Here is a 72,089-nt window from a genome sequence, read left to right on the forward strand (position 1 = left end):
TGGCAGCATATTTTATTTGATTAATTTGATTAGTAGATTTGTTTATATAAAAACTTTTTTTTTTTTTAAACATCACCACAGTTGACTTGTTTCAATCTAAAAAAAAAAATTCTTAGTTTTGCTTCAAAAACTGCACAGTTTGCCGCAAAATCGTTACTCCTGACTTAAAAAAAAAAAAAAAAATTAGCCTCGAGTCTTTAACATTTACTATAAAATAATCTCACACTATGGTGAACATAGGTACCTACCCTACTACCTAAGAAGGTATTTAAAAAAAAAAAAAAACAAGCCAAAAATATCACAACCTTTATTTATATTTTATAGAAAATCTTTAATTTATTAATTGATGTACAGATAAACAGTCCAAACTATGAATTTCTTATAACATGTCTCCATCTGGTGGCTGAAGGAGCTCCCTGCAGCAGGTGCATCATGAAAACCATGTGAGAAAGCATAGCACTTGGCACCAAGAGCTTAAAGAGGACAGAGTGGCATCGCCTCTGGAGAGAAAATAAAGCAGTTTCACTGATGTCAGAAGTCAGTTTGAATGTTTCATATCCAAGCTCAGGTGGAACTGATCCGTCCCTCAGCGCTTCTTCCAGGTGAATTTCCGTCGTGCTCCCTCCTGTCCAGGCTTCTTCCTCTCCCTCACTCTTGGGTCGGGGGTCAGCAGACCAGCTGGGGAAAAACAATGAAAAGAACGAAATATAACTGAACACAGGCGCAGATGAGTAAATATTTATGTATCTATTAGTTCATTAGTACATGCATGTCATAACACAAGTAGTCCTTATGAGACTGGAGAGTGACATAAATATTTATGGTAGGGAAGATCACGGTAACGTTTAATGCTGGGCAGACACTGCGATTTTTTCAGTCGCGCGATTCAGCTTCTGCTCAAACTGTACGGTTGACTCGCAGGGGTTAGAAGTTCATAGGTCACGATGCAGGGTCTCACACTATACGGCCCGATGCTCTGATGCGACCTGAGTGCTCACACTGTGCGTACATAAAATGAAGGTTATAACAGAAATTCTGTCGCTCGCTCTACCTCTCTGTCTTTCACTCACACAGACACACACACCATCAACTTTGCTAAATTGCTAATGAAAAACATTGATCAGGCAGCTGTGATTGAGCAGCAGTGTAGATCCAACTATTTTCACGGTTGTTGTGGTCGTGATAATTTTGTGAGGCCACATCGAAAAGGCTCGGATGAGCTTTCCAAAGTTCTACAAGTTGTGCCTCCATCGCTTGTGTCCAGATCACACGCTGCACTGCCGTGCTGCGCCGTCTTTTTCGCTGACATTTGTGTTTGCGCGTGCGCAGTGTGACAAACTGCGGTGACACCCTCACGACGGTCGCTGGGATTTCAAACAGGTTTGAAATCCTCACGACCAAGCGATTGATGATCGGGAGCTGGTCGTGAGGTGTTAATCGCGTCTCGTTACCCCACGTATACTACACGATGCACGACGCACGATGAAGGCCAAAATCGGGCCGATCGCCAAAACGGTCGCACGACTCAAAAATCGACTCAAAATGGGCCAAAAATCGCACAGTGTAAGCCCAGCATAAGTAACAAAAAACACAGCAGCAAACAACCAGCTGTCACGAAGCTTTGTGGTATCAGGAAAACCAGAGGTGATAAAAACTACACAATAAATTCAAGACTAAATAACTTTACTTTATTATAGTTGGCTAATAAAAAAGGTTAGCTGAGAAAAAAAAGAAAAGAAAAAAGAAAGCAAACTCTGGAGAAAATACTGTGCTTTGTTCTGTTCTCTGTCAACATGATCCTACAGTGCTTCAATGATGAGGTCCGACTCATGACTGATAGTGTTCCACTGTATGTTTTTCTATACAACTCTGATTTTACTGCACTAACAGTGTGTTTGGGATCATTGTCATGCAGAAAAATGAAGCTGTTATCAATCAGATGCTTCCTTGCATGATAGATTCAAAATCTGATGGCACTTTTCTGCGTTATTGTCACAATTACTTAATGTCAGCAGATTAGACATGTGACCCTCCCGTTCCTGGTGACAACGAGCCGGCTAAACAACAACAGCTGATTATAAGCTAACATTATGCTAGTTAATGTTAGGCTCGTGCCTCCTGAAAATCCCAAGTTCCTTGTGACAAACTCTCATACAGTATGAAAATTTATTAACTAAGTGTCTGAATGCAGCAATTCAGTGAAACTTTATTCTCAGTGAAACTAACAGCAGCTAACAGAGGCTAACAATGGCAAAATACAGCTGTGCTTAGTAACAGGAAATTTTCTAGAGTTGCTTTGCTGTCTGAGAACTCTCGCTACAGATGAACGGTGACTTGAGTGACTCGGGGATAACCATCTCTGTTTTTTATTGGTAAGTGTTGATATTATTCAAATATGTTCATTTACAGTTTACAAAATGTGTTTGTTTGTTTTCCCTTTTTACACAAACAGCAGTAGAAACATGCCGACCGGGTGTGGCCTTTATGGGGTACAGTCTAAATTTAATATTGTTGATCTCTCCTTGCTGACTAAAACATGGCAGCTGCCATAGCTAGGGCGGTGCACTTAATTGGGAGGGGTAAAGCCTAGGTTATCCTCAGTTATGCAAACAGACTGCTGCAGACCCGACGGCCAAGCAGTCATTCCTGTTATGCTTCTTTAAAGTCAGTGTGTAATGTAAATTCTCTATGGAGAAGTCTACACGGTAACAAAAACCAAACAGGACCTTTGCACTAACCATCCGACGACAAACTTTACGTGACTGGGACCCAAGTAGACCCCCAGACTTCCCGAATCCATGCTTAGGAAAACAGAACCCAGTAAAGGCAATATGTAATCTACTGACATCCAGTCATGAGATTTTAGACCCTCTACCTTAAAGAACATGCTTTTCAGATACTGTTTTTTTAGGCTTTACATGTCTTGTCCAGTTCTTCAAATATTTTAAGGACACACTGCAAACCATGCTTAGATATGTCCATCCAACCAAAGATTTTTAAAACCAGCTGCACAAGCTGGTGAATGAGCACTCTTTTAATCCCAAGTTGTAAAAGTATATCAGTGGTAGTAGCTTTCAGACAGGATGCTGCTGTAGGAGATACAAACAAAACAAAACAAAGCAAAACTACCCACCTTGTCTCATCGCCTCCCCATCTCCCTCAGACAGGAAGCTGAGCAGCGCACGGGAAATGGCGAGTCTCAGCGCCCCCGCCTGGCTCGACCTGCCCCCACCGCTCACCTTACACTCCAAGTTGAAGCGGCCCAGCACGCCCATGAACTGCAACGGGAACATCAGCTGCTCTCTGAGAGGTATTTAAAAAAAAAAAAAAAAAAAAGAGGAGGAGAAAATGACCAAGAGATAATAAGGTGAAAGAATGAAACGTGGCTGAATGGGCAGACCAGGAGTGTGCACTATTTAACAGATAGCGGTATCAACGGCGGAGGCTTAGCTAATTTAATGTCTGGTTGGGTGACTTTTCAGACAAGCGTAGAGGATCTCGGCGCTGTGAAATGCCTTCTTTTACAATCTCACCACCACATATAACAGAGTAACTTCTGACTCAGCAGGAAGAGGATAAGAGTGTGTGTGTGTGTGTGTGTGTGTGTGTGAAAAAGAAAGTGTCTGTGTTCTGGATGGCGTCTTAGGCTGAATGGCCCATAGCTGCTGACAAAGTCAATTGTCACCTCTCTGCTCCAATTACAGCCCCGTCCTCACACTGCGTGACAACACCAGCTCTGGACATTCACTCACACTCACACACTCTCTTACACACACACTCTCTTACACACACACACACACACAATCACACAATCACTCAACTGTGTAATTAACTTACTACAAGGAGATAAATAAAAAACGAGGCGATGCTGTGAAGAGTGAAAAAGCTGCTTTTTAATTTTTTTTTTTTTTTTTTGGAGAGGTAGGGGTGGAGGGTGGAGAGTAAAACTCATCGCGTCTTGCATTTTAAAGAAAACGGTATCTGTGAATGAAGCAGTGGAGAGGCTGTGAGGTGGAAAGGCTTATTTGCTCAGAGTGGAAACCTTCGCGCTGCTCTCCTCACCTGTCCTGCAGCACGGGGAAGTATTGGAGGTAGTCCTGGCCGTTGACAGTAATGTGTCCTGAGCCGCAGTCCCGCAGGATCACTGATGAGTCTGATGTCTTCCTCCGACCTGAGAATGAAAATGAAACAGTCTGATTTTTTATTTCAGACACGAGTGTCATGTTTGCAAGTTTACTACAAAGGTTATCTTTTTTAACCTTCCAAATCATCCCAGAAATGACTGGGAATGGAGGAAGTTACCTGGTCTCGCATGTAGCAAGAAAACAAAACACTTTGTTTAGGCGAGGGAGGCATGAAGCATGATAATTCAGCAGAAAATACCCTCATTGATGGGCTCAATCAGACATTAGAAGGAATTGATACCCAGGAGGTGTCTGATGATTATTTGATGTAGACACTTACAGTGGTCTCTCTCCTGACCTGCTCCGTACATACTGATGATGTTTTGAACCAAAAAATTCCATCAGACCCATTTTCACTGATTTTTAGTCCAATTCTTGTGTAATATGGGATGCCTCAGCCCTTTCTCCCTGTTTCCCTTCCTTAAGAATGGCAGTAGATGATGAGCTGAAGGTCCAGATGCATCTCTCAAGTTCCTGATTCTTAATACTCACCAGCTCGACATGATACATTTCATCTACTAATAGTTTTTTAGACCTGAAACTTCTTTTGTCCTCCAATTGTTCAGTTTCCTCAATTTTTTTAAGAACACCCTGCACACCATGCTGAGATATGCCAAGTTTTTAGCTAACAGCTGTTTGAGAATCACCTTTTTGGTGCAATGATACTATTTAATGTTAAACTTTGTTATCTTTGGAACTTTTCAGAGATTAAACAAAAGGGTACAAATTGTGTGTTCTTGTGACAGGCTGCTAATAAAAAAGTGCCTAAAGATACAATTTAACAACACTGGTTCATCCCTTTAGCTAGGAGCTTTTTTTAATGTTTGAATGAGTCATAGTTCAGTGTTAAGTTGCCTAACAAAGAAAAACTTTCAGAGAAAAAATTCCTCTGAAAATGGTCTGGAACAACAACTGGAATGAAAACAACTGAAAAAGGAGCTGATGTCCAAAGAAGTGCTTTGATAGATCTTCAGAGAGCCTGGAGAACTAATGCTTAAAGAGCACTTAAAAAACACTAGTCTGGCTCTTTGGAAGCAAAATATAAAGAACTGAGGAGGGGCTCAAGACCTTTGCTCAGTAAAATAAAATCATGCTGTTTTTTTTTTTTTTTAAATTTCCCCCAAATACTCTGAATTCCACAATAACTGTGCAATGAAATTATTTGCATTTGTTTTTAAGCCTGGCTAAATCTGCTCAGACTGTCACATTATCAGAGTTTTAGCCAAGACAGAAATACCAAAACCTGAATCTCCACAGACTGCCGTGTTAAAATGTCTGACGTTACAGATTAACGTGTTTACATCTTACTACAAAAACAGTTTTGGTCTTGCTAATTTATCCATTTGTGATGGCTGTGCCTGGTCAACTGGCTCCACTGTGACAAGAAAACAACAGGTGGTGAAGGTGGCCATTATTTCTATACAGAATATGCATGCTGACCTCTAGTACACATGTACAGATCTCAAAAAGCCACATTAAAAGGGACATACCAGGGTGAAATCAACCAAACGTGCCTTAAACTGAGAGGTTCCTTTTCTGTGTTAAACTGTTTTTTTGGTCGATTTTCAAAACTTAGTGAGACTTCTGAGAAACACATCGCTGTTGTGAACCTACCCTCCGCGGTGCTGAAGGCCACGCCATTTTCATCCTTCTCCAGCGGTGGCACCAATTGCTTCAAGGACTGAGCCTCCAGCAGCCGACGGTATCGCTGAACGAACTCCTCCTCCGTGCTGCTGTACGGCATGGTGAGCATGTGCTCCATCAGCTTGATAAAACGGTCGTACTGAAGACAAATGCACAAAAATGCAAATCAAACTCTTGGACACAGAAGAGGTGCAAAATAGGACGACAAAAAGCATAAAACCTACATCATGAGTAGAGATGGTCTCCACTAGTAACAGTTCCAGCTCCTCCTTTGTCAGCCACCGGCTTGGGCCGGGGGAGCTAATGGAAACAGGAAGAGATGTGAACTAAAAAAGACAAACTGCCAAAACAGCTTTAAAGACTTTTGATTGTGGACTCTTCCTCCTCTTACATCAGCTGGGCATCCTGGGAGAAAAGTCCTTTGGCCCTCAGACGGTCTTGGTGCTTCTCGATTTTCAGGATTTTGCCATAAAGATCCTAAAACAACAAAAGCTTTCCTCAGTCTTATAGAAAAATCTTACTGAACACAGTCAGATTTAAGCCCTACATCAACACTGACATGGGGCCTAAAAATCCAACAGAAGCTCTCAAGAACGAGGAAACGTTCAGCCATATTCTAACCAGAAGAGGAGAAACAGTTTTCATTCCATTTCTGTTTTACCCATTTCATAGACTGAACAACTAATGAGTGATGGAAATGGAGTGATCTGCCCAAAAGCCTTTTCTTCTGTTTAGGAAGTAACTTTCATTCCCAGGAAGTCTTTTCCCCTCCTTCAGGCAGCTGTTTTTCTTCCTTCCGTTAAAGTCTAAAGCACCAAAAGGATTATGAAAATAACCACAGTACTTGTCTGACTCTCTTCTCTGTGGCCACAGAGGAACGGTTAAACCTTGCTGATTGGCTGCATCCGCACAGCACCTTCTGGCAGGGCAGCGCAGGGGTGTACGAGGGTTGATTTGTGCTTTAGAAAGAAATCATTGTGACATGATCATAAAGCACTGATTCACTGCTCTTTATTTTGCTAACAGCTTTTACACCTACATCGCCCGCTGCTGACCTTTGGCACAATCTTGCTCATTTAACTCATTGAAAGCATGAAAGTCAAAGTCTGAATGTTCTGTGTACAGTTACTGATCATTTCTGCACAATAAAAGACGGATGAGGTATAGATTTCTTTGTCAACATCTTGTTTAATTAAACCTAAACGTCACAAGTGACGCCCTGAAGCTTCATCCTTCTTTTTGACTCTAGGCTTATGAAATAAACCTCATGCTGTACTAAATAAGTCTTCAAACAAGAGACTGAGACCATAGATTTATCAGCAAAGAGTTTACTGAGGCCATAATTGGAGGCTCATTTTCACATGGATTTCTACACAGTCAGACTACTTCCTGTGACCAGAGTTGCAAGCTTAAGACACCTCAGCGTCAAACTGAATCATTGTTAAGTGACTTTAGACATGTGCCAGATGGGCTGGTCTGAGTATTTCAGAAACTGCTGATCTGTTAGGATTGTCCCACACAACCTTATCCAGGGTTTGCAAAAAAAAATAGTTTGAAAAAGAGAAAATGTCCCGGTGACATCAGAGGTCAGATGAAAATGATGGTTTCCATGTGATAGGAAGGCAACAGTAACTCAAGAAACTACTCGTTACAACCAATGTGTGCAGAAGAGCATCTCAACAGCAGCAGAAGACCACACAGGACCACGCCTGTCAGCTAACAACAGGAAACTGAGGCTATAATTCACACAGGCTCACCAAAACTGGACAATAGAAGTTTTGCAGATCTGAATCAGGATTTCTTCTGCAAGTTTCAGTTGGTAGGGTCAGAATTTGGTACAAACAACATGAAAGCATGGATCCATCCTGCCTTATAACAATAGTTCAGGTTGCTGCTGGTGTAATGGTTTGGAGGATATTTTCTTTATACACCTCTCTGCATTTAATCATTAGTCATTATTAATCTCTTCCACAGTGTGTCTCTTGTCCTGTCTTACTCTCGTCACCCCTACTGGTCGCAGCAGATGGCCGCGTCTCCCCAAGCCTGGTTCTGCTGGAAGTTTCTCTTCTGTTAGGAGTTTTTCCTTCCCACAGTCGCCAGGTTCTTGCTCATATTGGGGCCATTTAATTGTTGGGTTTTTCCTCTCCAAAGAAGCTGTAACTAATGAATTGACCAGTGAGCGTAGAGTTAAAGACCCAGACGGTTCAAGACTTTAGTGTAAAAGATGCTAATTTCTTTGCAGCCTTGTTGAGAAACTGAAAATAAAGAACTTCATATCAGCCTTTAGTGGAAAAAAACCTAAAAATAATGAGAATAAAAGTAGATTACAACTAAACACTTTTAAAGGATAAAAACTCTTTTCTATTTGCTTTGTGCTGCACACAACTGAAGCAGAGCTGGAAGGAGCAAAAAAAAAATCTGGAGTTAAATACCCAACACTAGAGTTTCGCTCAGCGGCGGATCAATGCCGCGCTGGGGGTAACCTGGGGAGAATGTGTCATGGCGACGGACACAGACAGAAAGGCAGACAGACGGTAGGGTAAGATCAGGGGGAAGAGAAGGAGGAGAGGGTGGGCATGCTGGTCACGTCCCCGAGGCAGTCCCCACCCCCACCCCACCTTAGCCACCCAGCGCCTGGGTGAGAACTCATTTCCCCGTCAATTATTCACCAGATGTTTGTTTAATTCCTTCTTGATAGAGTGTGCCTAATCCGCTGCCACTCTGACCAGCGACAGAGGGGTACGGGAGGAGGAGAGAAAAAGAAAATCAAGCAAACATCAAGGAAAAACCAATTTTCTTTACAAAAAAAAAAAAATACAGTAATAGAAAAATCAGAAAAAAAGAAGGCGAGAGGAGAGGGCAGCTTGAGTTACACGTATGCAAACACTGGCTCCTACAATGGCGAGGAATAATTCGCATGGATTGGCGGGATGAAAGGAGGAGGCGGCAGAGTAGTGGGGCAGTATCTGGATACATTTAAGTCGAGGCTGTTACAGAGACAGACAGTCAATAAAGGCTCTTCAAATGCACGTTCAGAGCTCCGGCTACGTGAGAACGAGGCATTAACTACCAGCATTTATTCGGTCTTCGTGTGGAAAAGGAAGGCGAGTTCTCGGGCCTCCCTGGAGTTGTGGCCATAAAGGGTTCAGCGGAGCAGCGAGCAGGTTAATGTGCCACGCCGGCTGAGAGGAGAGCAGCCGAGCACGAAGGCTGCTTCTTTACACGCCACTGCCCCCTCCTGGCAACGCTCCCGGGGCTTGTGAGACAGCGAGACGATGGGTAAAGGGCAAAGGATGGGAAGGACGGGAAAGACAGACATGTCTGACATACCTATTTAAACCCACAGCAGGGGGTGCAGATTACAGCTGCAGGGCAAAACGATGTGTGTGTGTGTGTGTGTGGGGACAAATATTCACATATCATCCCCCTCTTCTCTCTCTCCTCTGTGTTGCAGATACAATCAGACAGAAGAACAAGCGTGAACGGTGTGCCTGCTCATCTGCCCCACTCATCCTCCTCTTCATCGCCCAGCCCCGCTTCCCTCCAAATCCCCGAGGAGGAGGTCTTCCCCGTAGCGGGACAAAGCCTGACAACCAGACACCTTTGATGGGACTCAAATCCTGGACATAAAAAAATAAAACTACACCGTTTATTCCAATCAAAAGAGTTTTAAAATTCTGTTGTGTTTGTATCTTTGTCTCAAACGGCTGTTTTGCTATTACACAGGCCAAACACATCATTTGATCTTTTTTTAATACAAATGATCTCGGCACTGCAGGATGGACAAAAATGCCCTGAAATTATTTTTCTTAGTGGATTCTGGATATACTGCTGATGTGCGTTTACTTTCTGTTGTAGTAGTTTTTAAATTTTCCCTCTTTTGTGGTCTCAACATCAGTGTACGGTTTATCTTCACTTTAAGAGGCTTGATATGTTTGTATATTTCATTTCTGGAGTCACCGTGTTCACATGATTTTCAGAAAACTTGACCTCTGACCTTGACCTCAAATTTAAATATTGGTCTGACTATTGGTGACCACTGATATTCGAACTCTCTGAGATTTGTAGTAGATGAACCTAAGACAGGAAGACAGGTCCTGTTTGGTATGTTTAGTAAGCACCCAGAGAGCAGGTCTGGACGCTTAGGCTAAGCCGATCCCAAAGCCACCCTCAAACATCACATGTACACAGACATAGACAGAAGAGGATGAGGGGAATGAGAATCAGTATGTATGTAAGTGCTAATTGGTGCCCCCTGAAAGCCTGAACTGAGCAGTTTCTGTCATATTTCAGGCCTGCTCAAAGAACAAAATGCCCGGGTGCATCAGAAGTTAGTGAGGGTGGTGTCTGCTTACGGAGTACGGAGCTACCCTTGGAAAAACTCAACCTATTCTAATGGTGTCAAAACCAAATCTTTATTGAGATATAATGAGGTGTCAAAACTCCTCATTAAGGGTGCAGGGGAGGTCACTAAATGTTGTATTTACGGGGGAAAGAGTTACGATTAAGGATCTGAAAGCCAGCACTGGGGTGCCAAGATTGGAGCCTCGACTGCCTTCTGTTTACACGGACAGACTGACTGAACAACACAATGTTAAAGGTCAGTGAGCCAGCCTGTGACTGTGTATGTGCTTATTTAAAGAAAAGTTGCTAAAATGATATAAAAAGTTGCAAAACCCAGTGACAAATTTGTTAAGTTTGCAACAACGAGGCAAACTAACGCACAATGTCAAGTTGAAGAGGTGAGATGATAAACATCTCCACATGAAGAAAATAGAGTCTGTAATTAGCTTAAACAATAAACCTCTGCAGGTGGGCTTGTGTCTGATTATATAACTGCGACATCAGGTAAGGAAATCACCCCAGACTTGAATTAAAGATAATGGCTGTCTGTGCTGTGATTTCAGCTGTATTTAAATGTAAAATAATCACCGAGGGGGAAAGTTAGATGCAACAAAAGCTCTAGTACTTTTATTCTGTCACACGATGCACAGCCTCGGTATGAGCGCTATGAGAGCAACAGAAGCAGGAATGTCCATGTTCTTAGCAAGTCCCATTCCTGATAACTAAGAATGGAGGAAAATGACATGTGATGCTCACTGCTTAGATTAAAAGCTGGAGATGTACAAAACTATTGTCGAAATGCCAATATTGACCAATAAATACCTACACAACAGACGGACATTCAGGTACAACACTCCCCCCCCCCCCCCCTCCCCCCCCAAAAAAAACAAAACAAAAAACAACCAAACCCAAAACTGTCACAGTGTTGTGAATTCCTTTGTGCTAAAAGTCTTCACAAGTCTTCAAGAGCCCTAACAAAAATAAAATCCTCCATTAGTTTTGTTTGTTGAGATTTGGGGGCTGGGTGATTAGGTATTCCACAGGGATCCATTCTTGGACCTCTTATTTATTCTTTACACAATATTATCTCTGTCATATGCAATTTTTTATGCAGAAGACACCATTTCATATGCCACCGTCTCTTCCCTTGATCTGACCATTGCAAATCTGCAGTTGGCTTCTGATAAATTTTAGAAATCTGCTATTGCACATAAACTTGTTTTAAACAGTGACAAAACTAAATGCGTGATATTAACAAGATTTACAAGGTCACCTAAAAGTATCCGGGCACTACCCTCCATATTCAAATGCTTCATAGTGATAAAATCCAAATGGTTGACTGATATAAATCCTCGGGCTGGATGATTTTAAAAAATCATTTTAAAAAAATCATCCAGAAAATTTTTTTCTGTGTTCATTTTGAAAACATATCTCAGTCTACGTCAAAAAGCAAAACATTAAGGACGGTCAAGAGTGTACAAAACCAACAGGTAATGGTGCAACCCTCACCGTGAAGAAATGTTTGCCAATCAAAAGCCCACAAACAATAACAGAGCGCACAATTTTTTGAAAATCTGCACCCTGGCCAGAGTTTTTCCAAAGCTCAATTTTCAGTGATCCAAAATGCCATTTATGTGTGGACGTAGACTGGGAAGCTACATCCAGATTTTCAGTTTTAACGCGCTGGTTTCAGTTCCACACAAAAGAAAAACAAACCAATCAAGTCATAAATAACAGTACGCGAATAACGTGACGTGGCATCTGGTGTAGTGTAACAGCTTTACTTCCTTGGTGGAAGAAGTTGTCTGATGGCAGCTGAAGCAGGGAAATAAATATAATATATATACTATAAATACTTAAGTTCATAGCGTTTTCCAACAACTACATCAGCTGACAAGAACTGCATTTAAATGTGAGCTATGAAACTACATCTCTTAGTGACATGCAGCCTATATTACAAAAACAACCTTTTGCTGCAGTTTGAAAACAAGCTAAAAAAAATTACATTCATGCAGGGCTATAAAAAATATCTTCAGCTACAAGAAGAACAGGAAGTCGTGCAGCAGATTGTGGGTTAGTCCTGACCTCAGACTGTAAGTACAGAAACAGACTCAAGGCTATGCCATAAAAACATAAATAAAAACTACTGTTGGTACTATGTTTTGTAAATTCATGGTACACAGATAAACCTTCGGTATGACAGATGAAAGATGACCTCAAAAGGTTCAACATGAATCCAAACAGGTGAAAATAAGCCTCCATCTCTGCAGCAGGTTCCCCCCTGAGATTCGCATGTTAAGCTGGACTACCTCTGACCTCCTGCTCGCCTCACCTCCCTCTATTCTCCCACCTCTTCCCTCACACCGCTGCGTGGAAAAGAGGATCTGACTTCGCTGCTCCTCCAGGGAACGGCACCATCTTCTTTCAACTCACTCTGTCTGAATAGGATATGACCCGAGGGTGCGGGAAGCAGGGAGGGAGCAGGTGAGGAAGAGCTGGGGATTTGAGGGGGATGAAGGTTTAACTGACAGCGCTGCTCGCTGCTCCAGCTGTACTGCCGTACTCACATGCATGAGGGAGTAGTAGGACTGCTTGCCAGTGTAAAACAGGAAGTGAAAGGGCCGCCCGTCTGCTCCCCACTGGACAGCTTTATGGAGAGGAAAGTGAATCAGCTCTGGAAACCCTCAGTTAAAAAAAATGAATAAAAAATGCATTCAGGAGCAGATTTACATACCTCTTTGCTTGGGAAAGATTTCATCAGGATGCTGGAAATAAAAACAGATTTGTTTCAGTAAAAAAAACCCCAAATAAATAAAATCAAACAACTGGTGATGTGTAGAGCTTTAAAAGCCACCACTCCTGAGCTCTACTCAGGAACCATCTTTTGCTTCTGTTTACCCCTCAAACTCACTGATGTACCAGACAAGTACCTGTGCTTGTGATGTTTATATTTACACTGGTGACCACAGTGAACGAGACAATTTACCAACCTACCTGAGGTCAAACTGAAAAGATAGAGGACATTTCATCATAAAAGCACCAGAACTGATGCGTTCCATCAAACTGCTGCTTGTGTTTCCACTGTAGACCCACCAACATTAGAGAAATTACTCAGCACTAAGCTTCTTTTGTTTGTTTTTTACATCCCTTTCAATCTTAAAAAAAAACAGGTAAATTGAACAGAACATCTCTAAACTAAATTTGTTTCGTTTGTTCTTTTCTATTTTAATATTTCAACTACCTATTTCCTTTAAGAAAAGGGCAAAAAAAAAAAAAAATGGGACAATATGAAACAACAGTGCTGGTGTCTACAAAAACTGGTTTTGAAGAAAGTGGAGCCCTGTCCCAGTTCAGATTTTATTTTTGTTTTTCTTTTTATTGTGCCCACCATGGAACGTGTCCTCCTGAGAAGTTCTTGTCCAAGATCATAGATGGTAAAGAAAATCAGACGTCTCTGTGTCCACTGGTTGATCATCTACATCGTCGTCCTCCACAGAAACTGGCTCATCCATATTAATGTTTTGTGTCCAGATATGATGAACCACAGCTTGGCTTATTGTAAATCTGCTTATTTTTGCATGCTACAAGAGAGAGATGTGTACTGTGAAAGCTAGCAACTAAACCGAGTTGGTCTGCACATGCCTTACATGTCTGTACCTTTTCATGTGGACCTTTAGATTGAAGCAGTGGGGATTAAAGGGGGCTGTTTGTTCAGGGAAGGAGACAAACAGGTAAAGAGGGAAACCCCTAACTTCTCTCTGACAGTGTTAGTGACCTCACAGTGTGTTTATGATTTCAGTTTTGGCACTAATTATTGTTTTATAGTCTCATATTATAACTGGGTTGAAACCGACCCCAACAACACAAAGATGAGAATTTTCACCAGAGCATTTTATCATTTTGTAAAATTCAATTTTTGTCTTTTGTTTTGTTTAAACAGAGATTCCTGACAATGTGAAAAAGCCTTGAAGCAATAGCCTAATTTAAAAGATGTTGCCATGACAGGTTAATGGAAGTAAATAGGGGGAAAAAAGGGAAACGCTTAACCAACAAGTAAATTAAACCGTGCAGTCTTACCTTCATGAGCGGCCGAGCTGTCTTCTCAAACAGGCCGGAGGGAAAAAGGTACGTGATGCTTCTCTGTGGGCGAAAGACAGAGAAACAAACAAACAAACAAATACATAAATAAATAAATAAAAGGAGATGGCAGTTTGAGAGATGATAGCACATTATGACAACGCTGACATGTCCACACAACAGAGGTCACACCAACAAAGTGACAGAGTAAGAGGAGCAAGCTGCTTGCGGGTTCAAGGAAAGGCGAGCAAGGTGTGTGTGTGTGTGTGTGTGTGTGTGTGTGTGTGTGTGTGTGTGTGTGTGTGTGTGTGTGTAGTTAGAGGAGAAAACAAGCATGAAAAGGCACAAGTTTAGGCTTTGTTGACAGCGAACAGAGGACACTGTGGATGTCTAACAGTTCACTCCGAGTTCATCCTCTGCTGTGTGTGTTATTAGCAGGGCTACAGATGGCATTGGAAATGTGTGTGTGAGGGAAGAAAGGCCCGCTGTCCTCATCAAGACAGCCTGCTCATCTCTCTCCCTCTTCATCCCACCATCTCTGCACTCTTCCTCCTGTCCTGCTCTCTCTGTCGGTTCAATTAGCGAGGCAGCAGGTGCTGCGGGGAGAGAGCAGGTTGCTGCCTTTAAGGTTGTCAAAACGACGGAAAAGTAGGAAGAAAAAAGGGGGCCGGTCGAGGGAAATGTCTGCGCTAAAGCTGTGAGAGGCAGGAAGAGGAAGACAAGTGAGGAGAAGTTAAAGGGTAGGAAAAAAAAATAAAAGGAGGAGGAAAAGGGAAAGACGAGGAACAGATGAAGACGCACCTGTGCGTCCCCAGAGAGTTGACAGAGATGTGGAAGAGCTCCCCGAGGGGGGGAAGACGGAGTGACAGAGGGGAAAAGACGACTTAGCAGAGCCACAGGGCACAAAGATTTTTTTTTTTTTTTTTTACTTCACGGTGAAATAGGAAGCTGCAACAGGACAGACAGTAGTGGAGGAAAAGATCAAAGACGAAGATGAACAGTTATTTTAAACCTACAAAACCACGAGTGAAGATTCAAAACTTCACAATTTCACTGCACGATTCAATATCTGTGAGATTTTTTAACATTTTGTAATATGTCGAGTATTGCAATAATATATACCGTATTTTTCGGACCATAAGGCGCACTGTCAATGAATGGGTCTGTTTTCATACACAAGGCGCATTAAGTGAAACAAAACAGTAAGATAAGTCAAACTTTAGTCAACCTTTTCTTCTTGCTTCCTCCACCTCTGTACCGTTGATTCACTAATGCTGAATTCGCTCACAGCTGCTCTGTTCCCATGTTGTTGCAGTATATTAATGACTAACCTCATATTGTGGATGGATTACCTCAGTTGTTCTCCTGACTGAAGTTTGGTCTGTTTACAGCATCATGCCATGCGATTGCGTTTGTCCCTGCATTTGTCCCGGGAGGTCTCACAACTTTTATTGAGTGGAAAAAGGTTAGCATTCGTCCTCCAGCTTCACTGTGTTTATGTTATGCTAACATAGCTGTGTCACTAGCGATCACGTAGCATATCATTATATACCAGGTAGTCCAACTTCAGCAACCCTAAAAAAGTCACTGCTGTTCAGTTTTCTGTCTTCATTTATGTTGGAAGTGATAGCAGAGCTGTAAGTTTGAATTCTTTCAGATATCTCTCAGTCAGAACATGCTATATCATGTTTAGGTAGAAGCTAGCGAGCTAACTTCCTGCTAACTTCTAACTCTGTTGAATTTCATAAATTCTGTTTTCATGGATGTTAAACTTAATTGTTACACCTGGTAAAGCAGCAATGGGACCTGAAGAGGACGGGTTTTTGACCCAGATTACTCCGCCAGGCTCCTGACTACAATAGCCGTAATGCTCCAACAATCCATCAAGCAGTGCGGCTTCGTAGCTTACCAAAGTCGTACTAAAACGTGGGCGACTGTGGCGCAGGAGTTTGGGAAGCGCATCTGTAACCGGAAGGTCGCCGGTTCGATCCCTGGACTCTCTGTCCTGGTTGTTGTGTCCCTGGGCAAGACACTTTACCCTACCGCCTACTGGTGTTGGCCAGAGGGGCCGATGGCGCGATATGGCAGCCTCGCCTCTGTCAGTCTGCCCCAGGGCAGCTGTGGCTACAACTGTAGTTTGCCTTCACCAGTGTATGAATGTGAGAGTGAATGAATAGGCGCTTTGGGTGCCTTGAAAAGCGCTATATAAATCCAATCCATTATTATTATTATTAAAACATTTTTGACTGATTTTTGAGTGCTGTGTACCACATAAAATCAGTTCGAGGTCAGTAAGCACAACCAGAATTCATACATAAGGCGCACCGGATTATAAAGCGCACTGTTGATTTTGAGAAAATTAAAGGATTTTAAGTGCGCCTTATAGTGCGGAAAATACGGTACTGCAAATAATGTTCTCAAAGTTAGACTTTGCCAGTATCTGTTTATCCAATAAGATAAAGTTGTCTCACTTCAGTTATTGAGATTGTCAAACAATTCAACACTCACTGAAACCTGCTGTAAAAGTTGCCATAACAGCCGACTCGACAACTGAATGGAGTCAAGTTGTCCGTTGCATGAAACCAGTTTCTAATAATACAGCAATTAATTGTGATAAAAAATACAAAGACAGAAATTCATATTTAACTATTATATTTGCACTCAGCAGCCTTCCAGTTCTCGGAGGGTCCTGTGCTGGATCCCCCCCCCCCCACCCATGCAGCCAGTTTAATATAAGTTTACTAACACTATCGCAGCTGCATGAGATGCCACAAATGTACTCAAATGTATATTTTTTTCAGAAATCAGTTTAGCTAAATAAGACAAATTCTTTCAAGTTGCAGCTTCTACAGACTAAAGACCAGAGACTGTATATAAAAGATGGAATCCTACTGCCTATGGTAGAACCAATTTCCCTTTATTTTTTCAAATACACTTTGTACAGTAGCAGATAATCTCTAACTGGTACATACTTTTATTTTTGTTTTTCAGTTCTTACCGGTAACAGCTTGTAGGTACACTACTGCCGCCTTTTGGTTGTAGCAGTGTGTTACATCTTAGCAGGAACCAGTTAAAAACAAGCAAACTATGAGCTTCAAGATCATAAATAGCTGCATGGACAATTTATATATAATTTAATGACTGAATATTCAAAAATTGTGATCATCGCTAACAAGAACACGACCAAAACTAAAGCACAAACTTCATGAATGGTTTTTTGAATGGCAGTTAAGCTTTATCTGTATTCATATGTATGAGTTATACAGTTGCTATGAAGGGAGAAGCTAGCCTAGTTGGAAATTTTAACATGATGTGGGGACTGACTCACTATCGGAAGCAGCCTCAAGTGGCCATTAGAGGAACTGCAGTTAGTGACACTTTTTTCAGCCTCCTTATTACCTCTAAAATCAGAAATCATCTTTTATTCGTCTTTGTTTAACCTGATAATGTTCTAAGCACTTTATAAACAGTTCCCTGAAAAATATTTCATTTATTTATGATTAATCTATTAAATACTGTCTAACTGTTTCAGTGCTCGTTTACTTGCAGGTAAATTTGGCTCAAAAAGTCACCCGAGTCCCAGAACAAAGAAAAAAAACAAATAAATAAAAAAATCAGAGTTTAGTTTTCAGCAGTCAGAAGAGATTTTTTTGGCCTTTCTGGGTCTGCGCTCTGTATTAATTCCTCCTCCTGGCTGCAAACATCCTTTTGATTTTCCCCGGGTCTTTATCACCGTCACACCTGAAGAGTCTGGACTCCAAACTGGAGCGCAGGGATTTCTCAGGTGCCCCACTATGCACCTCTGCAGTCCTCCCAAATTTTCCTCTTTCCCTCCACGCATCCAAGTCCGGGCTGCTGGCCGTCGCTTCGGCTTTCACAGCCTGGCGCAAACAGCTCACTTCATTATTTGTGAGGGGCACTGGGGACCAGACGAGGGACGGGTGGGAAATCGAGCTAAATGGTTGGAGCAGTGAGGGCTAATGTATTGCCAAAAAAAAAAAAGAAAAAAAGAAAAATCACAAACAAGCTTTGGGTGCATTTAAGGGCGTTGCTAATAGCAATGATGCAGTGGATTAGACAGACGCGGCCCCACCTGCCTGCTGCACGTGGAGCCAAACGACGCTAATGATGCTGACAAAGAGGGGAGGCTTTAAACGCATCAAACTTCTGTCTGCAATGCCAGATAGGATGGTGTGAGGGGGAACGACATACCAAAGATGGCCTACGGTGGATTCAAAGCCACCGTGCTACAGTAGGAATCTACACTGCCGCACAAACTCAGCATTTCAGAGATTTACAGCTCACTGTTCACTGCTAAAGACTCCAAAATTTATTGTTTTTAATTTACAGAAATGTTCCTAAAAAGGAAATTCAAACAAACAGGAGTCAACCACAGTTTGTTTGGGTCTTTTTTTAGTGGCGTATTAATCCACATTTAGTGGCTTTCTGAGCATTTGACTGAGATGTGATATAAACATGTCATCTGCTCAGTAGATCTGGAGGTTTTAATGCCTAGAGAGGTGAGAAAAAATAAACGGACTCCACATTTTAATTTAATATAGTGAACGTCAGCAAATGCCACATATATATAAATAATTTCCCCCAGGGATTAATAAAGTATTCTGATTCTGATTCTGATATCCAAATGGGATTAGACACTTTTTAGTGAAAGCAAATGTCAGATGGACAGTAAGCAAAGATCTGGGTCTGAGACTGCAGTTTTGCCCAAAACGAGACGCTCATTTAAAACTGGGTGTAAAAAGGTTAAAAGACTGGCTGTTGAAGATGGCAGCAGGAAACACAGAGAGCACGGGGAGGCATCAGCAGGTGTGTAGTTCAGTAGTAAGTGTGGCTGCAGGGTGGTTTGTTGTAATCTTAGATGTGAGGATTAGCCTTTTGTCTAGGGTAGGGCTGCCACGATTAGTCGACTAGTCACGATTACGTCGACTATCAAAATCAGAGACAACTAATTTAATAGTCGACGCGTCGTTTGAAGCTTTGTAAGATCCCAAAAGACGCAGGAATAAGTAGTAGGATTTAAGAGTGTAATAACGGACTGAAACAGAAGATGGCAGCACTGCATGTACAAGGATGCCAGCTGCCGTTAAACCCCAAAGAAGAAGAAGCAACTCCGGTATCATAGCTGTGTCCAAATTCAGGGCCACATCCTCCTGAGGCTGCATTTGTAGGCCGATTACGTTACAGCGCCACGACAAAGGCTGTCCAAATTCGAAGACTCCGACATATGCGGCCGATAAATGGCCCTACTTTTCCTCAGATTTGAAGGATGGGTCGCTTCGTGGCCCAGCCTACCCCAGAATTCATAGCGCGGCCCTGCTCAGTTTCCAAAAATGAGGGCAGCTAGTTAGTTTTAATATTACTCTTATTATTCTTTCTGGGTCACAAAATAAACGTTTAACATATTTTCAGGCGAGAATGTAGCTGTGTAAACCTCAAATATCTGCTCAGTTTATCAAGACACCACATATTTTCAAAAGCGCTCCGACATTTTCGGAGATGTCTGTTATCCACCAGCTCGATAGCTAGCCGGGGGCAAGGCTCACTAGAGCTGCGAAAAACACCGGACTCCCGGCAAATTGTTTTCAGATCCCTGCAGTCTTTCGCTACTCAGGTTAAACATGATATATAAGTCACTTAGATAACTTAAAAATGTTATTGTTTGGCTTTTTTCAGTTTTTTGTTTTGTTCCTGAGTAAATCGGTTTGGCTGAGATTAAAGTTATAGTTTTTACACAGCTGAATAAATGTCAAGCAGACAGCTGATTATCAGAAGTGTGAGATGCTCGAGAATATACTCCGGTGTCCCGTTATATTTTAGATAGCAAGGAGCAGACGGCTGAGTTTATTAAACTCCACCGAGACAATCTGCAAATTTCATTAAAAGTTTAATAAACTATCATCTTGTCTTTATTTTTAGTTAGCACATACCTTAAACACTTCAAGCTGTAAGATAATGATAGTTATATAAGAGCAGACACATGCTGATGCAATAAGCTGTACGTTTTACGTCCAATGGATGCATGATCTGATTGGTCGACTAATCGCAAAAATAATCCGTGACTAGTCGACTATCAAAATAATTGTTTGTGGCAGCCCTAGTCTAGGGTCACCTGGTCACTCACTCATGCCAGCTTTCTGTTAATTTGCAGTTATATTTCTATATTTTCTTTTCGAAAGTGCCAAAATTAAGAGACCGCTGCCCAGGCCAGCTCCTGAACTACATCAATTGCACATACCTTTGCAAACACCACTGTCAAGTACTCAAGACTCACTAAAGAAGTGCTGAAAATCCCCAACTATGTCATGTACAGTTCAAAGCTTAAAATGGTGCAAAAAAAAAAAAAAAAAAAAAAAAAAATCACATGAAAACCTCGCCGTTCTCGTCTTTTTATCCTTTATTTCCCACATAAAGCATCCTGCCTATGTGTGATGCTTTAGAAGCTGCTGCCAGATTCTTTCTAATTAAAGCGAACTTACATCGATGTCCTGCTGGGTGAAGTTCTCGGGATCTTCTCCCATCATGTTGGCCAGGTGGCGTTTCCCGATTTCGTACTCCTCCACCTGCTTTTGGATGTACTCCAGGGTGAACTTCTCCGGTCCAGCGGCCGCCAGGTTCTTCCTGCACAGGGCAGAGCTCACACATACCTGCCTGCTCAGCAGCACCTGGGGACGGGGGGAAAAGAGCCATTATTGTCAGACAAATATCCAGGGCAGCTCGATAACACAGCCGAATTACAGTTAAGAGCTCAGTAAACTGACATAAAGCACCTCAACGACTGTGGCACATTCATGAAACTACAGACGTGGTGACAGGTTCTTAATTTAAATATCCGTCAGCGGAGTTTTGGCTAACAAACCCTGCTAGAAGCCGCTAACTCAAGGACGAGGCTGTTTTGTCCTTTATTTAAACATATTCGCGTGCGTTAAAGGCGAAATAACGCGTTAAAATGTCACACGCTACGTTAATTCTACCTGTTGGCTTACCTGCGTGGCGACTGTGTTTATACTCGAGCTGCATGTCATACATTTCCCCAGAAACGAGCCCACGGTCCGCACACAGGACGCCGCCATCTTTGCTGACAGCGGTGACGTCCGAGGCGGAAGTTGTCTACGTCAGAAACACGTGCGGTAATCCGTAAAAATAAAATAAAATAAACTCTGTCCGCTTAATAAAACAACAACAACAACAACAACGTTATTAGAAGTGTAAATTCTAAAATCAGGAGTTTGTTTTAGTTTCTTTGCAGCCCTTTTCTGTTTAAAACAATGTCCTGATTTATGTATGTAGATGAATGTTGCTACAGTTTGCAATTTTAGAAGAATTACCCCTGAAAATATGGCATAATATACATCCCACCAAGAATTAGATGCTGATGGTATGAGTGAGGCATAAGTAATTTTAGCAAAGCGAATAAAGTGTAGACCTCAAAACTGTGCCAAACAAATAAGAAATTTAGGTCAGTAGTTTGTATTTCAGGCTGTAAAATTGACATTATTTGAAGATGATTATCAGCTGTTTGTGTATATATGTATAAAAAGGGTGGTCTTTATTCTTCAAGCTCGGGTCCTCTACCAGAGGCCTGGGAGCTTGAGGGTTCTGTGCTTTATCTTTGCCGTTCCTAAGACTGCGCTCTTCTGGACAGAGATCTCGGATGTTGTTCCTGGGATCTGCTGGAGCCACTCACCCAGTTTTGAGGTCACTGCACTGAGTGCTTCGATTACCCCTGGGACCACTGTAACTTCACCCTCAACATCTTCTCGAGCTCTTCTCTGAGCCCTTGTTATTTCTCCAGCTTCTCGTGTTCCTTCTTCCTGATGTTGCTGTCACTCGGTATAGCTACTATCTATCACTGTGGCCGTCTTCCTCTGCTGCTCCACCACTACTATGTCTGGTTAGTTAGCCATCATCAGTTTGTCTGTCTGTATCTGGAAGACCAGTAGGATCTTAGCATGGTAATTCTTCACCACCCTGGGGGGGCATATCACATTTTTAACTCTGGATTTTCATGCCATACTCAGGACAGACATTCCTCTCTGCTATCAGTCCAGCTCGATGTACTCTGATGTACTCAAGGATGTTTGTTGTCTCATCCTAGACAGTGGTTCCGACACTCACTAGCCCCTGGGCTCCTTCCTTCTGCTTAGCGTACAGTCTCATGTTACTGGAGCTTTTCCCCCCATCTATCTATCTATCTATCTATCTATCTATCTATCTATCTATCTATCTATCTATCTATCTATCTATCTATCTATCTATCTATCTATCTATCTATCTATCTTTTACAGAGTTTCTTGGAGATAAAGATATGGTAGATGAGGTTGTTGTTACCAGTAATGTTGATGAAATATTTTAATCATAGATTGGTAAACCTTTCCTTTGCAGTTCCTTAATTATTAAGTAATATGCAATGATGATCCCTCCCACTCTGTGTGGTTGATTCTCCTTCTTCCTCGTCTGTGTAGGAAACAGGTAGCGTATTAGAGGCGGGGCCTAAGAGAAAACAAATCTGTTACCATTGGGCTAATTGTTTAAAATGGGCCTGCAGCATGTGTTTTTCTTCTTGTAAACATTTAGCTGCTCTATATTTCTATTTAGCTTAAACTGCATTATCTGTGTGGTCTCCCAGTTTTGTCTTTAGTAGGATACAGCAAGGTAAAAATAGGTGTGCAGATAATTACAAAGAAAATACAGCTCAAATACTAAGAAAACCTCCGGCATCAACTCAACCTTGTTGTTGTGACTCTTTTAGGTTGGTTCATTCAGTGTACTTCCTCAGAAAGTGTCCTACAATTCTTAGAAACACCTTTCCTATTACTTATTAGTTCGTGTTATGATTATCCAAAGTTTATGTTGGTAGCAGCTCAAGTTTAATTGTGCACACACAGAAAAATATTTCCCTGTTTTATATATCATTTTCATGGCTGTACCCCAACTTTAAAGGGTTTATTTCATTAACACGAATATGAAAACAACATCTGGTAAGAAAAAAAAGTACATCTTCTTGCAGGTGTTTTTACAATTTACTCATTCACTAAGCTAGAACTTTACTGAAAAAAAAGGTCCTGTGTTTGTGCCTGTGGTACCATGGTACCACGTTCTTACCGCACACTTTGTTTTTGTACCAGATAAATCTTGACATGTGTGTTGGTGAAGTAAAAGAAAAAGCTTTTTAAAGCATAACAAAAAGCAAAAGAAGAGCATGAACAGGATAATCCAAGCTGCATGACAGCAAAACCACAGAGCTGCATAATCTGCCCGAAATGACAAACGAGGCGAATTAAAAAAGGGAAAAAAAAGAAGAAAGGGGAAAAAAGGGTACATTCCAGCGAGAGCAGAACATTTTAAAACAATTATAAAGGCCACTTCTACTACACCACTTTCTAAACTCTCTCTTGAGCAGCGGTCCATATCCTAAAAAGTCACACCTCACTGAAAGCTCGTGTTTTGCAGGGCGAGCATGCCAGCCACATGGTGCAGCTACAAGTCTGTAGGGATCTGGCACTCTGGAGCGATCCCTGCTGATTTTTTTGGGGGGGTGTTATAAATTAACAGCAGCCACTGACACAACCTTAAACTCTAAACTTGTTTGTGCACAGGTTAAAAAATGACAAACTTGGCTCCACCTCTTTTAGCACGGTGAAAATTTGTTTCTATATTTAAACTTAATGGATCAGAGTTTGACGCCATGTATCTGCCGCCGGTTTTGTTTTTTGGATCCAGGTCACACGTCTATCGGGCGACCTCCATGACCCCCGCAGAGCCAGTGGATGTTGCACGCGTTGCTCAACTCCATGTGAGCGCCATGTGCCAAATGGAGAGCTGTGCTGTCAGCGTCATGCAACAGGATTTAAAACGGCAGATCCGCACGAGTTATCAGAAATAACACAATAATGATTAAAAGAAAAAAGCTCAGCCAGAGCTTGCCAAACGTGCTGGCACGGCTACATGTAAAGCAGATTGTTTTGCATATGCGGTGCAGCCGGAGCAGAGATGGATTAACACAACATTATGTGACGCACAAGTTTGTAGATGAACTTCATACGTTGAGATGAAAACAAAGTTTCCCACAGGGAGTGCTGGCTGATGGTTTTCATGTGCATCACATACAGCAGCGTGTGGTGAACCACAGCTTTCTGCTGTGACTGCTGAGCAGCAGGTGGTCTTAGTTTTCGTTTGAAATGATTGCACTTTATATCTGGTCCTTTACTGAGTTTGCTCTTCTACAGTCCACCCCATGATTCAGTAGCTCGTAGAACCACCTTGAGCAGAAATAACGAGCAGTAATGGTTTTCTGTATGACTTTATCAGTCTCCCACATTGTTGCGGAGGAGTTTTGTCCCACTGTTCTTTACAACATTGTTTCAGTTCACTGAGGTTTATTCACAGCTCTCTTAAGGTCCCACCACAGCATTTCAGTCAGGTTGAGGTCTGGACGTCAACCGGACCTTTGCAAAGACTCCTGTTTAGGTCAAACTTCATCTGTCAGACAGATGGCCTCACATTGACTCTACAATACTTTGGTATATGAAAGAGTTCATGCTCAACTCAATGACTGCAAGGTGTCCAGGTCCTGTGGCTGCAAAACAAGTCTTGTAGTTTATTCAGATGCAACTTTGCAAACCTAAGATGTGTTGCTATGTTCTACAATGATGGGGACTTTGATGGTTTGGCCATGTGTGCCGAATGAACAGAAACCGGATACTGTCAAAGCTCCTATGGCGCGAAAGACCAGCTCAATGAAAGGTGCAACGCTCCCTGAAAAAAGTGGAGAAACCACATTGCCGAAAATATGGAGAAAATTTGATTGACCATCGAGGAAGCCTGCACCATAACCACTGATTACAAATAGAAGCAAATCACAAAGAAGTCCTGAACCCATTGTGACCACAGCAGCTTATTTACTCCAAGGACACACTCCTGTTCCTACTGCCAACTGATGGAAAAAAGCAGAAGAAGAGAGAAGCTGTTCCAAGTCAAACTTATTCAGTCTTTTTCCAATTGTACTGTCATGAATTTTGACTTTTAACGTGCTAACTGAGGCCTGTAGAGTTGCACATGTAGCTCTTGGGTATTTTCTCAGTTTCTCTGAGCATTGCACAATCTGACCTTGGAGTGAATTTGCTGGGATGCCCACTCCTGGGAAGATTGGCAAGTGTCTTGAATTTTTTCCAAAGGTGAATAAATCTCTCTCACTTCAGAATGATGGACTTTAAATTGTGTGGAAATGTCCAGTTGCTTTTCTAACGTCATTGCTGATATCTTTCCTCCTTGGTATTAACTGACACCTGAATGCTCCAAACCACAAACTTCCCAAACCTCTGCTATTAAAGAGGTGCCCACACTTGACGATCAATTAATCAAGTGTATTTGATTAGTTGGTTGCTACTTAGCCTCTTAATCCCTGGTGGAAGCGGTGAGGGTGGACTGCATCAATCCTGTGAAAAGCCTTTTTTTCACATGACTGTATGTGCAAATACTTACTCTCAATTTCTGTAACCTGGCTTCTGTTTTTAACTTCTTCTCATCCTATATCAGTGCTGATGTAGGGTTACTGTCTGAGTGGCAACACCTATAGGAGAATACTGCAGTGGATACCCGCACCTTAATGGTGAACATAAATAGAAGTGGCTGTATGATGACATTACCAGCGGATGTACTGGAGTCTTCATGCGGCACAGCAAGCAATCTCAGTGCCATTCCATATCATACCTTGATGCCTCTGCAGACTGCTTTGCAACCCACCTCCACCTAGCTCTTCTGCATGCCATTTCTAACTTAATCAATTAGATATCTGTTATCCATTGATGCCCGTATCCTTTATTCCTTGTTGTATTTTCAAATCTGAAATGCAACATTTCTAATTAAGCTTTACTTTATTGTAGCCAGATAATCCCATTTGTTGTTGTCTGAAGAAAATCCCAAAGAGGAAGAGTTCGGGCAAGACAATAGAAGCCGGTGTCTCGGTTCATGTAAACACTTTGGAGGTAGCACTACAGTACAAAAACTTAACCCAGGTGCTGGTCACAACTTCATGTATGAAAACCCTTCATTATCCTACATATTTATCATCAAAAATGAGACAAAATGCTTCCTTTTCTAATCACACCTGCAGTAATTTTGGTCCTGTCTCCTCTGTGTGTTTGTGTTTGTGTGTTTTCAGTACAGTAATATGCTGTGTTTACAGATCAATGCTGTGTGTCTTCACTTAGATTACTTTGATAGAGTTGGAACAGGAACACGGGGAGATTAATCAAAGTGAAGGGGCACCGACTCCCGGCCCGTGCCAGTCGATATGGCCGCATGGTTAATTTGCCCCGAGGAGGGCTGTCGTCAGGCAGATGATAAACAGTGTTTGCCCCATTTTTTCGCCACGAGCGTGCTCCTGCTCACCAAGAAAAATAGTTTCGACCTGTGGTCTCTAATTCACACTGGGGCGTGAGAGGTGGGACATTAATCATCCTTCTGCTGTGGCCTGCCTTTGACAAGCGAGCCACCGTGGGTGGATTGGGTGGAGATATTCGTTTGGTGAGCTCACAGTGGACTCAGGTAAACCATGCAATGGGCTGAAATGTGCAGAAAGTAGAGAATGTATCTGTTTCACTTTGTTAATAATAATAATAAAAAAAAAACATTAACAGTTGGTGTGAAAACAGCAAATCCGCCCTGAAACTAAAGTAAAAGGATTTAATTTAGGGAACCTTATGGGCTTCAGTTGTCATGCATGGCAACTCAGTGCCAGGCATTAGAGTGCTGGCTGTCTTCCAGCTCCTCCATATGGACAACAGGGATTCCAGCACCATCTTGAAAAGGAAACGCCACAATAGGCGACACTGACCTCCTCTCAATTTGCCCGATCCCCCAGATTGAGTGACATCCTTTTAATTGTAGAGCTAAAACAGCGATGGAGCAAGAAATAATGGAGGATATCACACTGTGGAGCTTTGCCAAGTCCGCTCCCCCACCCCCCGCTTTTCCTTCTTTCCTAAGGATGGAGTGCTGGAGAATCGAGGGCTTATAATACCAGCGAGTTGAGGCTTTGCTCCAGTCATCATTTCCATGCTGCTTTACGCTGATTCCCTAATATCCTTAGCGCCTTGCGTAGGGATAAGCCCATCGTGCCGAAACATGGCTGTCATGCCTATAAACCGTTCACGGCTCTAAAGAATCCATTATGGCTGCTCCACAAACACGGGGACTCAAAGGGCCACTTTGCTCAAGCTCATTTATTCTTTTAAGGGGTATTTATTTACCCCTAGTGCTGCTGGTGGAGGGGGATCTCCAGTACACCACAATACATCACAGCAAGCTGTATTTAAGTGTAAGTGGTCATTTACACCATGAGTCACACATATTACACTTAATGTACTGAGCCCATAATGCACACGCTGATCCTGCGATGCACAAACTGTGGGATAAACACATGTTATGATGTGTATGTGCTGGCAATGGGCAAAAAGAGGAAATGGGCAGATCATTTATTTCAAATGCAGCTCAGTCGGGGGGTGCGGGGTGTCAACATTTGTAGTTATTGTCGCAAAATTTAGACTTACTAGCCAAAACTCAGAGAAAGTACGTTAATAAAATATAAATATACATTTAAATCTATTTCATTTACATTTTTTATTACTTAATTAAAATGTAAAAGGTTTAAATATAAAAATAAAATTGAGGAAATATCATGAAAACTTGAGATATTAACCCTTTTAATTTTGGGAAGTGTAAAAAGTGACTTTCCTTTGCGCTCAGAAAATGAACAAAATGTATTTAACTTAATTTTTAATTTGATTACATAGATTACATAGAAATTTTTGTGTAATCATGTTACATATGTGGAAGAGTTATTGTAATTTAGTAGTTTATTTTTATTTCATTTTGAGTTTTTGTATTTAATTCAGTTTAGCTGCGTTTAGTTTCCAGAGTGGATATTCTTATTTCACCTTAGTTTTTATTGTTTTCAAATATTTAGGTTTCATTAGTTTCATTAGCTTCGTCTTTTTAATTATTATTTTAATTATTATCTTAATTATAGTGAGGAGGGCCTGTCTCAGAGGCAGGATTTGGGAAAATCAGTACAGGTAGTAAAATAAAAACACAGAAGTTCTTGAACATCATTAACTCAAGTTTGCAGAGTGATCCAAAATCTCAATAAACACACCTGCGTCAAAAGGCCAAAATGAACAAAAACTAAAATTAAAGATATTTTATCTCTGTTTTTTGTTCAAAATGTTTTTTCACATCTATTTTCAGTTTAGTTTTAGTTAAAGAAAAAAAACGTTCATGCTGTAAAACGTTAAATGTAATGGAAACTGGTCAAAATGAGATTAACTTTACTGGTAGGCATCCAGTGTATCCCAAGCATATTTTCCTTAAAAATAATTTTTTTAAAACAAATAAACCTTTGATTTTATTCATTTAAGATGCATTTGACTCAAAATAACTGCTTCGTGTTCATGAGGGCAAAGAATAATTTTTTAAGGCAGCACTGATGTTAGTCTGATTCTGCAAGTGGCATCGTAGCTGTGCAAAACTCAACACTTTTAGCATTAACTTTCACCGAACCACCAAAAGGAACAAGAAGCACTCTGAGAGTGCAAACCTACACCAAGGCAGCTATATACATATATGTATAGTAAGTTTGTAGTAAAAACAAGTGCAAAATGTAGGCTCTTGTTATTTGCCCTATTGAACCCCTTTTAATATACTTTATATTAAAACACATAATATTTTTTATTTATGTGGGTAAATTTCAAGTTTATTTTGTTTAAAGTTTCAAATTGTTATTCAGTTCAGTTTAATTTCATTTATACAGCACCAAATCACAAGAACAGCCGCCTTAAGCTGCTTTATACTGTAAGGTAAAGACCCTTCAATAACAGAGAGATGACTGCTTACCAGTAAGCACTTTGGTGACAGTGGGAAGGAAAAACACCTTTTTAACAGGAAGAAACCTCCAGCAGATCGTCAGCAACATAACAAAGTCAAAAATAAAGTAATGTGATATTTAGAAGCCTTATATATTATACTATATGGCTGTATGCTGTCAATACAAACAATGGCAGAGTTAAACAGCTCTTTATGACATTATTATCACTTTCACCTTCAGATCAATATATTGAGCTTGAAGCAAAGGTCAGAGGTTGAATACTTTCTGTATGTGGGTAATAAAAAACCACACTCAGGTTTTTAAGCTCAAGTTTTAAGGCCTTTTGTCTTTTTTTTTTTTTTCGAATTTGCTGGTCACAGAAAATTTTTATCGCTATAAAATTTTATATTTTACTTGTTTGCAATCTAAACTTCTAAACAGCTTACCCCAAAGCTGCACTGCTGTGTGGTTTCACCACATCCGGCACGGCTGTCTACATTACTTTTTAAAAAAATTTTTTTTTTGCCTGTCCCATTTGGTTCTTTAGCCGTCAGAATTGTTGTCTGAAGACCAACAAGGATACCCAATGGATTTGCTTTGCCAAATGGATCATCACGGCCTTGCCGTATTGGTCCATTTGATCGACCTTTGTTGTTATTATTTATTTTATTTTCAGTTGTTACAGATGGGACAGACATGACTGAGACATGAGTGAGGGATAGGAAAGGGAGAAAGAAAGATGAAGGAAAAGAAAAACAGAAGGGAAGAGGGACAGTGAGAAAGGGCACTTAAAAAGAGAAAGAGAAAAAAAATCTCCTGGATCACCTGTTGAGAGAAAAAGAAGAGAAAACAAGCAAAAAAAAACAGAGCAACATACTAAACACAACACCATCGCATTAATCTAGCTAAGTGTAAACAGCAGTAAATACTAAATATTGAATGTTGTTGTGTAGCAAGCAGGACCGACAGCGCACAATGTGCTTGGAAATAGCAGCCAATAAAGGTGTAGTTTATGTCTATGAACAGTGAACACCCGTGTGCACACCTGTGTGGATCAGCGTGCTTGTATTCAAAAGGTTTCCCCATGTAACGGTCTGCTAGAGGGTGTAGAGAGCCATAGCCCTGTCCCCCAGGGCATGAAGCAGGCATGGAGGAGATCCAGGCTCCAGACATCCAGAGGCCCCAGAGTGCGAGAGCCCAAGGAGGACCACCGGAGGGGCATCCGTGCCACCCTCCTGGGAAGAGCTGAGGAGAGCCCCAGATGAGGGGTCACCCAGTAGCCACGGAGCAGAAGCCAGAGGGGGCTGCAGTGGCGTGCCCGCTGGCTCTGCCGGCAGCCAGCTGTGCCAGAGTGAACCGAGCTGCAGGCCCAGAGGCCGGAGGCCCGACGGCCCCCTTTGCCCCGGAAGAGGCCTGACCGGGCAACAGGCACCAGGCCCCGCCAAGTAGTCACCAGGAGTGAGCTGGTACATACCTGAGTACACCAAGAACCACCAACGCACCGAGCCCTGAGGGCATCAGTTACCGGCAGGGAGTGTGGTGAGGGGAGATAGGCCTCCAACAAAATCTTTGAGGAATGTTTCCAGCACCTTGTTAAATCTGTGAAGATTTAAAGACATGGCCAGTGAGTGCAAAAAGGAACCATTTCTAATCCAGCTTCTGTCTAAAAGTGCTAGCAGAGGATGGTTTTGATCCATCGACCTCTGGGTTATGGGACCAGCACGCTTCCGCTGCGCCACTCTTCTGGAAATCACCCCAGATGGGACTCGAACCCACAATCCCTGGCTTAGAAGGCCAGTGCCTTATCCATTAGGCCACTGGGGCCACACACAGTGACCTTGACATGCTGCATATTGTTTAGCATACAGCTGGTTCATTGTGAACAACAGAATGGAGAAAATGTTTATTCAGCTCCTGAGCTGAGCTCTGAGCTTCACTTTGTTTGGTCGGTGTTTCTGTTGTTTGTGGAGACTCATGAAACCACATAAGGACCAGAGAGTAACTACGATCTGGATCACTGGGTCTAGTTACATTAAACATTAAGTCTTTATGAGTCTTGGAAGCATCTTTCTGAATTTATACCACAAACAAGTAAGAAAGCTCTGAAGGCAAAAGGTGATTCAGCCCTTTACTATCAAGGTGCACCTAATAAAGTGTCCAGTGAGTGTATTTTCCTATCTCTAGTCCATTTATATTCCTGTCTTTTGTGTCCTTACTCCCAGTTGGCTTACTTCATTTCCCATTTACACCACTATCATTCCAGTTTATTCCAGTTTCTCCATGCCCATTTCTATTTCAAATCCCACTACTGTTCCTATTCCCATTTCCAGCTCCTCTATCAATTTCTTTTTCCATTCTCAGGCCCATCTTCCTAGCACTTGGTTATTAATAAAGTCATACTGTTTAAAATGTGTAATTGTATAATATTAAAGAAAATGAACAACATTTCCACCCCTGCAGCATTTAAAAACTGGTACTTTAACCAATAGTCAATACACACAGAGACTAAAACACAGAGTGTACTATGTAGTGTCAGGCTAACACCCACAGTGTGGGGTAAAGCAAGTTATATGCTATGGTTCAGAGCTCTGACAGGAATTACTTATCGTTCTTCTTACACACACACACACACTGATTCAGAGATTATCAACGAGTATGGCCATTGAGTGGAAATTAATTTGCCACTGGTAATGGATAGAGACATTTTGCTGAGATGCGTAAAAACAGCTGAACTGCCAGCGATTACCTGCTGGAATCAGCCTTCATCAATATCAGGATAATTACAAAGCACTTCTGGCAGTGCGTGAAATGAATGGAGCGTGCAACAGATTGGGCGGTGGCCATAGATGTCTGCAGATATTAGGCCTCCTCCTCAGAGTGGCTCCACAAGGGGTTGAAAGCTACCTGAACAGACTGGAGCTGCTGCTGCTGCACCAGCAGCTTCAGGAGGCGGGTAAATCGGAAGAGAACTGAGTGTAACAGAAAAGCACGTTCGGGAGTAGACTGAAGAAGAGAGCAGAATTAGAATGAAATAAGTAATACACACCATAAATGTATATATACTTATATGAAAAAGACTGTCTAGAGTCCTGTGAAACACTAAGTCCACCCCATGATTCAGTAGCTTGCAGAACCACCTTCAGCAGCAATGTTGAAGTCAGTTTTATTTTTCACCCGTTCTGTTGTGGATTTGCTGCTTTGCTTAGAGTCATTGTCCTGCTGCATGACCCAGTTTGGTCCAAGCTTTCAGACAGATTTCCTCACATCTGACTCTAAAATACTTTGGTATACAGAGGAGTTCATGGCTGACTCAGTGGCTGTAAGATGTCAAGGTCCTGTGGCTGCAAAGTAAGCCCAAATCATCACCCCTCCACCACTGCGCTGACAGCTCGTGTGAGGTGTTTGGTTTTGTGCATTATGACCAGACATGTCCACTTTGGTCTCGTCTGTCCAAAGGACATTGTTCCAGAAGTCTCGTGGTTTGTTTAGATGTTACTTTGCAAACCTAAGCTGTGCTGCAGTGCTCATTTTAAAGAGAAGAAGCTTTTTCTTGGAAACACTTCTAAACAAGTAATACGTGTTCAGTGTTTTTCTAATTGTGCTGTCATGAACTTTAGCATTTAACGCGCTAACTGAGGCCTGTTCTTTTTATAAAACTCTACTCATATTTTATAAAGACACGTGTGTGTGGAGTTTGCCAGATGTGAGATGCTGAAATTCAAACCCACAGAAAAATGGTCTAAGACTGAAAGTTATTTCTTGAAACTGCAAACGCGAGTTGTCAAAATAAGGGCTTGGTAATCCTTCCACAGCTTTTGACCCTATCGAATCTGCTTTTTTGAGCAGAAATGCCAGAAATATTTTTCATCTTTAAGCGCTTAAAAGTAGAGGTAGAACAGGGTTGATTTTCGTGCTTTTTAACCTTTGCATGAATTGTTGATCATTGAAACATTTTTCAATATCCATTAATTCATTAAATCAAAGTTTAAGGTGTGTAAACATCCTTTTGCTCAATGGGTTTCAGTAAAAACAGTTATCTTAAAACATAATGTAAAACTTTTTATTTTCTCAGATAGAGCTATCACTAAGTTTAGAAAGAACACCACCTAAAGGCTCTTATAAGGAGTTCGCTCCTATTAAAAGGTATTTAATTATGAGATGAGCTCCTTTGAGATAATCGATAAATAACATCCATGTGTAGCAAATGAGCACATCTTTAGTGGTCTTGTTTCTGATTCTAGGCGGTAATAATTAACTGTCTACGCCCTGAGGGACTTAATGCTTTTATTCTCCTCAAGGTTCAGAAGCAAATGTCTTCAGATTAGGGTCCAAACAGCAGCATTTTACAGTGTCTATGGCTACGTTCACACTGCAGGTCTTAATGCTCAATTCCGATTTTTTGATCAAATCCGATTTTTTTGTCTGCTTGTTCACACTACAAATAAAATGTGACAGCAAACGCGCTCTAGTGTGAACCCTCAAAATGTCCCGCAGGCGCAAAAGAAGACGTCACACACAACGCGCTCTGTTTAGACCCAGACCAAAAAGTATTGTTTGACTGTTGGCCCTAAATATAAAGATTTGTTTCGGACTTTACGTTTCCCAATTTTGCTTTAAGTTATAAAGTTATTTTGTTATTTACATATGGCCTAATAATTATCTTTATTGCTGTTTTAGAGAGGAGCGGTGCTTCAAAGGATAGTTGAAGATTTCTGTCAGAATCTGCAGATTGTACAGTACAAATAAAATGTTCACGTTGTCTTCCCAACAGTTTCACTGGATGGCCAGGAAGCGTTCACAATGTCTTCTCTGGCGCTGATAATTGGCGTCTGTCTTGTGTCAGTGACGTAAAAGACAGATTTAATGCGACATGACCGTTCAAACAGCAGTCGCTTTCTAAAACATCGGATATGTATCGGATTCAGTACCACATACGAAAGTGGCCCAGATCGGATTTGAAAATATCGGCTTTGTGCTGTTCACACTGTCATAACATGATCGGATATGGGTCGCATAGGGTCAAAAAAGTCGGATTTGATGCGCTTTCGCCTGCAGTGTGAATGTAGCCTATGCTTCTCAAACTCTATGTGGTATCCCCCATTTCAGAAGCCAGAGGCAGAACTGGCTACACACCAGCGCCATGATGGTGGAAATATGGGTGGGCCCAAAGCTGGAGCCGATGATGTTCAAATTCAGTCAAAAATGATTTCTTTGCACCGACATGACCCCAGTTTCTACAAAGCAACACTGTCTGATGTTCGAGCCTCGCTGGAAGACAAAGATCGGTAAGGCGGTTTGAGTCGGTCGGCAAGGAGGGGGATGGAGGGGTGTCAAGGGTGTCAATCTTTGTCTTTCCCAGACTTCACTTCCATTTCTCACATGGAACCACTTTGGGTGCCCCCCTCTCCTCTTGGCCTCTCCTTTCTGTCCTCTCAGACAGCAAGCAGGAGGCAGTATTCGGTTACCTCTCCAGCTGAAGGATTACTTCAGTCCATCGCTGGGATGAAAAGATGACTATTTTTCCTGCCCTTCTTCAATCCGACTGTTTTTAAGGTGAGAGGCTCGGGGAGGAAGGAAACTATTAGACGAGGGGTGAAGCAGGGCCTAGAGACGCAGCTGCCAGCCTCCTTAGCCCTAGCCTGGTGGGAAGGAAGAGGATCTGGATCTAGAAACCCGAGATCTCTCATAACGTCTGGGAATGACCTAAGTATAACTTCCGCTGCCCCTCCGCCATCCTCATCCTCATCCTGTTGCATCCTATAACGGTTTCCTCCAAAGGCTTGCATGCACAAGTGTGTGAAAGCATGAGAACACAGGGGTCGTACCACATATAAGATCATGAACGAAAGAACGAGGTGGTGTCTTTGACCTTTTCAAAGTTATGCTTTGGCTAGGCACACCTCTTCAGGCTTCCAAAGACTGATCGAAACCAGGCCTCCGGTCGGGAGCAGATTTGCATATTTGGGAGAATTTTTCAAATGCCGGGTCTGATCAGAAGAGTCGAGGGGAAATTCCAGCTTTAGCAGTAATGTTTTCACTTTGCTTCATCTGGACGGATGCTTTGTGTGAGTCCCACATCAATCACCGCCTTACTGTCAGAGAGAGGGAGAGCTTTGGGTGGAAAATAAGGCAAAGGAAATGGAGGCTGTGTAGCTTCGTCTGCAATGTGTTCCTTACAAGGGCATCTTCTCTCTGTGCTTCTTTAAAACAGTAACAGTGGCGTAAACAGGCATCATTTCCCCCCTGCATGACGTCCCAGTGGATGTGTTAAACCTCCCCAGCTGACAAATTGTCAGAGTGACTCGACTGAAGAGCTGATTGCTAGGTTAATATCTGCCATTGATCTCTTCATTGATCATTTGTCCCCTGCTAATGACTGTGACTGGACTGATTTTAAATAATACGTCTCGCTTGTAACCCGACATCAGAGGAGGAGGGATAAGGATCGGAGTATGACTGTTTCTCGGGGAAGGAAACCGCTGCGAAAAATCAGCTTGAAAGGCCAGAGGAAATTGAGACAATATTAAAAAGAAAAGGTTCAATCTGTAAGCTTTTTTTCCTTGCTGATCAGAAGGGCTGCGGACTACCGCTGGGCTCCTTAACATCTGGTCGGGCAATTTACCCCGCTCTGACGACTGGAAAGGTTAAACCACTAAAATCTAATATTTGCCTGGAGGGGGTCAAGGCACTGCAATTACAAGGTACAATCGGCAGGGCTAATCAGCTAGTAGCGCGTACCAGGGGCTCGGCTGGGCAAATAAGCCCTGATCAGAAGCGCCTTGCTCTGCCTCTCCTGTTTACTTATTAAACCCTGTTCTCATGTTCAAGGGCCCCACTGCAGCCTCTGGCCCCACACACCCCAAGGCACAGGGGAGTAAATTTAGCTTTTTAAATGGGACCGCACCACTTGGCGAGAAAGCAGCCCCCCGTGTTAATCAGTATCTGTGGCCTTTGTTGCGAAATGATCTCACATTACTTTTCTCCAATCTGGCAGGCATTAACACCTTGGGAAGGAATGGGATAGGTAGGGATTTGTACCCTGAGGAGGAACTGCAGACAGATGTGTGTGTGTGTGTGCAAGGACACCGATGAAGGCCCATGTCTCAGAAGGATGTGTGTTGTTCCACAGTGCTGTTTACATGATTGCTCTTTGACACACATTTCCTAATTGACTGAGTATCAAGTGCAGGATTAGTGTATAATATATCAGAACTGTCTGGTGCACACAACACTTTTGAACAAGGCTTGGGGAACAATTACTGGTAATTAAATATGTGCCAGTTACTGGAAAAGATAATTATGTCCTTGGTGTATAACACCAATTAATTACTTTTATTTCAGCGAGCAAAGCTTTTAAACGGCAGCGGAAGCCATTCGAATGGCGTTCGAGTGCAGGCAACCTCCGTGTTGCGACGCGCCAGAGGTAGAGCGCACGTAAAGTCTTTAAATCGGGTTTTTCACTTTTCTCCTGCAAGCTCATGTCGACTGGAAGGACGGAGAGGATGCAGACATTGTGGTGGTTGTGAAACTGCCATGAAAAATTGACAGTAGCACTCTGGCATTAGCTGCAAACAAGCTCTGCCAAAGCTACACTATACATATATATTTTTACCTCTCTCCTCTCCCTCGTTAGGCATTAAACACTGACATAATGAAAAAGAGACTTCTCGAGGGAGGGCAGAGCTCAGCTCTCTCTTGCTAAGAGGATTGGTCAGATTGGATATAGAGCCTGTGTGGAATCGCAGGTGCTCTGCATATCCTCACACCTTCTTCTTCAACGACACCTCTCCACGCCGAGATAGGAGCGTTAGATTAGCCGTAAACCTCTCCTTCCCCAAAACTAACAGCTTTGAATTCAAGCATGTGTACGCCGCTCTTCTTCACATATCAAAGCGGGGCTTCGGGAGAGGTGAAAACCTACGGATTAGCAATGATCTCAGTTTGGGCGTCCGCCTTTTAATGTCTAACTTGGAAAAACCTGTGGCCGATCATTAGTAATCTATTAAATCCACGGCCTAGAAATGGTTACACTGCGAGCTCCTCTGAGCTCCTCTGGCTGATGCTACTTTTCCAACCGCCCCCCCATCGCCCCTCACTTTGGTTAATGAGATACAGAGTCAGATGGGCCAGGCGTGCTCTCTCTCTCTCTCTCTTTCTTCCTCGCTCTCTTTGGTCCCGCTGCACACACTACTGTAATTTTTATCTGTCAGCTTGAGTCCTGCACCAACAGCTTAATCCTCAAATAATCATTCAGTCAGGAGTGTGTGGCCCTGTAAATATTGTTGTGTGGATACAGGAGTACAACAAAATATGTGCTCTATCCAGCATGTGGGCATGTGCAGAGGAGTGTTTCTGAGTCTGTGAAGATACTGTTAATGGTAGTACAGGGTGGGCCATTTATATGGATACACCGTAATAACATGGGAATGGTTGGTGATTTTAAAGTCCTGTTTGTGGCACATTAGTATATGTGAGGGGGCAAACTCCTCAAGATGGGTGGTGACCATGGTGGCCATTTAGAAGTCGGCCATCTTGGATACAACTTTTGTTTTTTCAATAGGAAGAGGGCCATGTGACACATCAAACTTATTGGTAATGTCACAAGAAAAACAATGGTGTGCTTGGTTTCAACGTAACTTTATTCTTTCATGAGTTATTTACAAGTTTCTCTTTGTTCACAGCCATTGACATGTCGAAGAGGTTAACACTTGAGGAGCGGATCGAAATTGTGTTGATATCTGGTGAATGCAGTAACCGGGTCATTGCAGCAGATTTCAATGCAAGACACCCTACGAGACCACCCATCTCCCATGCTACAGTCAGCAAACTGCTTGCTAAGTTTCGTGAAACTGGTTCAGTGTTGGATTTGCCAAAATGTGGACGCAAGAAAACTGTCACTAATGAAGAAACATCAGTGGTTGTCCTAGCTTCATTCAGCAAGAGCCCACAGCGTAGCACTCGCCGCATGTCACTGGAGAGTGGCATTAGTCGAACATCCCTTCGGCGGATATTAGCTACTCACAAATGGCACCCTTACAAACTCCAGCTACTGCAGCATCTCAACGAGGATGACCCAGATCGGCGCACAGAATTTGCAGAATGGGCAAAACAAAAATTCGAACAGGACCCTCAGTTCACGCAGAAGATTTTGTTCAGTGATGAGGCAAACTTTTATGTGAATGGTGAAGTTAACAAACAAAACCACCGCTATTGGTCTGACACTAACCCACATTGGATGGATCCCTCCAAGACTGTTGGAACAACAAAAGTGATGGTTTGGTGTGGTATATGGGGTACAATGATAGTGGGTCCATTCTTCATCAATGGAAACCTCAAGGCCACTGGATATTTGAAATTGCTACATGATGATGTGTTTCCCTCTTTATGCACTGAAGCTGACATGTTCCCTGAGTTTTTCCAGCAAGATGGTGCACCACCACATTATGGGTGCCAGGTCTGAGCCTTCCTAGATGAACAGTTTCCTGGAAAGTGGATTGGTCGTCGTGGGCCAGTTGAATGGCCCCCAAGGTCTCCCGATCTGGCCCCCTTAGACTTTTATCTTTGGGGTCATCTGAAGGCAATTGTCTATGGTGTGAAGATACAAGATGTGCAGCACCTGAAACTACAGATACTGGATGCCTGTGCTGGCATTTCTCCTGCGGTGTTGCTATCAGTGTGTGAAGAGAGGGAGAAGAGGGTTGCATTGACAATCCAACACAATGGGCAGCACATTGAACACATTTTATAAGTGGTCAGAAACTTGTAAATGACTCATGAAAGATACGTTGAAACCAAGCACACCATTGTTTTTCTTGTGACATTACCAATAAGTTTGATGTGTCACATGGCCCTCTTCCTATTGAAAAAACAAAAGTTGTATCCAAGATGGCCGACTTCTAAATGGCCACCATGGTCACCACCCATCTTGAGGAGTTTGCCCCCTCACATATACTAATGTGCCACAAACAGGACTTTAATATGACCAACCATTCCCATTTTATTACGGTGTATCCATATAAATGGCCCACCCTGTATATGTGAGTTTGTAGTATGTCACTGTTCCCTACAGGGTAAAGACTGTGACACAGGTGCTTCATACAAATGAAACAATACTTGGATTTGTGTTGTGACGTATCAATAATTGATTCAAACAGTTCTGTCGGTCAAATACGGTGCCTCTAAAGTCCAAAACACAGCAACGTTAGGTCAAAGACAACAACAGAAAAACTCACACTCAAATTCAATTCAATATTATTTATATAGTGCCAAATCACAACAACAGCTGCTTCAAGGTGCTTTAGCTTGTAAGGTAAAGACCCAACAATCATATGACCCCTATGAGCAAGTGCTTTGGTGACAGTGGGAAGGAAAAACTCCCTTTTAACAGGAAGAAACCTCCAGCAGAAGTGGACTCAGGGTGGGGTGGCGTGGACTCAGGGTGGGGTGGCCATCTGTCATGACTGGTTGGGGGTGATGGGAAAAAGACAGGCCAAAGACATGCTGTGGAAGAGGACCAGTGACTATCTATAACTAATAATTAAATGCAGAGTGGTGTGTAAGCACACAGTGAGTGAAATAAAATGTAACATTTGACAATTTATGGCCACTTGTGCATTGAGTTGTGGGATTAATGCTTTACATCATCAAACACTACATGTTTTTGTCTACATATCAAAGCTATCTTGGAATTGAACCATCAACTCAATGTTCAGGCACGCTAACAACTGCATATTTAACCAGTCTCAGTACTCTCACTTTACTTTGTTACAATAGGCACTGTAAGCAGAGCATACCTACTATACTGAAATCATTTAAATGACTTGCAGTTGTATATCTAACAGCCTCATAAATCCTTTCTAACTGTATGAATGGAACAGAATGTGCTTTTATCTGTGTAACCATAGAGGATATAACTCATGATGATGGTTTAATTTTTCAAAACCAGTTGTGCAAATAAGTCCAGAACACAATAGTTGTGTCACCCAACATGTCTGTGTGAATTTCTAAGACAAACATGCTGGAATCTGTCAGGTAATCTAGTACATTTTATGGTTATGAGTTGTTTTTTGACAATGATTAGGGTTTGTGTTGAGGTACCTGTCAGACTAAATATGTGTACATATATATATATTTTCTTTATGTTCTCACAGTTTATACAAGTGGGATAACATATGGATGTTCTAATGAAAAACTAAGGCCAGTACCTGCTAACCAATTTTGCAGTTTTAAAGAGCCTTGTGGAAAGATTAGCAACTAATCTATCAACCTAGAAGCTAAAATAGACTCCATTTTGTTAGACTCTATTGGGCCAAAACAGGTAGTGTTAACCTAGGATACTTTTGATATTGGGGGGGAAAATAGAGCTCCAGAGGAAACTTGGGAAAGCACAGAGTGAACATAAAAAATTCACCCAGAAGGTCTGGCATATAGATCTAGGGTTTAAATTCAGGACCCTCTTGCAGTGAATGAACTGTGCTAAAGTATTAGCAAATGGTAGACGTGCAGCATTAAGACTTATCTAAAAGCAATAAATATAGCTAGCTAAAAGTAACAAATAAAAAAAATTTAAAATATGTATCTAAATAGAACATGTAGCTATTATGTAGCTAAATATTTAAAATATGTGACTAATATGTTACTAAATACCAAATATTTATCTAATGTGTAGCTAAATTTAAAAGAAATGGCAGAGAAAGAAAGCTACATTAGCTGTAATAATTAACCTAGCTAAGTATTTATATATAAAACGTAACTAATATATTATGCAATGCCAAAACTTTTGACATTATAGAACTCGACTTAAGTAAGTTAAATATTCTTCTATTGGAGTCATAGTAGAAACATTCAGGGTTTGGGGGTTGCCTCCAAAAATTAGTAAGAATGAAGGTTTATCAAACTAATCTAAAGACTGGAATATGATAGGTGGTGTCAGTGAAGGGATACTGGAGCTTGTTGGAGATCTAACTTGCTAACATATACCCATGTGAATACATATCTGTATGTATCATACTGTAAACGATGGTGTCTATATCTTCCCAGAGGTGTTTGCATTAACAGGGACAAGACAATATCCTGCAAAGGTTTCATTTAGAGATATAAAGTAAGTGCCCACGAGGCAAACTGCACCTACAGCATTAGGATGGTGTGTGTGTGTGTGTGTGTGTGTGTGTGTGTGTGTGTGTGTGTGTGTGTGTGTGTGTGTGTGTGTGTGTGTGTGTTGGCTCTCTGGAGAGGCCCAGCGTGTGTCACGGCAGGCTCTGCTCCCCCTGGATCTAAGCAGTATTGACAAACCCATCAGAACTGGTGATGCATCTGGCTCCCTGCTCGCTCCCCTCCGCCCTTCCCTCCTGCCCTCAGTGGCGCTGTGGGGCTGCGCTGACATGCTGTCACCTTGGTAACTGCTGCCAGAGCGAACGGGCCTGCTGGGATGGCTGACCCGAGCTGGCGGCTGGCCGGCGAGCTGCAGCAGGAGATGTCACCAACGCACCCCTGAGGACCAACCGACCCCTGTCTCTGTCCCCTAGCCATCGATCCGTCTGGCTTGTAGATCCGTCACCGCTCTGTGACGCTCCCTGTGATAGGACACTGGTAAAATCTAATGTGCAGGCCTATGGTGAGGAACATTATTGTACACTTATGTTCACATTTTTACATGTAGACACACTGAAACGGTCCCAAAGAGCTAAACCACATTCTGATCTTGGATATCCTGACACCAAATCCAAAATGTCCCCAGAATTACCTCCTCAAAGCCCAAACTACAAAAACATCTGCCTCCAAATCCATGTCTATTTGAGAGAAGTCGTCCCCATGTGATGTTTGTCTGCTTGTAAGCAGAAAGTGTTTGGTGCGTCTTTGGAGAATCACTTCTTCTTCTCTGCTTTTTGAGGTTACCAAGTCATAACTTGGCACCTTCTGAATCCCCCTCTCTGTACTGTTGTTTTTTCAGAGCCAACATAAATAGAAGTTGTTGGCAGCCGGCTGTCAATGGGCGTCCACAAAAGCTGTGAGTGCTTCAAAATGTTGACCAGCTTTTTGACACAAGATTTTAGAAGTAAGCAAGCTCTTGCTGAGAGTCATAGGTCAGGCTGGGTTCACTAACTTTATGAATAGATGAAACACATGCCATGAGTATCTCAAAAGGTCCCTGCAAGAATATTATTCTGTTTTAAACTTTGCTCCACTTTACTTTGTGTTAAATTTAGAGACTTTATGCAACTCTTTGAAACACTAAGACACTTTAAAAGTAGGAATATTAATGATAATGCAAATGATAGGCTGGATCTGAAGAAGTAAGATTACCGGTTATAAAGATGATAAGGGTGAGAAAATAGAAGCCAAAGGGAATGTATACAAGATTCAAATAGATCAGCTGCACCACTGATAAAAGTGATCAATGCCTGAAACACTTATACAAATGTTAACTAAATTTAACAGTTGATATAAAGTAGCTAGCCAAAATTGCGACTGTTTTGCAAAAAGTACAAGTCAAATTATTAATCAGTAACTAAAAATAATGAAATAAATAAACAAACTTGTTATAGAGCAGCTAACTTAAATTAATTAAGTATAGCTTCCAGGAGAAATATTATCCAGTAGCATAGCTCAACAAATTATTAGCAGATTATTAGCTAAATATAATGGGAAAAAAGTTAAAGTAGCTAGCTAAAATTATTTATAAAAACCCATAGCTATATGAATTTGCTAAATAATTAGTAGTTAATTTGCTACCACTCTGAGTTAAGAGTTGAACTAGCTTGATAAAAGTGGTAAAACACTTTTAGCATGAAAGCTTAAAGTATGGATAGAATATAATATTATTACGTTATTTTGCCCAAAATATAGCTAACTGTTCAATTTTAAGCTAACGCTATGAACTGAGTCAAACTAGCCAGATAAAACTATTGATAAGCATGTATTGACAAGTTTTGATATGCACTGATGAGCATAGACAGCTAAAAGTGTGTTTATAATATATATAAATTGATTTGCCAAAGAAATATGGCTAATAGTAACAGCTAAACATAACATAAGTATGGATAAATAACTAAACTTGTTAGCCAACCATAGAAACAAGATGTTAGCTACAAAACTAAAATTGAATAGTGGATAAATGGATAAAATACTAAATCAGGTATAGAAAGTTATAAGTTAAGTAACTATAGGGTAACTGGAAATAAGCTAAAAGTAGCCTAGACACACTTTAAAATTAGTCTAATTAAACTCACTGAAACATTAAAGGCATGGAAGAGGATTTTTGAGCCCCTGACAACATTTTTTTCATCTGAGGGGGGGTCAGTTAGATTAACAAAAAAACAAAAACAAAAACAAAACACTGAAAAAATCAATACATTAAGTGAATAAAAGTACTCAGATTACTGCATGGAATCAAAAATAAGTGTTCAAGAAAGCCATTTCCTCCACTTTCACCAAACCTAAATAAAACTAAAAACTAACTGTGAACTAGACGCTTCTTCACAGAAAAGAACCACCACATTAATGATAACAGATCAGTGGTGTAGCCTTAGCAGGAACAACAACAACACCACAAAGCTGCTTTTCCAAACGCATGTGCACAGACTGAAAAGCCAGTCTCAACCTTGCATCACCCGAATCTACAGCAGGAGAAAATGTGAAAGATCACTAACTAGCTTCCTGGTTCCCATGGCTACAAATAAAGCCCGGTTGGCTGTCTTTTATGTGGGATCATGAGCACGGGTGGAGCATGTGTTTAACCGAGGATGCTGCAAAACAACATCTCAACCCCCCCCTCCTCCCAAAACTGCATTACAACTGAAAAAAGCTGAACAGATGCCAACAGGAAACCCTTTGAGGTGGTGATAAAATTTTCAAAATAAGCATGAAAACAGCTACTATTTTTTGGGAGATGCAAAATGTGTGTAATTTGCAAAAAAATATTATATTTATCATATTTACCATCAAATGTTTTTTTAGAGCCACCGATAATACCCAAGTGCTGTAGTATAAATAAAGCCAAAAATATTAAGTAATATTCAGTAATGTTATTAATATTATTAACTAATGTTTTTTTTTTTAATTTAAGCTTTATTTATACAGGTTAGACTGAGACTGTCTCATTTACAAGAGAGACCTGTTTCAGACAAACATATTAAAATTACAACAATTAAAAACGAGAAAGATAAAACAGCCAAAGCTGCCTAATGTTTAAAGAATCATATCAAGACCAGAAACAAGTTCCCAGTGATGACATGGTTACATCTATAGCTGAATCTGCATGAAACAGATTTCCTCTCAAAGCATCCGGAACGTTCTCAACTTGTTTTCTTTGATTGCTCAAGAAGAAGGCATTAACTTGGATAGCCTAAACACTTGGAGACCGTACTCGTCTGGACAGCTACAAAGTGTACGAAAGTGTTGCAAAGGAGATTAGACAATCAATGAACCAACAGGAAATACCAAAGAGCTCTTTAGCTTCTTATTTAAGTGATGAAAAGCTGAAAATGTAGAGATTTTTTTACAGGTCGGTCTGATAAACACACATCACATACACCATCGGTGATCGTAATGCCTAAATAATGATAATAAAAAAAAAGCAATAAGAAGTTCAGCTTTAATTAATAAATAATGGATAGCATTGTATTTTTTATTTTTATTTTTTTAAATAAATGCACATTAAACCCATTTCCTGTATCTGCATGGCTAACTTTCCAGCCTGAAGTCCACAAAATGACACAAAGTGACTTAAAACCTTTGCAGACCTGCACACAATCTCGAGCTAAACGAAAATGTCAGGTTTATTAATTAACTCTGATTAAGGATGTTGTTGATTCTGCTGGAGATAATGACAAGGGGAGCTGGAAAAATCAAACGCGGAGTCAGCTCGAGCGTCCACTGGGTGGCGCTGTAAGGTCAGGGAAACAGGAGAGGAGAAGCTGTGGTTATAAGAAAAGAAAAAAAGAAAAGAGGGTGGGGGGACAGGAGGGGGAGGTGGGGTGTGTGGAGAAGATGTCTGGATTAGATTAGGCTTTGATTGTGGAAAAATACTCATGAAAACGTGAAGGAGTTGTTGTTTAAGTCACTTTAATGCGGGTAAATATGGAGGGAACTGACAGGTGAGCTGGTTTTATTCAAGCTTTTTTCCCTTTTTTTTTTTTTTAGTGTAAAAGAGATCCACGTTTGTGTTTGATGAGCTTAAAGGCGGATGAAGAGGGGTTAGAAGTCTAGTTTCACTTTCTGGGCTTCTTCTGTATTTGTCTATATAACTTTTCCCTCTCAGTGAGGCGTTTCAGGGACACAAAGTGAGCCACACACAACACGCAGAGACTAAAATTACGCGCACACACACGTATGAACACCTGATTTCATTTGATATATTGTATATGTTGTATATGTTGTATATTATATAATATGATATAATAATTAATGAGGGGTGTGTGGGGTCTGTAGTCTGCGCACTGACCCGCAACAGAAAAAACAAACGGGACTACTTTTCGTCGAAAAACTTCCTTTGGAAAATACAACTTATTGCAATAGTGTGTGTGTGTGTGTGTGTGTGTGACTTAAAACAAACAAACAAACAAAAAAAGCAATTTCGCTGCTACTAAACTTTCCTGTAAGTGTGTTTATTTACCGCCTTCATAATAAGAAATTTAAATTCCCGTGACGCACTTACGAGAATTATGTGCTTATTACATGATTATTACAAACAATTACAATGATACTAATAATAATTTTTTTAAAAAAACACTTTAGCGGTATTTTAAACCCGAAGCACATCAGTGTAAAAGCGGGAAACACTTACAGGGATGTGCAGGAGCGTTTGAGGTGAATTTATTTTGAAAATCTCGTGTCTAAATAATCAATAATCATTTTGTTTTTTTTAATGGAGCATTTTGTATCTGAACTGCTAATCAAAGCTCTCGTGTTGCTGAGTTAAAGGCGAGATTTAAAAAGAGGAAGAGGAGTAGAAAACCCCCACAAACATTAGACTTCAGTGCGCAGGCTTTCTGCGCTTTTGAAATGCACGCAGGCAGATGAGGTGCTGAAGCACATTACCTCTGTGAGAGCTGAGCTGCCTTCAGACTCCATTCACCCCACCCTCCTCCTCCTCCACCTATCCATCCTGCCTGCTCACAAAACCATGACCTTCACAATTTATAGAGAGGAAACCCCCGAGAGTCACGTCATATTTTAAAACATCCTCCTCTCCTTCTTCTTCTCCTTCTTCTTCTTCTCTCCCTGCTGCCACAATAGAGTCTTGATAAGCTGTATTTAGACGGAGGCCTGTTATGATCTACTGCTTTTGTTTGACTCTGATAGATATTCCGATGTCGAGAGGAGAGGAGGAAAAAAAAGTCTCCCGTAAATGTCGAGCATGCCACTTTCTTTTTATATTTACATACAAATATGCAAATAATGATGATAATAATAATAATAATAATAACAATATTAATAATAATAATGGGGTAAGAATAACGATGACTAGTAAAAGAATAACTAAAATAGTTGCATCAATCTTAGTTATAGTGCGTTTGAAAAAAATCTGTACTGTAAAATGAATTCAAAACAAACAAAAATAAATTACGAATAAATGAAATTATAAACAAAACTATTTACTTAATTACTAATAAATAATTCAGAATAAATTACAAATAACTCACGAATAAAACTATATTTATGATAATAAAATATACTATTATTATTAGTTTGCGGAATGTATATTAAATTGTAAATATAGTAATATAAAAAATGTAAAAAAATGGGGAATTATCTTCACACAAAAATTGAAACTGACCCTGTAGCAGCTCCCACAATTTCTCGTAAAATTTCCACGATGACAGCCCGACAACCGGGACACGAGTGGGGTGAAATAAAGCGCCATGGTGGCTGGAAATCCTACCCACTGTTAATGACGATCAGAAGTCAGAAGACAGGGGGATAGGTTTTTCTGAGCGTCTCTCTCTCCCTCTCTCTCTCTTCTGCAGCACACATAAATCCATGTAGACGTGGAAGCGGAAGGCTCCCTGCGGAGAGCAGCTCTGAATAATCCATATTCATGCGCCCGACACGTGGAGTAAATATGAACGTGGTGGTTTTTGGGGTGGGTGTGTGGTTGTGTGGGTGGGTGGAGGGTTTGAAGGGAGAATCCAGTTGTGCGTATGCACATTTTCACCAGGTCAGAGGGCGAGACCGGCACCCACCTGCCCCATAGGTGTGCTTTCAGAGAAAGTGGAGCCAAGAAAGTGAGGAAGGTGTGCGGGGCCTTGTTAAAAGTAGAAACCCTGTGCGTGGTAAATGCGCTCAAACCCTCTGAAACAGGGTGGGTATAAATATGATTTCAGAAGTGCGTATTATTTATTTTAAAAACAGTAAAAACGTTATAAAAAACAAACCCAAACACCTGTAAGTCTGGGTGGATGTATTCAAGCGTGAACGTCGCAGTCAAATAGACACACGTGTATTTATTTTTATTCAAACAGAAGCATTTACTGAAATATGAATCTCATTAAGTAACTTTTTTTTTTTTATTAGATTTCTTGCGCTCAAGCAGACTTTGCGTGTATGTGTGTGTGTATCGGCGGCTGATTGAAGGCCCATGAAATATTTATCATCAAAAGTTTGGTTTTATAGGAAAAATCTGGAGTCCCTCCACCCGCCCTCCACCCTGCTGAAGCCTGGTTTTAAAGAGCGCATAGCTGTGACAACGAGCGGCTTTAATTAGCGCGGACGGGCGAGGCGAGCCTGTCGGGTCACCGTCGTCCCCAGAATCAATAGCGGGGAAAGCGAAGCGCTCCCAGCTCCCGGGGCCTACCGGTGCGCGCGCGCACACCTACATGCACGCACATCCGCGTGCTACTGCTGCTGCCAACACGGCTATGAAAACCCATGAAAAAGGCAAAGCTGTTGGAGAATAGGCGGATCAAAACCCATTATGAGATTTGAAACTCTTTTTTTCCCTCCTGTGTGTGTTTCTTGTGTCGCCCTTTGGTTAAAAATCTCTCTCTAGATTGGGATATTTGTGCAAGAGCAAACTGTTGGATGCTCTCAAAGCTATTTTTCTTCTTCTTCCTCTTCTTTGTGTGTGTCTGTGTGTCTTTTTTTTTTTGGTTGGAATCCATAAACGCAATGTAAACGCACAAGTGTGGGATTTGTTGCAGAGGAACCTCGATTGTTCCTGCCTGTGCTGAAGGTCTTATCTCGGCGAGTCATGTGACTTTCTCTTTGGGTTTTTTTTTTTTTTTTTATGCAGAGGAGCACAGGAACTGCATGCATAATGAGCGCTTGCAATAGGTAGGCCAAACTAGAACCTCGCGGTATTTTATTTTTATTTTTATTTTATTTTAATGTTTACTGTCTCATAAGCACGCCCACATATTTATTTATTTATTTGTAATTTAAACACAATTAAACAGGCAGCCCGGCACATTTTAAAATATTTTAATTAATTATATTATTTTTTTAAAAGGCAAAAATGCACGAGAGAGGGTGTAAAGTTTTTTTTTGTTTGTTTTGTTTTTGCTGGCTTCACGTGCAGCAGCGTGCCTCCTCTGCTGCCACTTTTACTAATGGAGACAAAGAAAAATGATGCCCACTTCTCTCTATATCATTGAATTCAGTTGCTAAGCAACTAGTATGGGGAAATCATCCGCGAAATTCAAAATCCTGCAGCGCGAGGACACGTTTGGTGAGTTTTTGCTGAATAGGCGAGCAAGACAACTCCAGAAAAAAAAACCCTGAAATAAATAAAATATGTATATATTTTGTATATTTTCAGTACAAATTTAAAAAAAAAAGTTTGAAAGACAGGCACACGTTTTCATGGTGATAAAATTTGCATGATAACAACAACAATAATAAAAATAATAATTTAGATTTACTACAGGAAGACAAACATTGCAAGATGCTTTTTTTGGTCTGCGCAGGCGCTATTAGTGATATTGTTTGGCTGGTATATTTCCCTGTCAGACTGCACCGTGCTGAGGCTGTGGACACACTCGGTGCTTAAAAACCTCAGTGACCCACTGCCCCGGATCCTAAAACAACATGTCAGCCCCACCGGGTTTATGGAGCCCGTGGACCCAAACACACCTGCACAGCGTGGGGCAGAGGAGAGCCAGGCAGCCGGCTTATAAAGTCTAACTTAAGGAAATCATTGTGCGGATTAGCCTCTCGTAATGTTGAGCAGAATTAAAGCAGGAGGATGAAAAAAAATCCCCAAACATGATGCTGAGTGTGTTTATCTGGACTGCGAGCTTAAATATTACATAACACACAACCCCAGAACATCAGGAGGCTCCACACAGCAGCGACACTAACCCACAGCGCCCTACTGTATCTGTATTATACACACACACACACACACGCACACACACATATATATGTGTGTGTGAATATACAAAACAGCAGAATTACTGTAAAACCACAGTCGTTTGTTTTAAAATTACACAATAGAGACACTCGTTTTACTCCTCTTTACTTATTTCTGTTTTAAATATAAGTAGGAACCATTTCCCAGCCTGAAGGCTAACTTTCCTGCTTTTCGCGCAGGCCCTGAAGAGGCAGCAGATGTAAACAAACAGCCAGACGAGCACATGCACTGTGCAGGCCTGCAGCTGACCGCGATGTTCCACTCACACACACACAGTTATGGCATGATGACGATGATGAGAACACTACTGCACCTTTACCCCATCATCACACACTCTTACTGCGTCAACAAATCCCACGCGCTGTTTTTTTTTTTTTTTTTTTTTTAATAAATGAATCCCGCGTTTTATTATTATTCTGCAGCTGTGCACGCAAATAACAGCATCTGGATTATTTTTGAGCTTTTGTGTTAAATACATGAGTAAATAAAAGTGGAAAACACAACATGACTGCGTTTCATTCTAACAAATTTATTGTGTCTCAATCAGCTCGTACGGAACCACTACTGAAATTAAATTACAATCAAACTGATCACATCAAAATATACCCTTATTACCTAACAACGGTCAGCTTATGGTGATTTGTGCTCCTTTAGAAAACAAAATTAAACATATAAGGGCAAAAAAAATTTTATATATATGTAAATATATATACATATATATTTACACATATTTTTTTTTAAAACAATAAAAACAAGAGAGGGGAAAGCATCTTACACAAGTTCCTTCAGGAGGAAGAAGGGGTGGGGAGGGTGGGGGGCAAGAAAAATAAATTACCGTGTTGAAAGTATTCCCAATAAAATATTAAAACAAGTCATTTTTGGATGAAAAATATAAAGTAAATAACTCAGATCAGTATCTGATCTAGTGATCTATATTGCCGCCTTTACAGTTTTTTTTTTTTCATTTTCTTTTCTTTTTGTTTATTAAAACCTACCAAAGAATACTGCTTACAAAGGGCAGCATTAATAGGATATCCACAGCACCCACTCAGTCACACTTGGCAACAGAATTTTTTTTTCTTTTTTTTGTCCTTTTTCTCTCAAAGAAGTGCAGCTGGAGTCTTTTGCAAATGTCTCTATTTGTTGATGAGGGGGGGAAAAATATATATATATATATGTGTTTATATGAAGAAGAAAAAATCCACTCGTGGTGTCCATTAAATAATATAATAATATTAATAATAATAATAATAATAATAATAATAGGTAGAATCGAAGAAGCTCCCACGTGAAGGATTTTGTATCTTTTTTTCAGGTCAGTCCTGGTCCTGCTCGTCTTTTCTTTCTCGTGAGGGGCCTCAAAGATGGCAAACAAAAAAGGGAAGGAGAAGAAAAAAATATATCCCTAATTCTCCATAAGTGAAACCATGCAGTCCACCTCAAAAAGAAGCTGCAAATGATAAAGGAAGCCCCGTGGATGTCACTCTTCTTCACACAGTTGCAGTTTTTACCCCCCCCCTCCTGTCTCTCTTGTTATTGTTGGGCATGGAAAAGTAGAAAGGGGCGGTTCAGTCCCATTTCTGAATATACAAAAAAATAATTAAAATGTAAAAGCCCCAAAAAGAAAAAAAGAGCGTCCTTTGTTGTTTCTTCAGTCAAACACAGGAAAATGAGAAATGAGGGGTGATATTTTTTAATTTGTCCTTTTTTGTTTTATATGGGGATTTGGAGGGACAGAGAATTTTCTTTTTCTTTCTTTTAAAAAAACGGAATCATCATCGTCATAATCATAATAATAATAATGATAATAATAATAATAAAAAATACTTGGGTTTCCTCTTGGTTGTTGTCTCAATGCGCCAAAATTACCTGGTGGAATGAACTTGTGGTTGTCACCCTCTGGTCGCTCGCTTCACTTGCATCATCTTTTAAGTAATCTACTAAAAAATGCCCCTGAAAGAAAAAAGCAGAAGGAACCTTTTAGGTAAAGACATTTCTTTAAGGGCCTGGAAGAAGAGAGGGGGAGGACACAAAAAGAAAAAAAGAAGGGAAGGGGTGAAGGTTTTTTGTTTCTGGTGAAAAATAGATAACACATTTTTGTTTTTTTGTATTTTTCTTGTTTTTGTTTTGCAGTCTCATTCATATTCCCTCACAATCACAGTATCAAAAAATTTTTTTTTGCTGTCTTTTTTCTGTTTTTTTTTTGTCTATCTTGGCGATAGTCTGTATGGTGTTGCTTTTATGTCCTAAACAGTTTTAATTTGATATAAAATATTCTGCTGTGCTGTTTCTATGTTTCACTGAACATTCGTTTGCAGTCCATGGAGGGGGGCGGTGTTTCTGCACTCACATTGCCGACCTGAGAGTACACATCCTCCGGCGTCTGCGCCACTCCCGGGGGCGTCATCCGTTTTTCCTTCTGTCTCCTATTGCAAAACCACACTCTAACCACCTCCTTCTCCAGCTGCAAGTTGTCCGCCAGGCTGCTGATCTCCTGGGCCGAGGGCTTGGGGCATTTTAGAAAGTGGCTCTCCAGAGCCCCCTTGACGCTCACCTCGATGGACGTGCGCTTCTTTCGCTTCCTCCCCTGCGCCGCGATCTTGTCGATGCTGGTAGGGCTGCCAGTGGAAGAGTCGGCCTCCTCGAGCCACTTGTTCAACAAAGGCTTCAGCTTGCACATGTTCTTGAAGCTGAGCTGCAGAGCCTCGAACCTGCAAATGGTGGTCTGCGAGAAGACGTTCCCGTACAGGGTGCCCAGAGCCAGGCCCACGTCTGCTTGCGTGAAGCCCAGCTTGATCCTCCGCTGCTTGAACTGCTTGGCGAACTGCTCCAGGTCGTCCGAGGTCGGCGTGTCGTCGTCCGAGTGCGGGTCGTGGCTGTTGACACCTCCGCCTCCTCCGCCTCCGTGGTGCTGGTGGTGCGGATGCTGGTGGTGATGGTGATGGTGGTGGCTGCCGTGGTCCAGGTCCGGGGTGTTCCCCCTCACCAGCCCTGGGTGCACCAGGCTCTGTCCGCCCGGGCTCAGCATGCCGTTGACAGTGAAGCCTCCGGGCTGGGAGTAGATGAGCGACTGCTGCTGCTGCTGCCCCCCGGAGATGGAGTTGATGTGAGCCGCCGTGGTGCTGCCCCAGCTCCCGGCGTGAGTCTGATGGGGAGCTAGGTGGGGGGGCCTGTGGTGTAGAGCGGTGCCCGTGTGCAGGTCGTCTCTGCCGGATCCTTTCACGTCCTGCTGCTGCGGGCTGCCCGTCATCCCGACCGGGCTCGACGACCAGGGGGACCCGGCTTCCGCCGCGGCCACAGCGGCCGCCGCTGCGGCCGCGGCGGCGTGCGGGAGGGACGTCACCCACTGGTGGGCATGGCTCAGCATGTGCCCCCCGTTGCTCGCTGCCATGGCGCCCTGCATAAAGTCACTCTGAACCATCTTGACCGTGGGGTCCCCCCTGTAGCCCCCAGACCCGGAGGTAACCGCAGCGCTGCCCGGCTGCATGCCACCACCTCCGGAGTCAGAGTGCACGATGGAGCCGGACGATAAGATGCTATTGGTGGGGAGATAAGGATTGGAAGCCGCGGTGGCCATTCCGTCAGCCCCTTATGAATATGTTTGTGGATAACCCCCCTCCCTTTCTCTCTTTCTCTTTCTTCCCCCTTTTTTCTTCTTCTTTTTTTTCTAAAACCGTCACTTCTCTCGAGCAGGCAAATCGTATCTCATGAATTATTCAAACTTTTAAAAGTACGGGGAGGGTTTTTTTCTCTTTGGCAAACACCATCGGAAAAATAAAATAAAGTAAAAATCCTGGAGTAGAAAAAAAAGTGGATAAAATCCTCTCGTGTTTACAACATTCTACTGCAGGGATTAAAACATCCACGTCTTTCAGAAGCCCCTTTTCAAACCATGTGCTGTCCGGCTCGAAAGTTTCTCGCTGGGGTGAGACTGCGAACATTAAAAATTCAAATAAGAAAAACGGCACGCGCTTGTCCCGAAGCAAACTTTCAGTGGCCGCAGAAAACAAACAAAACACACGAAGAAGAAGGAAAAAAAAAAAAAAAGAACAGCCTCGCAAATTCTCCACAGCGTACAAAGTCCCGGTTTATGTCCCCGTGTAGATGTGGAAACCATGAGCGGAGTGTCCTCAGTTCTTTTGTAATTCAGTCGCTGAGATTTCTCCCCTCGCTTTCTTCTTCTTCTCCTCTCTTGTTTCCCGGCGCTGTGGCCGTGCTCGAGCCCGTCTCTTTGTTCTGTTTTGATGTGTATAAACCTGCCAAACCGCAAACTCCCGTTCAAGTACAATCCAGTGGAACAGTGCGCGGCGCTGCTCGCGAGCCTCTTCTCTCATTCGCTTGTTCTCTCGCTCTCTCTCCCCCTGCCTCTCTCTCTCTATATCTCTCTCTCTCTCTTCCCGACAGCCCCGCCCCCCTCCAACACCCCCCAAGTCCTCCACCCTCCCCACCTCCCAGCCAGAGGACGCGGTGTTTTACCCCCGTGCGTCCGCATTGATTGGTTACCCGGGGCGTGATTGGCAGATTTTTTTTTTTTTTGCCAGCCTTGCTCCGGGCGCACGAGCCCTCCTTCCGGCTGTTCCGATTGGCTGATTTTTAATTGCAGTCCAAACAAAACCTGGGGTACAACTTGGTAGTAAATAGTGGTGAGATGCTAGTACACAAACGGGATGAGGAGCGCGGGGGAAATAAAGTTTGGATAAACTGACATTTAAACCATAATCAAGATAAACGCTCTCTGGTGTGTTCCACCTGTGTCTTTACAGACAAATATGCACGTTTTAGTGGATAAAAAGATTCGTTTTTGGGAGTCACTCCTCTCTGGGACATGAGTGTACAAAAAAGGGCTTTACAGTCTCAGGATTGTGGGGTTTGTCTAAATCCACCTGCTGAAGAGAGCAAACAAAGAAGCAAAAACAGGCTCAGCTGAGACTGCCATCCTGTATCTTACATCCAGTTAACAGATGTGGGCGATTGATGCAAATATCAATAATAATGATATAAACACTGGTATCGATATCAGATTGAAACTAGCACAATAGGGTTGATATTTTGTATTTATCCTCCAAGTTCAGTATGTAGCCTGCTGAAGAGTGTTAGTTCTATTTTTTTTTTTTTTTTGGGGGGGGGGGGGGGGGGGGGGGGTGTTGGAAATGACAAAAATAAAAAACAACCCAACTCAGACGTACACTATAAAAAATGTCTGAACCATTTTTTGTTGACTGTCACATCAATTCTTTTACAGCCTACAGCACATTTAAACAGGAGCTGACTCGAAAAGTCCTTTAGAGACAGGTACATTTACATTATAGGCCTCCACAAAAACAAAATAAAACAAAAAATACACGAAAACATTAGTGGATCTATGGGGGGGCAACTGATGTAGAGCCTTGACCCCCAACTCCCAACTTTTGTGTGCTTAAAATAGTAGTTTTTGTGGATATCCTGTGGATATTTGGTTGACTCCACTGACATACAGGGTGAGTTTCACTTATTTCTCTAAAGAGGTATGTGCCACCCTACCTTGACCCCCCCCCTCTCCACAGACACACACACACACACACACTTGCTGGCCCCCCTGTAAAATTTTCTAGCTCTGCCACTGCACGAAAAGCTTAACTACTTGTTGTAGAAAGTTAAAAGAAAAATCTCAGTGATTTTGTGGTCATTAATATGTGTTCAGAATTTGCAAATTGATGATGACTCGTGTCATAAATAAAGACACACCGCTCTCACCTACGTGCGGGTTAAAATATCGGTATTGATCGGTATTGATATTGAGTCACTTTTAAAACACCTGGGGGTGAGGCAAGAAAAGTGGTGACCAAAACAAGGGCGAGCTGAGCAGCCCTTTATGGAGACATGGCCTGCACCGTCACTCAAGATGACCACATGACCCCCCCCCAGAGATGAATGGGGCCCTTTGTGAGAGGACATCCCCCCCACCCCTCCCTCTATTTCCCCCCTCTCCCTGCGTGCTTATATATGCATGCACCAATGGGTGGTAATAAGCCACAGATATATAGCTCCCACTGCACCCACTGGCTGGGTTTGGGCCTGTAAGCAGGTGAATTTCAGGCAGATTAGCGGCGCATGTCCCGCCTTAACCCCCAACATCGCCTCATAAGCTCCCCAAATCAAAGATGACGCAAAGACTTTTATTGCAAATGGGATTTAAGAGCAAATATAAGGCGGTCGAGTAGCTGTGTACTCCATGCCAGTGAACCACCACCACCGCCCCCATTCCTCCCTTCTTCTTCTTCTTCTTCTCCTCCTCATCCCCAGCAGATTTAATTTGGACTGGGCTCAAAAATCGAGGGAACCGCGTGGATTTGTTTACATTGAATGGGCAGGCTAGGGCCCAGAGCCGTGGGGCCCCCTCCATTCATTAATATACAGTGAGGATTTCTGTCTAAATTACTGCTGCTCAGTCCACACCGCCGCACGCTTTGAAAGAGCGTCTCAGGCGGCCAGCGGCACAAACGTGACAGCACATATGCAGAGAAGACAAGACCGGAAAAAGAACAGAAGAAGAAGAAATATGTAACATACATAAAAGAGGAGTCAGGGAAAGAAAACAAACCCACTCCTCTCTGATATGTGATGTGTTTATTATTTATTTGCTTACTACAAAAAAAGGTCCCCCAAGTTCCCCTGCTGCGGATTGGGGGTGGGTGGGGTGGGGTAGTGGGGGGTGGTGGGGTTCATTTATTGTGTATGAAAAAAAGAAGGAAAGAAAGAAAGGAAAAAAAGGGGGGGGGGGGAGAGGGAAAAAAAATCATCCCCAAGTACAACAAGAGACGAACAGTTAGTGCTGATTTTCATTTGCATAAATTTTCATACATTTTGGTGAAAATAATAGCGGAGCCGAGCACAGCTCCTGCTCAGTCGAGGCAGAGGGAAGAAAATCTCAGGGAGCACCAAGTCGTAGGAAAAAGACACACAGATAACCGTTTCCAGGCTGCACGCGAGCAACGGTGAAGCTTATTTATTACCCCCCACCTCACACACACAACACCACCCAACACACACACCGACACCGACCATCACCGGCACCAGCTCCACTTTTCTCGGACACGAGGTAAGTCAACAATCATCGATAACCTTTGCCTATTTATTTATTTGTTTGTTTATTTTTTGCGCACGAGGGATGTTTTGGAGTTTATCGCCTTCTTGTTCTTCTTCTTCTCGCTCGTGGCTTGCTCTCTTTCCCCCACCTCCACCACCACCTTGTCTGTCCTTTAAACGACATTTCAGCCTGCACTCGTATCCTCCTCCTCTTCTTCTTCTTCTTCGTCTTCTTGTTTGTGGTTTCCTCTCTCCTGAATGCGTAAAAATCAATATGCTCGCCGCAGTTTGCGCCCCAGCCATCCCGTCTCTTTCTTTCCTTTCTTTTTCTCTTTTTTATTATTATTTTTTTTAAATTAAATATATATATAAATATCGGGCAGATGCTGTGCTGCTTTGTAGCGAATGTCCACCGGAGAAAAGTGCAATCAATCACATTTTTAAGCAGGGAGAGAGAGAGAGAGAGAGAGTGGAAACCCCTCAGTGGAATCCTCCAGAGAGTTCGCGTAGGCAAGTGCAGTATGAAAATGGGTTTTAATACGAATCGATCCTCCACTGCTGTGGAGTTTGTTTAAAGTTTAGGAGAGAGGAGAGAAAAAAGGCTTATAAATAGCGCGGATTTGAATGTGGATGACTTCAGATTTTGTCGTGTGTGTTTTGGTTTTTGGAGATCTTCCAGTGAGCGTCAAGAAAAGTTTTCTTTCTTTCTTTCTTTTCTTTTCTTTTTTTTAAATAAAGGCAAAGAGAGGAGTAGGCACAGGAAATAAGTTTGTGTTACATTTTACAGTCGAAGTTGATTTGAGGAGCTGCTGAGTGTGACTTTTTTTTTCTTTTCTTTTTCTCACGGGTTAAAAAACCTCTTTCCCTTCATTGATTCAGGGGGCAGAGCATTTCTGAGCCCAGCGCTTGGTAGCCATGGTGAGCCCAATAAAAGAGGGGGAACACTGGTCGCATTAAGCTGTATGTTTGTGCACTGGAGTCGAGATGAAAAGGGGCTCGGTGTGTCCCGGGCAAGCAGCACCGGTGCTGCCCGCTCCAAGCGGGAGGAGAGGGCCAAACAAACCCGCTTGATTTGTCTGTTATTCCTTTTTAATTATCTTAAACGATGTTTTCTCATTTATGACTCATCTCAGATATGCGCAGAAGTTAACTTTAAATTAATTAGAACAAAAATCAACACCAGATTCTTGACTCTTCATGATTTTTTTTAATGTAAATAATTTTTGTAATTTATTAAATAAATTCTCGTGTATTTGAGCTGCATTAAAGGCCTCTCCACCTCTCGGCGCTCCGGTCGGTGCTGAGGTGGAGGAAACGGTTTGCAAGTCGTTGTTGGCCTCGATGATTGAGAATGATGAAGCTGCCGCCAGGTGTCGCGCTTACTCATGGTGCAGCTTACACTGCAACCCCCCTCCAAAAAAACCTGCCTCTTTAATATTTGTGGGCTTTATTTGAATTATTTAAGAGTTTATTTCATTAAATCACAAACCTAGTTAGCTGATTTTACCCCCCCCCGCCCCCCCCTAAAAAAAGAAAAAGAAAAAAAAAGAAAATTGTAATTCTGCAAGAAAAAAATGGACCCTTTCACCCTCACCTTGCTGTGTGCCAGTGCATTTTTTCAGCTCCCCCCCTTCTTTTTTTTTTAAAGTATGAGTGACTGAATGGCATGAAATGGGCTTTACGTACATGTATATTTTCTTGCAGTGCGTAGGTGCGTTCCCACTTTATGGCATGAATCAATGGCTGAACGGGGAAGATTGGCAATTAAGATATCGCCCGCCCACGGCAGGAAAAGTGACTGATTTCTGTGGGTCACTGCAACAAAGATGTGGTGCTCATTTTTGAAAAACAGGGGCAAACACACCATAATATATATATAATGAAATGAAACTATATATATATATATATATATATATATATATATATGTATTTTTTTATTTTATTTATTTTTTCTAAATATGTCTTAGACCTCCGCGTAAAACTTGAGCTTTCTAAGGAATGCTGTCTGTATCGATCCGGGACAGGAGCCTATCAGCGAGAGCGCAGTCCTGCACGGTTCATATGCATAGTGGTTCAGCCGCCATCTGCAGCCGCCTGAGCCATGACTCTGAGCCATATGAAGCAGACGAGGACGCGGGGACATTAATAATTATTAGCAAAGTCAAAGGCTCTTTCTTGCAATTCCTCCCTCCCCTATTGCTCTACCGGCCATTTAGTATCCAGTCTTCATCATTCCCCTCTTCACCACAAGCAGCAGCAGCAGCAGCAGCAGCAAAAGCACTGGGTGTTATCACTCTGCGTTATGCACCCGTTCTGACAGTGATGGTTATTGGTAGCAGGGAGCCAAGTTGCACAGATCGCCAGGAGCAACATTTTAAAGTTGATTTAATTCAGAGTATACTTGCTGCACCTGCACTACACAACAAAAAACACTAAATAAGTGTCACTCTGTCCCCCTCAAACCCCTCACATATCTAGAGGTGGAGCCATTCAAATATCGTTAGTATCGATACCAACGTTGGTATTGGCATCAGATCATAGCAGCGCCATAGGGTTCAGATTTTGCTTTTATCACCTAAGTTCAGTATGTAGCCCGCTGAATTGTGTTAAATACATAATTATTTTGGAAATGTAAAAATCACAGTGACTTAGTGGTCATTGAAATGTGTTCAGAATTTAAAAATCATGACATATTGCTCTCTTCTAAATAAGCTGCCTTTATAGGTAAAAGATATTGGTATTGGTATCGGCAATACTGTCCCTGTATTTACTTCGTATCAGGTTGATGTCAGAATTTGCAGTATCGCCGAGTTTGGTCACTCTGGCTCTACTTTCTGCATCCGCCAGTTTATTGGGGAGGCACTCCACCACTACAAGTTCCAACATTCAGATTATATTGATGCATTTCCCGCCATTTTAATTATGCTGCCATAAGTTGCCTATGGGCACCCATAATTTATCCCCCACTAATCCCCACGCGACATACGTTGAGTGCGACACACGTCGGGGGCCAAACGTTGATTTAAAGCCAAATCCAACTTGGAGCACTTAAATGATAATGTAGCTCCTGTACCGCTAATTAAATGGGCCACACTGAGTCTAAGCATTAAACATGCCTTCAATTTCAGACATGAATGGGATTTTTTTTCCTCCACACACACATACTTCAGCCATTCAAACGAGACAGAGGCTCTTTATTAATATTCTATTATTAAAGGCCACCGTAGAGTTATATTGCACTACACGGGGCTGGTAATTGCCCTGTATTAGTTGGTGAAAGCACTATAGGCCTACAGCTTGCAAATAGGCCAACGCGGAGGTAAAGATTATATGTTTAGTGTTATCGCAGGACTCACTCAGTAGTGATGCTTGGTGCTCATTTCAAACAAGAGTCCTGGCTCAGGCGTTGCATCAGCAGGGCCGGGTATTGATTTCAGATTGGAAATCAGCAGGGATGTTATAATTTGGTGAAAAATAGAGATGGCTGTGCCTTTTTTTTTTAAAGAGAGGATATAAATATATATATATAAGTAATTCTTTCTATGTGTTTTTGACAATGAATTAAAAAAAATCACTTTCAATTAGGCAAAAAATAACTAAGTTTTAAGTTGAGCAAGAGCAACAGATTGTAATTAAAATTATTTAATTTAAAAACAAAGGTCAAAAGTTGCACTGAGGCTGAGCGCATATGGAATAAGGTGAAGGCGGGCACATGTAGGAGGAAATAAAATAGTGAGGAGGTGAGTGAGGGGTAAAGGTGCGTGTGTGCTCCAGCTTTGTCCCAGTCTATCCCCACCCCTCACTGGGTGCCACACAGTCATCCATCCCCCTCTCCCCTTCCTGCACCACACATACAGATGTAAAGCATCTTTGCAGCCCGCACTAAGGCCCCAACACACACACACACACACACACACACACACACACACACACACACACACACACACACACACACTACACCTCCAGCAGCAACAGCATCAAAACAAACCCAGTTTTATTGTGTATGCAAATCAGTTTACGGACACGCTGCTATTTTTCTGTTCTATTAGCCTGTATTACACATGCTAATCAAGACTGATATTCTGTTATTAAGCCGAGTAATTAATAAATAAACCAAATCCGCTGCAAATCAACTCTACAGACTCGTACTTTGGCTCAGCGGCCTGGTTTGCAGCCGCTCTGCACGTCATTCCTGCTTTTTTTTTTACGTTCCTCGTCTTCTTCTACTCCCTTTTTTGTTGTTGTTTTGTTTTTGTTTGTTAAACAGTGGCGGTCCCCGAGGATAGAAGAGGGGGGCTCGTGGCACCTCCCTGCCCAGGATTACATTAATCAAAGTATTTATTTCCCTCGGGGAGAGAGGCGCAAATCACTCCAAATCCCAGTAAAATTGGATAACAGAAGAACGGGCGCACCTAGGGTAACCCGCTCTGCCACTTTTTTGTGTGTGTGTGTTTGTCTTTGAGTGTTCATTTCAGCAACTTAATGGATCTAGTTCTATCTAACTTTTTTTTTGTGGAACAGCGTGGGGAAGAGCAGGGTTGCGTGGAGGAGGAGGATGAGGGGTGGGGGGTGCACAAAGCTAGAGGTATTGGGGTCTTTGAGAAGACAAACAACATAATTGGATGGAAGCAGGCGCTCAGGTAAAGAATAAAAACAACACTAACCACATCCCTGATAGGACTCACTCTGGATATAGAGCTGTACAAATAATAGCCATTCACTTGATTCCCTGTCGAGGCTACTATAGGCATGCCTGGGTCCGAGCCAGCGGCGGGGAAAAAAACAGATCTTCCATCTGTGATAGACGCGTTCTACCTCCAGCGCTAAAGCTGCCTGCTTTCTCCATGCTAAGTCTGGTCAATCCACTGCAAAACCCGCCAAATTCCCGATCCCGTCCTTGCGCTATTTACTCAGTAATTACGTCTGATGTTTGGGTAAAGCCTGATGACTAATAAATCAGTAAATGTTTACAGCCAAGCTGCTGCTGATAAGGCAATAAATACAGCGCCCAATATGGTGCCTATTACAGGTAATGCAAATAAAATAATAGGGCTGTAATTTTTCCTTATGTGTTGCTGTGGCAGTGGCGCTGGCGCTGCCTCGTCTTTGATATTCATGAGGGAAATGGGGAGGAAATGTCGTCTCTTGGTCTTTATGGGAGCCACAGCGTAGTGCAAATCCAATGCTGTTGCCTTCATCCCAATCAGGGGATAAATAATGGCCTTGTTGTGTCACAGTGGAGCCTCTCGAATGCGTGCAAACACATTTCTGTGTTTGTAGACACATGCTCGCACACACACACATACTGTTGCTGCCATGCATGCTGTGTTGGTTGTGGGTATCAAGGGTAGTCCCCCCCCCCACACACACATCCCCAGGCAGGGCTCTTGCTCAGACCCAGGCCTCTCAGGGTGATCATGTGTATATGTGAACCAGCATTTTGTGGGTATTGTATTTTGCAGAGCAGAGAAAGCTGCACATTTTGGTTTCTTTTCCGCCCCGTGTATACGCATGCGCACATGTGAGTTTGTGCCTGGGTGCAGGTTTGACGCACATGTGCAGACAGACAGCGCAAACCTGCATCTGTCTGATGATGCATGATGCTTAGCAAATGAGCAGAAAATCTACAGCTCTAATGGGACCAGCACAGGTTGGATGGAGGGGAAGGTAAAGAATGTGTAATTGGAGTGGTGGAAATGCTAAAATGAGTGTGCACAAGGCTGTTAATGCAGGCTGAACGCCAGAGTTGACTTTGTTGTAGCCCTTGGACCTGGACACCATGTGCTGCTAGAATATATATATATATATATATATATATATATATATATGACTTTTGGCTTAAAAAACAAACGAAAAAACTGTTATCAACGTTTTAGCAATTAGGGGACAAAATTTATAGCTCTTATACTCTTTCTTGTCTTAAAAAAAGACTCATCAGAGGGTTAAATCTGTTTATAAACAAATATTATTCAGACAGTTCTCAGTTTATCGTTCAGATTGTTTGAACTTTAAACATGAGCAACAGTCTTCATTTCTGAGAATAATGGCTCTAATGTTCTTACTGCAAGTTGGTGATCTTTACTCTCTTGCACTGTTTTAATAATCTAAGGATTCTTTTTCCTGAACTGTCCTGGACTTGTATTTAAACATGCTCCACTGTGTTCATTTTTGTAAAATGTATCGACAAAAACAAGATTTTGTTTTTAATACTGCACATTGATGTACGCTCTGATTGGACTTGTGAAAATATAAAGAAATTTGGTCACATTACAGATGATGTATGAGAGTCATTCAATTCCTACAACAAGCGATACTCCTTTTTATTGGGAACTATCAATTATGTGTCCGAATTTTAAAAAAAATGTGACAGTAAAGACAAACTTCCTCCACTTACCAAGGATAACTATATTAGAAAGGTAGTTAAATGACACTAGCTGGTCATGGTGATGATTTCAAAGCATAATCTAACTGGCATATCTTGTAAAATGGCTTGTGGTCTTGTGACATCTCTAATAGTCAAAAACTGAAACCTGTAAAAATCCAACAATGGCTCCTTTTCAATAATTTAGCCATGTGAAGTTTCAGGCTACAGTTCCACAGGACTTCATTCATTATATGAAACTGGAAGTCTATTGGAAAATGCGAATAAAAAAGCTAGTTGAGAAGTTGGCAGTGGCGCACCAAGGCCAACATGATAAGAGTAACCCAGACCCTCTAACCAACTTTATTAGTGTCAAATCAGTCCTAAAGTTAACCCTCTCAGGCTCAAATTAAACTTTTTGTTGCTAATGCACAACCAAGTCCTGCAGTGGTACTTCTGAGTAAAAAAACCTCATAAAATATGTATGTGGGGTAATCAGGTTGTTAGTTTTTAACTGTTGCAAATCGGCAACGCCTGCCTCGAGAGGGTTAATACAGTTTGTCTCCTTGCATTATGATTTTACAGCTCTGGTCTAGGGAGCTAAGCTCTGATTAGTTTTAAAAGTGTGGTCACTGATTACCATATTGAAGTGAAATTATTGGTAGCAATGGCTTCCTGGAAGAGCATACTAAAACTAAATGCACTGCTGCATAAGCTCTTAAAAGCCTTCTATTTGTCCCTTATTTGTCCTCAGCACAACACTTTGAACCTCCCCTGTTTTTGTTTTACATGTACTATATTGTACTGCATCTCCATCATACACAAACTGTATAAACATGTATGAGTGACTGAATGTGGCTAGCTACCTCCAGTTTCAAGGCATTTACAATAATGATCAGTGACTCCCAACTTCAGAATGGGGCCTTGCTGTTGAGGGTCGGCGACTGTTGTTGATGATATGTGCTATTCAAACACAAGCTTGTGTGGTCACATTCAACAGCCGGGAAGTCTTGATTCATGCGGGCATTATGCACGCTGGACGCTTATGGCACCTCTCTCCGTTGCTGTGCAGTCGGGCCCATTTGTTTGGAAATGGGTTTACATACATCTTCTTCTCGATGGCTCTCCCTCTTCCCCTCCCTCAGCTTACAGCTCTTGCACACACACATTGGGTAAAGTGGAAGTCACAAACGTGCAGCCATATGAACCATAACAGGGTGTTTAGGTGGTGTAGTTCACTTTCTTTTGGCCATGCTGAAGGTGTTTAGCTATTGTAGGTGGCTTTGTTTAAGAAAATCTTATTATGCTTTTACATGAAGGATCAGGCATTTACAGCAATGATACCTAGAGTTGGAGATATTTTCATTTTGTAGGGTTTTTTTTTCCAAGTGTATAACCATTCTCAAGTATATAACAATTTATTAACCCTCCATATTTGGAAGCATTAGGCTTAAGAGTATATATTCAGAAGTTGTAAGGTTTTATGTTTTAGAGCTTTAGCTCTAGCTCTTGCCCCCATGGATGATCAGCTTTATCATTTAGCTCTGGCCCAAAAGATAAAATTAATGCTAGCAAAGTTAGCATTACAACGTGGCAACAATCAGGATTTTACTGTTAGACATCGATTTTTTTACTGACATAATTTCTAAAATATGTTATTTTCTCAAATCATAGTGCTAGAAAAGGCATCTTTATGCTAAATGTAAACCAGCTCTTGCTTGAAGTTTCAGTATAAGTGTAAAATGGTAGCTAACTGAGTCTCAATCAAACCACACAGTCTATAGAAAAAGTTGAAAAAAAGTAGAGCTGGAAAGCTGAAAGAAAACAATAAAAAGAAAGTAAAAATAGATGCAGCAAAATGTGTCAAATGAAGCGACATGTTATCTGTCGTTGCTGCTCTACAGTGAACAGTAGTACCAGTAACAACTAGATGGAGATAATTAGGAAGGGAGCGATTTAAGGGTTCAGGTAAAATGAATGAATATTCTGACCTGAGTAAAAACTGTTCTAATATCTGTAATTAAAAAAAAATGAAATGTGTACATGATATGTGCATGTATAATATATATATATATATATATATATATATATATATTTATTAGGGGTGCAACGATACACAAAATTCACGGTTCGGTTCGGTTTGATACTTTGGTGTCACGGTTCGATATTTTTTCGATACAAAAAAAATGTTCATGCCTTTTTAATTTGTCATTTATTAAAATTATAAATATATATTTTAACTCAAAAGTACAGTTTTTAAATTTTATGTTGCTGAAACAAAAAAGTAATAAAAAAATATATATATATCTCAGGGCTCGCAAAATTTCAAAATCCCTGGTAGCCCTTCGGGCAGGGACTCTTCAGTTTTTGGTAGCCCAAAATAAATTTAAGTAGCCCGAATAAAAAAGAGAGCAATTTTTTGATTGATGTTTTGTTTCCTGTTTTGTTTCCTTTACAATATTATACATTAAAGTATAATATTGTATAATTATATAATATTAACTTCTTATCTTGTGCGCGTTTTTTATTTTGACAGCAAATGCGCACCTGCGGACCACTTATGTGCACCCCTGGTTATATAGCTTGTCATATTGCAGCCACAGAAATTCTTTTGTCCATGAAACCATAAAGCTGCACTTTCTTTTTGCCTTATAGTCTGATTTGTCATAACTTTTCCGTTTTGTGGTCACTTCTTCACCCTGACCTGTCTTATTTGGCTCAGCAGAACTAAAATATATATCCTGCTGCTTTTACACACGCACTCACATAACGCTCAGCGATTCTCTGCGCGATCAACCTCTTACATGTTTAAGCTTGCTGCGGGAGATTTCACTTGTCATGTTTGCATAGTAAGCTAACGATTGATAAGACGATGTCAGAGGAATTGGTGCGCAAATTATCGTCACTCACCAATCAGTGCTGTCGCTCTCTATACACAGTTCGTGCGATTGCAAAGTGAAAGCAAAAAACAAGCGCAAATTCAAACGCGATTTCAATATGTCACATATTGACAGTGGCTCACCGATGCCAATGACATAATTACCCAGCTACATTTCCGAAAGAATGCAAAAGCATTGACATATATTTTTCCTTCCTATCATAGCCCGACGGGCAGGGCAGAGATAGATTTTGGTAGCCCGACTGTGAGCCCTGTATCTGATTGAGGAATCACTCATCTTTGGAAAAGAGAGTTTATTACAGAGAAATGGCTCTTTCCAAAATAAAAGCTATACTATATGCTTCTTCTGGGCTATATTCTCAGCAGCATATTAAACATATCAGGTCCCCATAAGGAGAATCATGTGCTAACGGCTGTCTAAATGACTCGGGTAAAGTTTGTAGCATGCCTGCTTGTTGTTTTTGTCTGCTTCCACTTGTCTTTTGCACTAGGATGATGTCGGAGTAAATGTGCAGTCATATTCGTTGTGTTCCACTAGTGCTGTCAGCGTTAATCTCACTGAAATGACGTTAACGCCACAACACGGCAAATCTCCGTTAACGAGCTACCGCGGATCGCCCCGTGCGTGGGGCTGGACGGCCAACACGTTAACGAGCTAACTGCGCTAACACACTAGTTCCCACCCATGTAATTGAGCATTGCGTGGCACATCCAACTGTTTTACTTTAGTCCATGACGCGCTTACCTTCAGGGTCATATGTCACATGAAAACCAAAATAGTTCCAAACGCCACATCTGAATGGGGGGGGGGGGGGGGGGTTCAATTTGCCATGTTGCAAGGAGCGCTTAACATCTGTCTCGCTAGCTTGCCCTGCCTCAGTGAATCTGCGTTCGACTACTCCGCCTAGGCTGCACTGTCGAGCGCAGATCCACTGAGCGCTCAACACAGACAGCATCGTCAGAAGGAAAGTTGATAAAATAAATTAAAAATTTTGTATTGTTCGATACATATGCGTACCGAACTGAAAGCACTGTATCGAACGGTTCAATATCGATACGAGTATCGTTGCACCCCTAATATATATATATATATATGTATATATATTAATTTTTTGAGCGATCATGGTGGGTTGCCTGGACCAAAAATATGGACCCGACTATTTGTCCCAGTCCAGCCCTGCTCACAGTCCACTGTCTTGGTGGTTGGTGAGTTCATAGATTGACTTCTGCACCTTGAGAAAATGTCTTTCCTGCTTTCCCTCTCCAATCTAACACAGATATTTTTGCACTTCTATAACTGTGGCTACATTTCTCTATGAGTGTCCCATATGTGAATGGTCGTAATTAAGCGTACCGAGTCATGATGTGGTTTAGAGGAACTTGTTTATCCTTAAATTTGTTGTGTAGTCTGTAACGGTGGTAGAGTGTATAGTCTTATTAATCATATAGGATCGACTCTCTTAGCACTCTTTAAAATGTAAATTTAATGGATATTTCAGGGCATTTTAGTTAAAATCCTCTGTTTTATGAGTGCTAGTGCATATAAGTGACAATATGTATTCACTATCTCCTGTTTTTTTCTTCTTCTTTATTTTCATTGTATTCTTTTTAGATACATGATTTGAGCCAAATGAACCCCCTCCCTGTTAAAGTTGGGTACCCATCCAGCCCATGAACTCAGGCTTTCATAGAGTTCACTGAAGGATTTGTGCATATTAAGCAGCCTCCTGATTGGGTTGTTCGACAGAATTTCTCCCCGACCTTTTAACTCCTTAATGCAACAGTCTCGAGGAGAGACACCAGACGTGATTTCTGGAAGTGTTACAACTGCAAAAGCCTCAATAGGAGTATGATTGGCCACACTTAGACGCACACTCTCTCTTTCGCTGCTCCACGGAGCTGCTGCTAGCTTCCCCCCTTTCACTTTTCCTCCCCATTTCCTCCCTCCCTTCTTTGTCCATAGCCTGGAGTGAGCATTCAAGCCAGCAGCACCACAAAAGCGGCTTTGAGGAGATTGCACGCTGGCCGCCGACCCCTCTGAGCTCACACCCATCACACATTACTCACCAGCAGGCCTTAGTGCAGGCTGCAAACCAGGCTGGGAAATACTGCATGTCACTGAACTGGAGAGAAAGGAGGTTGTACTCGGTTTTATCCCACTAGACTCTTTAGTCTGTTTTCATTTCAGAGCTTGTTTTTTAATTTAGCTTACCTTGAGTGGGGATCTTTAGGCTGTATAAATGATGAGTAATTAGAGGAGAATTAAACAATGCAGCACAGAGCAAAGCACAATAGAACTTTGTTGCTCAACCACATTGGAAAATTGCCTCAGCATGGACTGTCAAGTCAAATATCCCTCTCAGCTCTTGGCTTTTGGTCGTGCACTGTCAGTTTGTCGTTCCAGGAAGTGATGTTGGCTGCGTGTGAACATGTGTATTGAATATGTGACTCTCTATTTGCTGTGCAGCAGACTTTTTTTCCCTTTACCCCCCAAAAGAAAAAATGAATAACAGAATAGCATGGTTTGCTTTCAGCCAAGCAGAAACAAGTTAGATCTGTTGTTCGGGGAGTTTCAGCTCTGATTATAAATAGTTTTCACACAGACTGAAAGGTAGTGTTAACTTCAGCGTGTCAAGTGTCATCAATTTAGGTCAAAAACCACCTTTCTTCACAACATATGGCATCACATGTGCTCATATTACTATATATTGCCACTGAAGATATCTTCACTGTCAAAACAGAAGAAATGACAGAAAGCTTGAGGTTTTCCTACTTCTTTGTCTGAGCTTCAGGTAAAGCAAGGTGTCATGTGAAATGAAAGTACATCTGCATCTCTTGAGAATGAAACCTTCATGTTGTAGGTGTGAGGTGGAAGCTAGATGTAGGCTGATCGATGCAAGTATCGATACTGATGCTGGTATCGGTATTAGATCGATACTGGGGCGATTACTGGGAAGTTAAGAACATAGCCAACTGAATTGTGAAAAATTCATTATGACACACTGCTCTCCCATACGTAACCTGCCTTAATAGGATCAAAGTATCGGTATCAGTATTGGTCTCAGCAGTATTGGACCTGTATTTACTTGGTATCAGATTGCTAGTGGAACACATCGCCCTGCATTTAGATTTCCCGCTGTGGGTGATGTATATGTCGTAAACCTCTCTCGAACTCCACTTTAACCTGTATTCATCCAACCTGTGTGCCCTCCTCCGCCTCCAGCGACACCTCTGAACAACACCTCTGAACAACACTGTTACGTAACGCCGCTCAGAGTCTTCAATGCAGATAAAACTGCACCCACAGGAGCCCGTGTCACACCTCAGATCCATCCTCTCATTTCTAAATGCCATTTGTATGCAAAATATTTGATTCAGTGGCTGATCCCGGCCTTTTTTTCCTTATACCCTGCAAGTACAAGCCAGTTGGACTTAAATTAAGAGAATGCCACTGACAATAAAGCAGCTTTGGTGAAAACCAGGGGAAAGTGTATTCATCTCTGCTTCATTTCCATCTTTCATGGCTCGCAGTTCTGCTGCATCTCTGTGCTGCACTTTCCAGAAACAACCTGCCAATCAAACTGCGTAGGTGGCACTGTTTTGTTCTTTTACATACATTTTATTTTCTGTCGAGCTCCTTAGCCACATCGAGATGCCCAGTAGTTCTTTAAAATCAAACATGTTTCCGGGAAAGAGCTGACAACACAAAGTATGGAGTGGTGTTTGTAAACTTATATTATAGACCAGGCAGCACAAGCGAGTCACGTTTGCATAGATTAAACTAGAAATAGAAAACACAGGAAGATGCCACAGAGTGCCACTTCAGGCCTTAAAATTGACACGAGAGGTGCTTTTGGTGTGTTTAGAGGAGCCAGAACTGAAAAAAAAAAATTGTACAAGTATTATCGAGTGGATACATTTCCAGAAACATCCCCACATAAGACTGAAAAGAAGAAGTACACAAAATAATCTCAAAGTTAGTGGGAATGAAGAAAGATCCCAACTGATTCTGGAAGGACTGAAGGTGCCCACCCCACAGCGTGAGCACCTTCAGATATTTATTTATTACTGAAAGTCAACTTAAGTCCAGATTAAAAGCTTGCTTCTGCAACTGAAATGTGTGTTGTTGTTTTTTTTTGCCACTTATCAGTCAAAATCTTGGGTTATTATCTAACAATTTGACTTAATGACTCAAAATTTCACATTACTACCTCAAATTCTTTAATTAGTTTCTCCAAAGTTCCAAAGTTGAGTTAACGAGTTGAAATTTTGAGATAATAACCCCAGATTTTGACTTTTGGATGGCAAAAATTGTTCTTTTTTTCAGTGGTGGAAACATTTTTTGGAGATCCTTTGTTTGTTTTTTTCTGATGGTGTGGGGCATCAACTGTTTTCTGTTTGCCAGAAAAAAAGTTTAAGAATCACAGAATTAGCTCAACAATGAATCTTTTCTAACGGACTGCTTACTTCTAAGAAGCCTTTTCTTTAATTTTTTAAGGAGAAGAGGCGTCTCCTGTTAGACTTTAGAGCAGCTTACTTTTATTCTTGGGGACAAGAATGTTTACCTTGAGCTAGATGTTTACTGGGTGGCACTGTGTGATGTGAAGACTGCAGACTGTGTTTATAATATTGACAGGATGGCTGTCAAATCCCCATCTTCACATTTCTTGTTCGTCATTGTGTCTGAATGTTTGAAGCATTATTTAGTTTGTGTTTTTGATGTAAAAAAGAAGCCGATGGTGCACAAATTTTATCTAAACAAGTACGGCCGAGTAGCCTAAAAGTAATTCAGGAATTGTTATCTGAATAGATGTAAATAGGCAACAGCATGCAATGAGGTACGACAGTATTTTACAGGGTTTTGATTGTAAAGCACTTTGTGACTTTATGTCTGTGAAAGTGGTTTTATCAATTAACTTTGCTTACTTTTTTACTTTTGAAGGGTAAGTTTACTGATGGAGTAAAGTTTTTAAACGATAAAATATAAATGAAAATAAATACATTTCTTAAAAACAAAGATGAAATTCAGCCTGGATGGAGTGTTTTTTAAACGTTCACCTGAAAGGACAGACAGATAAAAAAAATATTTACATATGTGAGATCAAAAAACAAGCCGAAGATTTACTAACTGATGTACTGATTTCTAAAAGCATTTTGAATTTGCTAAAATTATTATTTTTGAGTTACAAAGAGCTGTTTTCTGTAAAAGTCTGCATTTTTGGATTCATCTTCTACTTACATATGTAACGTCAGGCAGGCTGAAGGTTAAAGACCTGAATTCATAGCACTGGGAAGAAGAAGAGTACAGAAAGACAAAGTATCCACAAATGCTACAACACATACCTTCCTTCCCCTTGATATGAAGTATCCCCACATTAAATCAGTTTACACTGTAATATCTAATTACGTCTGTATCTTCTTGTATTACAAAGCAAAAGTTGAGCAGTATATCTGTAGAAATAGACACTCAACATCAGGTGCTAACAATCAAGCGTTTCCCGGCACTGATCAGAGGAGAGCAGCTCAGGTCACAGTCCTTTTTATGAAGAACTTTAAAATTTAATAAATAAAGTTGTACTTAAATCTAAACAGGTAACTTAAATTTAAAGAAAAAAATTGTAGGAGCACATTTTTAAAAACCCCACAACCTCACTAAAAGACGTCAGATAAATACAGAGAAAAAGACTCAAATAATGTGCTGAATATGAGACATTGGAAAACTGTAGAGTGAGCCGCACAAAAGATGAGATAGAATAAAATTATTAAAGATTATATGGAAGAAATTCAGTCTTTTAGTCCTTAGCAATACGTTATTTTCAATGTTTTCTGTGTAAAATCAACTAAAAAGTAACCATATTATGGTTAAAAAACACAAACTGAAAACCAAAACTTATTGTTAAAAACAAACAGACATTGTAGCGAACTAAAATAAAAGCTAGACTTTAATGTGAAAGTAACAAAAATAAAACAATACAGGTTTTGACGTGTTTCTTTGTTGAGTCTCAGATGTTTGAATTAAGGTTCATTTGCCTTCAAAAAGTGTTGATTGTTTTAATTTCTTAAGTTTTTCCCCTGATAAAAATTGCCAATAGGATAAAAAATGAAAAAGTAGACTAAAACTAATGATTTGTGAACAATAGAACTTATGTCATTTGCTTTTCTGCTTCACAAGAGACCTACAGTGTATTGTACAATATATTTTTTATATTTACATGTTTGAAATAAAACATTTAATCACTAAAAGGAGCAAACCTGATCTGAAAGTTAAGCTGAACTGAAAA

At 41.5% G+C, this 72,089-nt stretch overlaps 2 protein-coding genes, 1 long non-coding RNA gene and 1 other non-coding gene across 4 annotated transcripts in view; 1 reads left to right on the top strand and 3 right to left on the bottom strand.

Moving 5' to 3' along the window:
- Positions 1-292: 292 nt before the first annotated feature.
- Positions 293-21,374, bottom strand: mrps9 (mitochondrial ribosomal protein S9). Its single transcript, XM_084921801.1, has 11 exons — positions 21,254-21,374; positions 20,747-20,932; positions 14,250-14,312; positions 12,907-12,937; positions 12,740-12,819; positions 6,220-6,305; positions 6,053-6,128; positions 5,799-5,967; positions 4,063-4,171; positions 3,134-3,303; positions 293-678 (listed from the first exon to the last, which is right to left on the bottom strand). Exons 1-11 carry the CDS (start codon positions 21,338-21,340, stop codon positions 587-589), a joined length of 1,149 nt encoding a protein of 382 aa, XP_084777927.1. The 5' UTR covers positions 21,341-21,374; the 3' UTR covers positions 293-586.
- Positions 21,375-30,884: 9,510 nt separating this feature from the next.
- Positions 30,885-30,957, bottom strand: trnar-ucu (transfer RNA arginine (anticodon UCU)). Its single transcript has one exon. It is a non-coding gene; the product is annotated as a tRNA-Arg (tRNA).
- A 19,035-nt stretch (positions 30,958-49,992) lies between these two features.
- pou3f3b (POU class 3 homeobox 3b) lies at positions 49,993-53,839 on the bottom strand. Its single transcript, XM_084922075.1, has 2 exons — positions 51,834-53,839; positions 49,993-51,436 (listed from the first exon to the last, which is right to left on the bottom strand). Exons 1-2 carry the CDS (start codon positions 53,058-53,060, stop codon positions 51,335-51,337), a joined length of 1,329 nt encoding a protein of 442 aa, XP_084778201.1. The 5' UTR covers positions 53,061-53,839; the 3' UTR covers positions 49,993-51,334.
- A 2,498-nt stretch (positions 53,840-56,337) lies between these two features.
- Positions 56,338-72,089, top strand: part of LOC146361373 (uncharacterized) — a 19,391-nt gene continuing 3,639 nt past the window's right edge. The window contains exon 1 of the long non-coding RNA XR_014799440.1: positions 56,338-56,561. This is a non-coding gene — a long non-coding RNA (uncharacterized LOC146361373). The remainder of the gene's footprint in view (positions 56,562-72,089) is intronic.

The sequence above is a fragment of the Perissodus microlepis genome, chromosome 23, assembly GCF_051167445.1.
Source record: "Perissodus microlepis isolate ML-2025 ecotype Zambia chromosome 23, ASM5116744v1, whole genome shotgun sequence".
NCBI classification, from domain to species: domain Eukaryota; kingdom Metazoa; phylum Chordata; class Actinopteri; order Cichliformes; family Cichlidae; genus Perissodus; species Perissodus microlepis.

Excerpts from the sequence above, each read along its gene's own strand:
- pou3f3b (XM_084922075.1), bottom strand. The coding sequence starts at position 53,060 with ATGGCCACCGCGGCTTCCAATCCTTATCTCCCCACCAATAGCATCTTA. Across the intron at positions 51,437-51,833 it reads TGTACTCTCAGGTCGGCAAT|GGGCATTTTTTAGTAGATTA; the intron begins GTGAGTGCAGAA and ends TTTTTCTTTCAG.
- mrps9 (XM_084921801.1), bottom strand. The coding sequence starts at position 21,340 with ATGGCGGCGTCCTGTGTGCGGACCGTGGGCTCGTTTCTGGGGAAATGT. Across the intron at positions 20,933-21,253 it reads TAAACACAGTCGCCACGCAG|GTGCTGCTGAGCAGGCAGGT; the intron begins GTAAGCCAACAG and ends CCCCGTCCCCAG. Across the intron at positions 4,172-5,798 it reads GGCCTTCAGCACCGCGGAGG|GTCGGAGGAAGACATCAGAC; the intron begins GTAGGTTCACAA and ends TTTCATTCTCAG.